Here is a 72,089-nt window from a genome sequence, read left to right as displayed (position 1 = left end):
ATTTGCATAGCAAATTATGATCCCTTTGTGTCGGATCGGATTGGAGTGGCCTCGGCCACTTGGTCTCCTTGATGCAAGAAATGGTTGATACTATACTCGTTGCATCCACTTTGAAGATATATTCTGATAGCCTTGTATCGTCTCCGACTCCGAGGGGTCTGTCGAAACCGTTTCTACAAACCAAACCTCGGTTGCTTCGAACCTAGTCACTCCTTCTATCGTTCCTAGTTGAAAGCGATTGGGTCTGTTGCCCCTTCTATCTGAGTTATATGGCTAGTATCTATCTCGGGGTGGGCCTCGACTCCTGATCTACTATTATTTTAGACTTTTCATTTGCTCTATTGGGATAAACCGACCCCGAGGGATCCCCTAGTTGGTCGTCCTCGACTCTGATCTTTGACTGGTACCTGTTGTGGACATCGGCCCAGGTAACTGCTTGGTACTCTACCATGTTTTGCTTCATTTGTTGAGATACAACTGAACTTCGAGGGTTGAGTCCATGAGTAAATGCCTGAACGAATATGTCACAACCCAACCTAGGGCCGTGACAGATAACCGACACTAAGTGCCGATCATCACTAAACTTGCTGATAATCTACTAATCATAAATTAAACGGATAAATTGAACAAGAAGAAGCATAGCTGATAAGAACTTTACAATCTGAAAAGCTGACAAGGTTAACACAAGCTGACATATAAAAACATACTAACTGCACAGATGCATATCTACAGAACTCTAGGAGTGCTGAACTGAAAAAGTATTGGACATAACAGGCCTCGTCATACCCATACTAACTGACTGTACACATACCAAAAGATAAGTAACTCCGGGAGTAAGCGGAGTGACTCCAACAATTGGTGGATGGCCTACTAATGTGGCTCAAACGCTGATCTATCTATACCTGCGCGACATGAAATACAGCGCTCCGAAAGGGACATGAGTACGATATGTACAAAGTGTGTAGGGTGGAAAGCATATGTAAATCATACTAAAGTATGACTATAAGATGGAAATCTGAAGATAAGCTGAAAGTTAAACAACAGTCTAAACTAGCAACTGATCTGGAACATAACTGAAGTTTAAGCTGAAACTGTGCTGAAGCTGAACAACTATCTGAACCGGTACATGTCCGGTGTTATGGGCTATATCCCCCTAATCAGGTAACTGTAAAACTGAACTAGCCTCGTGTATAGTCATGCAATGCCAACTGTAGTTATATACGCGTATATAATATGTCTGAATGGTGTTATGGGCTATATCCACCCAGCAGGTAAATAAATTGATAGCACCAAGGACAAGGATAGAGTTTTGGAAGCTCCAATAAGGCCATTTACAATATCTCAAGTTAAGAGTTGCAGACTAAGGTTGCTTGGCTTCAATGGCAAATAAAGAAGCTTTTAATTGTAGAGGAAGAGCTCAATCCCAAAGGAGATGAATTGTACAAGTTTTATAATTATTTAGTGGCCCAAATTCAAGTCCAAGAGGAGGAAGATTGGGTCCCGAACTCGGCCCTTGAAATCCAGCAAAAGGGTACCCAGAAGAGCTCAAAATGAGCTTAAAAGAGGTCCAAAAGGGGGTGTTTGAAAAGGAGCCCAATTAGAGTCCAAACCAATGGCCCAAACTATTAGTTTTAATGTCCAAATCTTCCCCAATGAGATTTGGCCGCCCACCCTACCTAATTTTAATGACTTTTCTTATTCCTTAGCAACCACCCTACCTAATTTTAATGACTTTTTATACCTTAGAAGCCACCCTACCTAATTTTAAGGACTTTTATTCCTATAAATAAGGAGTTCTTCTCATTCATTGAGGTCTTCATTATTTATTAAGAATATTATACTTTGAGAGTTTTTTTGAACCTTTGTTACTTATGCTTTGAGATTTATCTTTTAACCTTTACTAGTTTATAGTTCAAGGTAGATAGATAACTTCGTTATTGTGATATCATTGATTACTTTGTGGTATTCTTAGAAGGCAATTAATATGAGTTATTAATTATTATCTCACGTTACTCGTAAAGCAGTCAAGATTCGAATCTATTATTTTGATTTGTTTTTAAGTAAAGGCGTTTGATTTCATCAATAAATCAAAATGTTGTTGCTTGGATCTTGTCAAAGCTATAGAACTTGCGTTCTTGGAAGGTCTTGGAATTCTCTCCTTCAATTTTTCCAGGTCCTTTATTTTCTGCACTTTAATTCTAGTTGTTAAATTCCTTATTGTTATTGCTTCCGTATTGACTTCTCAAATACTTACTCTAGTTTAGATTCCCGACCTTGTTGTTATCAAGTGGTATTAGAGCGGTTCTATCAAGATTTCGTTCTTGATAATTTTAGGGATTTGTTGAATACTAAGAGCAAAAGAAATGAGTTAAAAAAAAAGCAAAAAAAAAACAGTTTTAAAAAAAAGGAATTGATTGTTCTCCGGGAACTTTCTTTTGTATCTAATTTGTTTCCAAAAACTATCGAAGGAAACAAGAAGACATTTCAAAGATAAGAAAAAAAAATTAATTTTTCATACTCTTTCTAATCTAAATATATAATCATTTCCTTTTTGGTTCGTGTCTTGTTTCAATCGAGCCTAATAGTTCTAGGATTTGGTTCTTCTTTCATTTGTTCCCCAAAAATCTATATTTTACTACTAAGAACTTTATACGAGTTGGGTTTAACTATTAATCTACAAAGTATTTTGTTCAAAGGTTATTTCGAGAGGAAAAAAGGCAAAGTGTGTGTGAGAACAATTGAGAGAAAAGTCAATTTGTTTGATACAGTTTAATTATTTAAAATGTCACGTACATGTAGTGATGATGAATGAAGGGTTCTTCAAGAAGCCGAAATCAAAGCAAGAAATGATTTTACCTTGCAAGCTATACATCAACAATTCGAAAGGTGGAATTTTCAACTCCAAGAGATGAGGGACACCATTGCTGGGCAAAATGATACAATAGCAGAACTTATATGGGAAAATAATGTTAGGCCCCAAGCTAGGAGAAATGTACCTCTTGCTCCCATTGTAAATCAAGAAAACCCTATAGATGATTTTAATGATATTGATTTTGATAGGGTGGGAAGAGATAGAAGGGGACAAAAAGGTAGAGTAGAAGATGATAATATAAGTAGTATAAAGATGAAGATGCCATCTTTCAAGGGAACAAGGGATCCAGACTTGTACCTTGATTGGGAGAGAAAGGTTGAAGCCATCTTTGACTGTCACAACTACTCTGAGGGTAAGAAGGTTAAACTTGCTGTTGTTGAGTCTTCTGACTATGCTGCTATTTGGTGGAAAAAGCTTACTAGGGACATATTGGAAGAAGGACAAGCACCAATTGCTACTTGGGCTGAGATGAAGAGGGTGATGAGGAAGAGATTCGTACCATCACACTTTCAAAGGGAGCTACAACAACGTCTTCAAACACTGAAGCAAGGGTCCATGTCTATGGATGAGTACTTTAAGGCTATGGATATGGCTATAATGCAAGCTAATTGTATGGAGGAAGAAGAGACTACAATGGCTAGGCTTTTTTAAATGGTTTAAATAAGGAAATAGTTTATGTAGTAGAATTACAACAATATGTAACAATAGATGAGTTAGTGGATTTGTCTGTAAAGGTAGAAAAGCAAAATTAAAAAAAGCAAACTAGCTCGTGGAAAGGTCGGTCAAACACCATCTCCAAGAAGCCATGGCCGAATCAAGAGATGAAGAGTTCTAGACCTCAAGAATACAAGGATAAAGGTAAATTTGAGAACAAAGAGGGAGGTAAAACCTTTAACCCTAAACCTTTTACACCTTCTAGTTCTATTCAATGTCATAAATATAACGGAGGGGGACATATGATGCATGAATGTCTAAGTAGAAGAAACATCATTCTTAGAGAAGATGGAGGATATGACAGTGAAAAAAGTGAGGGAGATGTGAGTGATGAAGATGATATAGAACTACCTAATGATGGCATGATTGGGGTAGTTAGGAGGATTATGACTATCAATTTGGGAAGCAATAGTAAAGAATAAAGGGAGAATATATTCCATACTAGGTGTGGGATAAAGGGAAAAACTTGTTCTATGCTCATTGATAGTGGTAGTTGTGCTAATGTGGTGAGTTCGTACTTTGTGGAAAAACTGGAACTTACATGCATGAAACACCCCACTGTCTATAGACTCCAATGGTTAAATGATAATGGTGAACTAACGGTAAACAAACAATGTATGATTTCATTCAATATTGGTAGATATGAGGATGATATTCTTTTACATAATCCCTATGCAAGCTTGCCATATCTTACTGGGTCGTCCTTGGCAGTATGATAAGAATGTTTTTCATGATGGAAGGAAGAATAGATATTCTCTTGAGCTAAATGGCAGGCAATTTACTCTTGCACATTTATCTCCTTCTCAACTGTTTGAAGATCAAAAGAGATTAAGGGAAATAATGGAAAAACCAAGGGAGGGATAAAAAGCGAGCTTGAGGAAAATGAAAAGAAAGGAGGCCAAGAGTTAGAAAAAAAGAGAGATGGCCGAGAGAAAGAGAGAGAGGGCAGCAATTTGAGAGAAGAGATAAAAATGGGTTTGAATAAAAAAAATAGAAAGTCTTGGTAAGAGGAAAGAGGTTAAGGAAAGGAAAAAGAGAGTTTCTATATAAAATCCAAAGAGTGTTTAAATGCAAGAATAAAGGGATTGCCCATAATACTACGTACTTATAAAGAAGCTTTGATTAATTCTGAGTTACTAACTTCTTCTTTGCCAAGTAGTATTTCTTCTCTTTTGTAAGATTTTGAAGATGTCTTTCCGGAAGATATTCCTAATGGATAGCCACCTTTGTGTGGAATTGAGCATCAAATTGATTTTGTGCGTGGATCACAAATTCCAAATAGGCCTGCTTATAGGAGTAATCCAGAAGAGACAAAAGAGATTCAAAGGCAAGTTGAGAAGTTGCTTGAGAAAGGCTTTGTGAGAAGGAGCATGAGCCCCTACTCTGTTCCCGTCCTATTGGTACCCAAAAAGGATGTAACAATGGAGGATCTGCGTGGATTGTAAAGCAATCAACAAGATAATGGTAAAGTATCACCATCCTATTCCTCGTCTTGATGTCATGTTGGATCAGTTACATGGATCCAAAATCTTTTCTAAAATTGATCTAAAAAGTGGTTACCATCAGATTCGAATGAATCCTGGAAATGAAAGGAAAACTACTTTTAAGACCAAATACGGACTTTATGAGTGGTTAGTTATTCCTTTTGTCTTGACTAATGCACCTAGCACTTTCATGATATTAATGAAGCATGTCTTTAAAGATTTTCATGGAAAATTTGTTCTAGTGTACTTCGATGATATCTTGATCTTTTTTAACACATTAGAAGATCATGTAGAACACCTAAAATAAGTTTTTGAAGTTCTTAGAAAGCAACTTTTATTTGCTAATCTTAAAATGTGTACTTTTTGTGTGGATCGTGTGATTTTCTTGGGTTTTGTGGTTAGTTATAAAGGAGTTGAGGTTGATGAAGAGAAAACCAAAGCAATAAAAGAATGGCCTAAACCTAAGAGTATAACTGAAGTTAGGAGTTTTCATGGACTTGCTAGTTTTTATAGGAGGTGTGTGAGAGACTTTAGCACCATTGCTTCTCCTTTAACTGAAGTTATTAAAAAGGATAAGATTTTTACATGGCGAAAAGAACAAGATGATACTTTTAACTTGTTGAAAGAAAAGTTATGTTCTGCTCCATTGTTACAATTGCCTAAACTTTCTAAATCTTTTGAAATTAAATGTGATGCTTCTGGCAAAGGAATAGGTGTTATTTTGATGCAAGATTATAAATCTATTGCCTACTTTTAGTGAGAAGTTGAGTTGAGCCACATTGAACAATTCCACTTATGACAAAGAGCTATATACTTTGGTAAGGGCTTTAGCTACATGGCAACATTACTTGTGGCCAAGAGAGTTTGTCATTAAAACTGACCATGAATCCTTGAAATACTTGAAGAGTCGAGGTAAGCTTAGTAGGAAGCATGCTAAGTGGGTTGAATTCATTGAAACATTTTCTTATGTAATTTCTTACAAACAAGGAAAAGAGAGTGTTGTTGTTGATGCACTTTCAAGAAGGTATATCTTAGTTTCTACTCTGACTTCTAAATTTATGGGTTTTGATCAAATCAAGGGACTTTATGCTAATGATGTTGATTTTGGCAAGATTTTTGCAGATTGTAAGTTGGGTCCTTTTGAGAGGTTTAATCTCCAAGATGGGTTTCTCTTTAAGGAAAATAAGTTGTGTATTCCTAATTGCTCTTTACATAAAGTATTTGTAAGAGAAGCATATTGTGGAGGGCTTATGGGTCACTTTGGAGTCCCAAAGACACTAGGCATACTTGCTGAAAATTTGTTTTAGCCTGGAATGAGAAAAGATGTTGAAAGAATGTGTGCACGGCGTTTGGAATATAAACAAACTAAATCTAAAGTGTTTCCACATGGTCTTTACATGCTATTACCCGTTCCTACTTCACCTTGGATTGATATTTCTATGGATTTTGTGTCACGTTTGCGTAGAATAAGGTATGGTAAGGATAGTATATTTGTTGTGGTAGATAGGTTCTTCAAAATGGCTCATTTTATTTCTTGTTTAAAGACTAATGATGCTTCACATGTTGCTGATCATTTTGTAAAAGAAGTTGTTAAATTGTATGATATACCTAGAACTATTGTTAGTGATAGGGATGCTAAGTTTTGAGCCACTTTTGGCGTGTATTTTGGAGAAAGTTAGGCACTAAATTATTATTTTTTACTTCTTGTCACCCACAAACTGATGGACAAACTAAAGTAGTTAATAGAACATTAGGAAACATGTTGAGGGCTGTTTTGAAAGGTAAATTAACTTCTTGGGAAGATCACTTACCTATGATTGAATTTGCTTACAATAGAACAATCCATTATTCTACATGTATGTCTCCTTTTAAGGTTGTTTATGGCTTTAATCCCTTTACTCCTCTTGATTTATTAGAATTAACTACTAATGATATTGCTAATATTTATGGTAGGACAAAGGCTGAGATGATAAAAATATTCATGAGCAAACAAGGCTTGCAATTGAAAAGAAAAATGAGCAAACTTCCTTGAGAAAGAATAAGGATCGAAAACAAGTTGTTTTTAAACCCGGAGATTTAGTTTGGGTTCACTTTAGAAAGGAGAGATTTACTTCCAAAAGGAAGTCAAAGTTGCATCCTAGAGGAGATGGCCCATTTCAAGTCCTTGAAAGGATTGGAGACAATGCTTACAAGCTGGACCTTCCTGGTGAGTTTCAAGTAAGTGCAACATTCAATGTTGCTGACTTGTCTTTGTTTGATGTAGGATCGAATTCGTGGACGAATTCTTTTCAAGAAGAGGGGAATGATAGAATCAAGGACAATGATAGAGTTTTGGAAGCTCCAAGAAGGCCATTTACAAGATCTTAAGTTAAAGAGCTGCAGACTAAGGTTGCTGGACTTCAATGGCAAATAAAGAAGCTTTTAATTATAGAGGACGAGCTCAAGCCCAAAGGAGATGAATTGTACAGGTTTTACAATTATTTGGTGGCCCAAATTGAAGTCCAAGAGGAGGAAGATTGGGTCCCGAACTCGGCCCTTGAAATCCAGCAAAAGGGAGCCTAGAAGAGCTCAAAATGAGCTTAAAAGAGGTCCAAAAGAGTTTGTTTGTAAAGGAGACCAATTGGAGTCCAAACCAATGGCCCAAACTAGTAGTTTTAAGGTCCAAATCTTTCCCAAAGGGATTTGGCCGCCCACCCTACCTAATTTTAATGACTTTTCTTATTCCTTAGAAACCACCCTACTTAATTTTAATGACTTTTTATGCCTTAACCGCCACCCTACCTAATTTTAAGGACGTTTACTCCTATAAATAAGGAGTTCTTTTTATTCATTGAGGACTTCATTATTGATTAAGAATATTATACTTTGAGTGTTCTTTTGAACCTTTGTTACTTATGCTTTAAGATTTATCTTTCAACCTTTACTAATTCATAGTTCAAGGTAGTAAGATAACTTTTTTATTGTGATATCATTGATTACTTTGTGGTATTCTTAGAAGACGATTAATACGAGTTATTAATTGTTGTCTCAAGTTACACGTAAAGCGGTCAAGATTCGAATCTATTGTTTTGATTTATTTTAAAGTAAAGGCTTTTGATTTTGTCAATAAATCAAAACGTTGTTGCTTGGATCTTGTTAAGGCTATAGAACTTGCATTCTTGGAAGGTCTTGGAATTCTTTCCTTGAATTTTCCCATATCCTTTATTTTCTGTACTTTAATTCTAGTTGTTCAATTCCCTATTGTTATTGCTTCCGCATTTACTTCTCAAATTCTTACTCTTGTTTGGATTTCCGACCTTGTTATTATCATAAATAATCACCAAGCTCAAATGGTGTTATGGGTTATCTCCCCCCAGCATATAATTAATAGGCCTCGCTAGTGTTATGGGTTATCTCCCCCCAGCATATAATCAATAGGCCTCACTGGTGTTATGGGCCATATCCCTCCAGCATAATCAATGTAAGCATGTATGAGGCATAACACATGTGGCAACATCATATGGACTCAAGAGATCATAAAGGAAACAATAAACGAAATCACAAACGTAATCTGACGCTCGTCATCCATAAGTTGGACGGAGGATGTTATCCCCATTTTAGGGAGAAACTGAGTGTGTACATGAGACACTAAGGTTAATTAACTCATTAGGATCCCTCTATAATCAATTTAGAACCAAGGAATTCAAGATTTTCCTTCGTTAATTCTTCTTTTTGTTTTTTATTCATTTTGTATTCAGAATGTTTCTGCCACCGTCGGACGCCGGCGACATGAGGTCCATAATCTTTCTGAAAGGGTATATACTTTTCCAAATCCCCGCAAACCCTTCGTTCCGTTCAACATCAGAATCTCATCGGCACCTTCTACTAACTCCATCACCATCTACGTTAGCCGTCATCCTATACAATCTCGATTTCCATGAGCTGACCAATGCATCTCTCAACTCCAACATCTCTACCATTAATTTCCCACTTACCATTTTCGCCCCTATAAATTCCTCCCTCCTCACTTGCCCTTCTTCTTCCCTTCCCCTGCTTCTTCAAACCATTCTGTTCTTGGTCTCTACTCTTTCCACTCCTCCATAACCTAGCTTTTGGTACATAGATTGAAATTTTAGCCCTTTCAGCCAGCTAGTCGTAATCCATCACCGCCGGCAAGATTTCCATTAACTTCAAGGGATGCAATCCAGGTTCTATTGTTCCTCTCTTGTCTTGATATTTTAATAGTTTGATATTTTAGCATAATTGTATCTCCTTGCCTACCTATTTTGTTCTTGAATCTTTAGTTAGTATTTACCCTAACATTGTCTAATTAATTGCATTAGTGACAGCTTTGCCTACTTGTTTATATTGTTATCTACCTGTTTACATCTTTATTTCAAATCTTTATTTCATATCCCCTAGTAGTTCTGCTCTAGTTTTGCACATTTTCTTTTTGACCTTTAGTTGTAGATTATAGTCCCTTTTAGCTCTTTTATTGTATGTCTTCACCTATTTTTTTATTCTTTAGTTGTAGATTATAGTTTCCTTTTGTTCCTTTATTTTATTTCTTCACCTATTTTTCTGACCTTTAGTTGTAGATTATAGTTCTCGTTAGTCCCTTTATTTTATTTCTTCACCTGTTTTGCGACCTTTAGTGGTAGATTATATTTTGGTAATTCATTTTATTTTTGTCGCTTGTTTTCGGGATAGTGCTTGCGTAGTGACTCCTAGATTATAGTGGCTTTGGTGAAAGATGGTAGGGCAAGGTCTTATCTTTGGGGGTGTCAGCGCGGGGGAGGGGGTAGGGGTAAGGGGGTAAGAGGGCTAATGGAGCTACTAGGCTGAGAGTGGGGTCTTGGAACATAGAAACTTTGATTGGAAAATCTGTAGAATTAGCGAAGATTTCGAGAAAAGGAAGATTAATATAGCTTGTGTACAGGAGACTAGGTGGGTAGGACATAAGGCGCGAGATGTAGACAGGTTCAAACTATGGTATTTTGGGATACTGGGAGGCAGAAATGGGGTAGGTATCTTGGTTGATAAGGACCTCCATGAACTAGTGGTGCAGGTTAGGAGGGTGAATGGCAGGCTGATGACTATTAAGCTAGTTGTTGGAGGTTTTACTTTGAACATAATCAGTGCGTACGCACCCAAAGCAGGCTTGGATGAGGAAATCAAGAGGCATTTATGGGAGGATTTGGATGAGATGGTGTGTGGTATCCTACATACCGAGAAGCTTTTCATAGGAGGAGATTTCAATGGTCACATTGGAGCGACGTCTGGGGGTATGATGATGTGCATGGTTGCTTTGGTTTTGGAGATAGAAACGGAGGAGGAATGTCTCTGCTGGACTTTGCTAGAGCATTTGATTTGGTGATAGAAAACTCGAGTTTCCTGAAGAAGAGGGAGCACTTGGTCACCTTACGGAGTTCGGTGGCCGAGACTCAGATTGATTATTTACTCTGCAGGAAGTCCGATAGAGGTCTTTGCACGGATTGCAAAGTCATTCCGAGTGAGAACCTCTCGACCTTTCATAGGCTCTTGGTCATGGACCTTGAGATCACGAGGAAGAGGAGGAAGAGGGCGATGTATAGCCCATATAGGATCAAGTGGTGAGCCTTGATGGAAGCTAAAGCGCAGGAGTTGGGGGTCAAGCTATTGACTATGGGGGCTTGGAGGAGTAGTGGGGACGCAAGCGCTATGTGGACCACGACTACGCAGTGCATTAGGGAAGCCGAGAGAGAGGTATTAGGGGTCTCAAAGGGTTACTCTGGTAGTCACAAGGGAGACTGCTTGTGAAATGGATAGGTGCAAGGAAAAGTGGAAACTAAGAAAGTAGTGTATCTGAATAGGGAGAATTATAAGTTGGCTAAGAAAGAGGCAAAGCTAGCAGTTACGGCGGCCAAGACTGCAGTTTTTAGCCATTTGTATGAGGAACTCGAGGGTTAAGGTGGGGATAAGAGGTTGTTCAGGTTAGCCAAGGCGCGAGAAAGGAAGGCGCGTGACTTGGACCAAGTGAAGTGCATAAAGGACGAAGAAGGTAGAGTTTTGTTCTATGAGGGGCTTATTCGTCGGAGATGACAGACCTACTTCCATAGTCTCTTGAATGAGGAGGGGAACAGGAGCATTGTACTGGGTGATTTGGAACTCTCCGGGACTCGTTGTGACTTTGGGTATTGTAGGCGGATTATAGTTGATGAAGTTGAGGGGGCTATGCGTAAGATGAGCAGGGGCAAAGCGACCGGGCCGGATGAAATCCCGATGGAGTTTTGGAAGAGTACGGGCAAGGCAGGCTTGGAGTGGCTCACTAGGTTATTTAATGTCATTTTTAGAACGAAGAAGATGCCCGAAGAGTGGAGGTGGAGCACGATGGTTCCTTTATACAAGAACAAGGGTGATATCCAAAATTGCAATAACTATCGGGGTATCAAGCTGCTTAGCCATACTATGAAAGTCTGGGAGAGAGTGGTAGAGCTAAGGGTGAGGAGGAGTGTATCTATTTCCGAAAATCGGTTTGGGTTTATGCTGGGGCGTTCGACTACATAAGCCATCCACCTTATTAGGAGATTGATGGAGCAGTATAGGGAGAGAAAAAAGGACTTGCATATGGTGTTCATCGACTTATAAAAGGCGTATGATAAAGTTCTGAGGGAGGTTTTGTGGAGATGTTTGGAGGCTAGAGGTGTACCTGTTTCCTATGTTAGGTTGATTAAGGACATGTATTATGGAGCAAAGACCCGAGTGAAGATGGTGGGTGGGGACTCGGACCATTTTTCGGTTATGATGGGGTTGCATCAGGGGTCGGCACTCAGCCCTTTTTTATTTGCTCTGGCGATGGACGTACTGACGCGCCATATCCAAGGGGAGGTGTCGTGGTGCACGCTATTTGCAGATGATATTGTATTGATTGACGAGACTCAAGACGGTGTGAACGCGCAATTAGAGGTATGGAGGTAGACCCTGGAATCTAAATGTTTCAAGTTGAGCAGGACCAAGACAGAATACTTAGAGTATAAGTTCAGTGGCGAGACTCAAGGAGGGGAAGGGGAGGTGAGGCTGGACTCGCAGGTCATCCCTAGGAGAGAGAATTTTAAGTACTTTGGGTCAATTATTCAGGGGGATGAGGAGATTGATGAAGATGTCACACATCGTATTGGGGCGAGATGGATGAAATAGAGACTCGCTTCTGGTGTTTTGTGTGACAAGAAGGTGCCACCGAAACTTAAGGGTAAGTTCTACAGAGTGGTAGTCAGACCAACGATGTTGTATGGGGCTGAGTGTTGGCCAGTCAAGATCGCTCATGTCTAGAAGATGAAGGTAGAAGAGATGAAGATGTTGAGATAGATGTGCGGACACACCAGGTTAGATAGGATAAGAAATGAGGTTATTCGCGACAGGGTGGGTGTGGCCCCCTATTGAGGACAAGATGTCGGAAGCACGGCTGAGGTGGTTTGGTCATGTGAGGAGGAGGAGGAGGAGCATTGATGCCCCGATGAGGAGGTGTGAGAGGTTGACATTAGAGGGCCTACGGAGAGGTAGAAGTAGGCCAAAGAATAGGTGGGGAGAGGTTATTAGGTAAGACATGACGCAACTTCAGCTGACTGAGGACATGACCCTTGATAGGAAGGTATGGAGGTCGAGGATTAGGGTAGTAGAGTAGGTAGTCTAGAGTGTTCATAACAGTAGTATTGATAAGTAGTCTCGCTTTCTGTTGGTAGTAGGTTTTTATGACTAAGCGTTATTTTCTTTCATTGTTGATCACCTTACTATCTTGTTATTTTTATTCTGTTTTATATGGCTTTTTGGTACTGTCCCTTCTTGTCTATATTTTCATTGATGTGGTACTTATGCTTTCCTGAGCCGAGGGTCTATTGGAAATAGCCTCTCTATCCTTACAAGGTAGGGGTAAGGTCTGCGTACATGCTACCCTCCCCAGACCCCATGGTGTGGGATAATACTGGTATGTTGTTGTAGTTGTTGAACTCAAGATTTGTCCAACTCTTCGAATTTCCAAAAATTTCAGCAGATTTTCCGCTAAAACTAGGTGATCCACAAAAACAACAGCAAGAACCACAATATACATGGAAATGGATACCCGGAAAAGATGATGATATCAAACTAAAAGAGATATAGTTATCCACAATAGTGTCAAACGATCGACAAAATGGAATTGTGAATGTAATGTCGAGTCATAGGGGCTAACTTGTCATATGAAAGTCTAAATATGATTTAAGAATAATTTAAGCATCAACACATGAAAATTAAACTTATAAAATCTTAAATGAAACTATTAGGATCATATGGGGGTTAGGTATATATAAAAACATCAAAGGAAATGGAACAAATGGAAGTCCGGATGGCATAGGCCAAATTGGCGATTAGCCATTTTGTTTTTGTCGTGTTTTGAAGTTCCAAACTAGACTATTTTCTTCCATAATTAACATATGGAATTCAATAATATACAAGGATATAATACATGCTGATATTTATCTTGAAAAACCCTTAAAAGATCAAGAAGAAAGGCTAGAACATAGCTAAACCAAATCATGCCGAAAACGAAACGAAAACCCTACATACCTCTTGTGTTCTTGCTTCCAAACCTTGTTCCCTTTGATCCACACCCTTAATTAAGCTTGTATAACTAAAATACAGAGGTGACAAGTTTCCTTAGACACGAAGCTCTTTCCAAAACATGAGTTATAAGGAGAAAGGAGGACTGCAAAGACTTACCTATGTCGTAAGGATCGCGTTGATGTGCTCGCATCTTGAGTTTGAGTTGCGGATGGTGGAATTACTTCAAACCCCTAAGGATGTATTTAGGATGTCTAGAGAGACCTTTTAGGTCTGATTTGTGTCGAAATGAGCCTTAGAGACAAAGGCTACAACTTTATATATCAAGATAATCCTCAACCGACCTTGTGGGTCCCAAAGGGAGCTGCTTGCGCAGTCTCGCAAAAATATAAATATCTCTCCACTATGACATCGTATCGACAAACAGTTTAATGCGCTTGAAACTATACTCGTATATCTTTAATTTGGTGGGTGTATCACCTTGTAATTCCTATTATTTTGAGAGAGAAGCTCAGTAACATTATACCTAAAGTTTAAGTTAAATTATGAACGTAACTTGCGACAACATTTGTTGACTTTTGTTTCCTAACTCGTTTGACTTCAAAACTTAACACACGACTATAATAAGACTAAATAACCTCATAATATCACCTACATATCATGTAAATCACCCTAGTATCACCCCAAAATTACGAGTGATAATATTCCCAACTTGTCGTTTCGACGAAACATATTTTCTTCGATTTGTTTAGCTTCTAAACCTTACAACCCTCTTGGTACTTGCAGTTCATGATATTAAATATGTGTAACCTCCAAGGTAACATGATTAACTTACTTTGATTACTTTCAAAGATGATCTAATTTTCGAGCATACATCAACTGACTTACGACGTACTTTTACGTATGAAAACATGGGGTGTAACATCATTCCCCCCTTTGGAACATTTGTCCTCGAATGTTGACTGATGTGCTTATCAATCTTATAACCTACAACTCTTACGAATACTTTTATATTGTCCTTTCTATCTAGACAATTGTTATGCGAATAAATCCAAAGTCCAGGGCATTCCCCCCTTTAGGCCTCTTTCTCACACCACGACCTTGGTTAGGAATTCTTCCAATATCGTAACTATTGCTACCTTCTATCATGAAACCGGTAGGACTCTGTCCATTTACGCACACCTATGCAACTCTTCTCTCCCTTTTTCCTCCAGCTTTTATCCATTCTCTCCAAGCCTCACTTTGTGAACATATACATAACTATTACCGAGGTCTACTACCCAACCCCAGGTTATTCTCTCCCTGCTTATCCTTTATGTATAAATCTAAGTCCTTTAATGCTTCCTCATTCTGTTCATCTTAAGAATGATAGCCTAATCTCATCTCATGCTTTTGAACTTTTATCCATTCACTGTTGATTCACCTTAATGTTGATCTATAATCTACCACCTATAACTTGAAACCTCTTATGTAATACATTGTCACTTGGCTCACATATCATCGGGGAACATCTGAAGTTATTTTTCGGATCCACCTAGGGATGATACTATAACTATATTTTATAGCATCTCAATGTGATTCATCTTATGGGGGTATTCTAATCCCCTTCAATTCATGAAATCCCTTCTCTTTGAATCATTACTCAATCGAAGGCCTAAACGTCATCCTCTTATCATTTACCATAATTACACTTTTATTCTACTACCAGGGCAGCATTCCATCTCTTCAAAATGCTCCTAGTCTTAAACTCCTTCGAGTTCATTCAGGCTATACTGAGCTTTCTATAACTTACGAAAACCATCAGCTCTCTTGTTTTGATGGGCTTAATCCTGATGCCTTACCTATTATTGTCACCTTCTCACTCACATTTTTATTAGCCTTACTCTTATCTACCTAAAACCTTGTCGCTCTGTCATACTTTAGCTTGCGACCTACATGTATCTATTCATACTACTCGCAGCCTTCATTTAATCTTGCTAGCACCATAGATTTCCTTGTGCTAGTCTATAACCTCAAGCGAGACATCACGCCGCCTCTAACTCTTATTTACTCTCGTAACTAGACCTCTCGGTACCTAAAAACTATAGGCTGGAAGATATGCTTCTGACAACACCACCATAATTTTTGGATACTGAATCACGTCGCTTCTAGCCCTCTATTTGAAGTCTAATCTATTCACAAGCGTCTATACTTGAGTATATTGTACCTTCTTCACATTTACCTTACTTACCTTTAAATCTCGCATCGTATCTTCTGTCGCTCTTGCTTGAGCTTCTATCTCTGTCAGTCCTCTGCTTATGTTTCCTTTCCTCGTGTGCTACGAAAAAATGCCTGAATACGTGCAATGTTCTCACCTGACTTCATAGATACAGTCATACACTCATTTACTAAGTGAGGACCAAGTCGCGCTACATACCTATGTACCTTGTCCTCCAAGTCTGATACAACTACAGGAGCAAACCTCGCCAAAGAATTAAAACAGAGGTTGTATTTTGCAACACTGATGCCCCATTGTCTCAATGTTAAGAACTGATCCAATCGTGCCCTACACGTCTCTGTAGGTAAGTAATGGCGGAGGAATGCCTCTGAGAACTCCCTCCATGTAGCTAGAGTAGTATTTGCTCCCCTAGATCTCCCAAGTGGAATACCAACCAGCTGCGATATCTTGTAATTTATATGCTGCCAATTCAACTATCTCTCTATCTGTGGCATGCATAACTCTAAGGGCTATGGCTATTCTGTCTAGAAAATCCATGGGATCCTCTGATGTGCTAGCTCCCGTGAAAGCTGGAGACTTCAATTTGAGAAAATCACGACTAGAACCCGTATCGTCACCCTGAGGACCTGTATGCTACCGTCTGACCTGAGTAACTGCAATGGTAGTCGATAATCTGACGGCCTCCCTCATGTCATCGTGCTGAGGAGCCAGGGGTGCGATAGCTGGAGCACCCCTAACCTCTCCCTGAATAGACGGAGTCTGTGAAGCTCCGGATGGAACCTCATATCTGGACTCCTCTTGCTTATATAACTCAGGGGGTACTCTGCTACTACCCTGGCCAGTAGGGCTACTTATCGGGCAGATCGGGCGGTTATTTACTCTTAACGGTTCAGCTTATCGGTTATCGGCTTTTAAATATATTAATTCGCTAGCCATCCGATAAGATATCGGGCGAATTGGTATCGGTTTAGCTATTAGGTTATTGGTGCGGTTATCGGGCCACCCGATAATTAAAAACCTATTTGGACTGACTACTTTTATTATGGGAACGAACTAAAATTAAATAAAAAGGCTACTGGAAACACCAAGTATAATGTTACAGTTCAGCTAGCTAGTTTGTTGGTCTTGTTCACAGAATGACATAATCACAGTTCATAAAGTTGTGTAGAAACTTGTGAATATTTTAGTTAACGAAGTATAATGTTACACAGACAAATCGAATGAACAAGTAAACTAATCAACTGCAATCTAAATGATATAACTGTTAACAAAGGGTGTAGAACCTTGTGAATGTTCTAAGAAGATAATTACAGTAAAATCACATTAGTTTTGTGTCTTAAGTGAGAATACAGCAAAGTTTTAATTAGCATGAAACTAGAGAGTAACATGTGATTGAACCCCAAGAAGGAAATAAAGCATTTGAGTGGCTTTAACTAAGCACTGTCTAAAGTAGTCATAAAGTAAATCATAGAGACAACATAAGTATAAAGCAATTTGCGGTTACAGCATCCGTTCACATGCATAATGCATTAAGGCTCAGATTTCATTTTTCCAGTGATCCCTTCAATACCAAAGGAAGAAACTTGAAATCACTTGCAAGAAACTTAACTAATTCCCTGTCAAACAACTTCACAGAGCTCTAAACTGAAAGGCCACCCTTGTACCTGTAAGGCACTATCTTGCTTTTTCAATTTTTTTTGCAGTATATTGGGTCAAAGAAAAGGAATCAGATACTATTCTGCCTAAATACTAGTAGTATATTGTATGCAATTTGAGAAGAATTGCCATAGGGAAGGAAGATGACTGATCACTTTGTGAGGACATAAACAGCATAGACAATACCAGGTAGCCATCCAAAGAGAGTCATCAAAACACAAATCCAGTGCTACAGATTGGGGCATGGGAAATGATCAAAATTGCTATAATGAAACAGAACCGATGCACATCCATAATTTGAATTCTTACCAGATATATTAACACTACACGTCAATTACGGAAGGGTCTTTTCCATCGCTAGCTAAATCTGAATAAAAAAATTAAAATAATGAGTCGTGCGATAAATATAAGCATATCCACAACAGTTATTTACAACAAATATAGTAACAATATTATTACCTTGTTCAAGCTGCTCGATTTTATCAAGATCTTCCTCAACACTAACAAGTTGTTTTAATTTTTTATTTCGAAGCCAATCTTGAAGACACACTAGAGCTTGCACCAATTTAGGAGTTAATGAACTCCTAAATGAATCAAGAAGACGTCCTCCCGTACTAAACGCACATTCGGATGCCACACTTGAAACCGGAATAGCTAATACATCACGAGCCATCTCCGCAAGAACAGGAAATCTAGCTGAGTTCAATTTCCACCAGAGAAGAACATCAAATTCTTTAGTGCCATCCTCAGTTTCTTCACCAAAATATTTATCTAACTCTGTTCTAGTATCCACACCTCCACTCCCACTTTTACATTTTTTTTATATCTTGCATGAGTGATTTTAAAAGTCATGTATTTTGGGTGCTTACTTGACTGCCAGAAAGCCCGGAAGTAGAAGTGTCCAATGAATAACAATCTAAAGATGAAGCAAGCACGACACCTTTTGAGCTGGACTTTACATACACACTAAATAATGAAGTCACATACTTCTTCACTTCTTCTTGTATAGTTGCCCCCGGATTTTCACCAAACATCTTTACAAGTGCATAGCCAACTGATTCGAGCTTGTAAGTGGATCCAAAATACATGAGATGAAAATTATCTTATTCATTTTCCCTGGATCACCCCAATACTTATCAAACTTTTCTTTCATCTTCTTTGTCATTTCACTTAAAACTGTATCTTCATTTGCTATTAATTGCTTCAAATAAACAGCAACCGCACAAATTTCAAGAAAATAAATATTCGATGTAAGATAACGTGATCCAGATATTTTCAAAGTAAGAAAATAGAAGACTTCAAGAAACTTTGTAATTCTTTTTACATTCTCCCAAACACTACTCAAAAGTTCACCTATAGGAATTCCAACTTCAATATAAGAATGCTCAAGATAATGTCTCAGGCCAATTTCACTAGAAGCATAATTTGAAAATGCACTTTCAAATTCAACAACCCTGCGCAACATCAAGTAGGTGGAATTTCACCTAGTTGGAACATCCAAGCATAAAGATTTTTTTACAATTTAGTTGTTCATCATCAAAACATTCTTGAAACCTCTTCAGCCTCGCATGAGATTGCCTAACATATCTCACTGCATACCTAACACGTTCAATAGACACTGAAGATTCTTTTAAACCATTCTAGACCACAAGATTCATGATGTGAGCCATACATCTCACGTGAAGTTGATTACCGTTCATCAAATTAGTTCCCATTTTTGTTAATTGCTTAGACAATTCTTTTATTGTCACATCATTTGAGCTTGCATTATCAATTGTAACAGTAACGATCTTATTTATCCCCCACTCACGTAAGCACCTACCATTACTATTTGCCATATCATCGCCTTTATGACTAACAATAGGATAAAAAATAATTATTCTCTTATGCATATTCCATTCGCTATCAATCAAATGGGCAGTGATACACATGTAATTGATTCTTTGTATAGAAGTCCAGGTATCAGTGGTAATACATACTCTTTATTTTGTTTCTATAAAAGACCTCTTCAACTTTTGCTTTTCTTCATTAAAAAGATCAAAACAATCCCTAGTTACAGTACTATGGGAAGGGATCCGAAAATAAGGTTGCACCACTTTCATAAAGTCTCTAAAACCTTCTTTCTCAATAAAGCTGAAAGGAAGCTCATCAACTATTACCATACGACATAACGCCTACCTACACTCTTCTTGATCAAATTTCCAAGTAACAATAACTACGTCACCCTGACTACCCCCCGCTACGTCACCCTGACTACCCCCCGGAACAGATTGAAAGCCTAAATTTGATTGTTTTTTATCAATAATAGCAGGGCGTTTAGGACACTTAAACATATGAGAAAGAAGTGTTGACGTACCGTCTTAGGTCTTAAAACAATACTCAATAAAGCAATAGTCACATTTTGCTTTTGTACTCCCTTCGGAAGTAATAATTTCTCTTAAATGATCCCACACAACAGACCTTTTTTCCTTTTTTGGTTATATTTGACTCCGTTATTTCAGCTTGACTTATTGCATTTGAATTAGAAGCCTCACTTTCACCCATCACCTTATCACTTTGTATATTTTCAGCCATGGTACAGATTAAGGAACTATCTGCAGAAAGACACAAGATTAAATTAAGACAGAAACAATAGTTAGTTTGAGGAAATTCAGTTAAAGATCGTGCTTATATCAACTAAATAAATGAAAGTTAACGGTATTGAACAAAACGATTGGCAAGGAGCTAAAAGAGATAAACCCCTCAACTAAAAGACTCAAACCAAGCTTTGTTCAGATAGGAAAAACACAAATATTCAGGAATACAGAAGAAAAAAAAAGCACTAATAAGTAATGGAAAAGCCAAAAATCAAATATGCAATTCTAATGTAATAAAACTAATACGCCTTAATGGAAAACTACATCTGCTGCTCTGGCTATGGAAAGAGACGAGAGGGAGACGGCGAGAGGGAGAGGCGATATGGCGAGTCGGCGAGAGGGAGAGGCGAGACGACGAGAGGGAGAGGCGATATGGCGAGAGGGCTGGCCGTTGGGTTTCTAAGGGAAATTAAGATTTTTAGATGTTAGTGTTTCTAAAGTCTAAATGTCTAATAGAGTAATACAGTGGCAGTACTGGAAGTGGAAGTGTGGAAGGGATTTTTATTATTTAATATACATAGTAACATATGGATATATATATATATATATATATATATATATATATATATATATATATTCTTAACGGGTTAACGGATTATCCGTTAAGAAAATTGAATAATCCGCCCCCAAACCGATAAGTCATTAATAAAAAAATTTCAATATGTTCCCCATCCATTAAACTGTTAATCCAATACCAATAAGCTATTAAGCCACTTTTGTGGTTCGGTTTTCGGTTTCAGTTCGGTTTTGAACACCCCTACTGGCCAACAACGGGTTTGCCCTTCTGGACAACTGTGAGTCTCTTCATCGGCATCACTATATATAAAACGTTTCGTCAGAAGGCTGAATTCTTATAACATAGCTCTATCACACGATCTAGAGAAGAAGGACAACCATCCTATAATGCTCTGTAGCCTCCTGTTTATCAGTGTGGCGCGCAACACACTCATAAACAAGACTCTACTAGATACGGCTTTTAGACACCCTAGGACTGAACTGCTCTAATACCATGTTTGTCACGACCCGGCCTAGGGTCACAACGGATAACCGACACTAAGCGCCGATCATTACTAAACTTGCTGATAATCTACTAATCATGAATATAAACGGATAAACTGAACAGGCAGAAGCATAGCTAATAAGAATTGTACAATCTGGAAAGCTGACAAGGGTAACACAAGCTGACAAACAAAAACATACTAACTGCACAGGTGCATATCTACAGGCCTCTAGAAGTGCTGAACTGAAAAAGTACTGGACGGAACAGGGCCCCGTCATACCCAAACTAGCTGACTATACACATACCAAAATATAAGTAACTCCGGGAGTAAGCGGAGTGACTCCAACAGCTAGTGGATGGCCTACTGATGTGGCTCAAATGCTGACCTATTTGTACTTGTGCGGCATGAAACGCAGTGCCTCGGAAGGGACGTGAGTACAATATGTACAAAGTATATAGGGTGGAAAGCATATGTAAAGCATACTAAAGTATGACTGTAAGATGGAAATCTAAATATAAGCTGAAAGCTAAACAAGAGTCTGAACTAGCAACTGAGCTGGAACTGAACCAAAGTTTAAGCTGAAACTGTGCTGAAACTGAACAACTATCTGAACCGGTACCTGTCTGGTGTTATGGGCTATATCCCCCTAATCAGGTAACTGTAAAACTGAACTAGCCTCATGTATAGTCATGCAATGCAAACTTAAGCTATATACGCGTATATAACATGCATGACTGGTGTTATGGGCTATATCCACCCAGCAGGTAAATAAATAATCAACAGGCTCAGCTGGTGTTATGGGTTATCTCCCCCCAGCATATAATTAATAGGCCTCGATGGCGTTATCGGCTATCTCCCCCCAGTATATAATCAATAGGCCTCACTGGTGTTATGGGCTATATCCCCCAGCATAATCAATGTAAGCATGTATGAGGCATAACACGTGTGGCAACATCATATGGACTCAAGAGATCATGAAGGAAACCATAAACGGAATCACAAACATAATCTGACGCTCGTCGTTCATAAGTTGGACGGAGGATGCTATCCCCATATTAGGGAGAAACTGAGTGTGTACATGAGAGACTAAGGTTAATTAACTCATTAGGATCCCTCTATAATCAATTTAGAACCAAGGAACTCAAGATTTTTCCAACTCTTCGAATTTCCAAAAATTTCGACAGAGTTTTCCCTAAAATTAGATGATCCCCAAAAACAATAGCAAGCACCACAATATACACAGGAATGGATACCCGGCTAAGATGATGACATCAAACTAAAAGAGATCCAGTTATCCACAATAGTGTCAAACGATCGACAAAATGGAATTGTGAATGTAATGTCGACTCATAGTGGCTAACTTGTGACATGAAAGTCTAAATAAGATTTAGGAATAATCTAAGCATCAACACATGAAAATTAAGCTTATATAATCTTAAATGAAACTATTAGGATCATATGGGGATTAGGTATACATAAAAACATCAAAGGAACGGAACAACCGGAAGTCCGGATGGCATAGGCCAAATTGGCGATTTGCCCTTTTGTTTTTGTCGTGTTTTGAAGTTCCAACCTAGTGTATTTTCTTTCATAATTAACATATGGAATTGAATAATATACAAGGATACAATAAATTCTGATATTTCCCTTGAAAAACCCTTAAAATATCAAGAAGAAAGGTTAGAACATAGCTAAACCAAATCATGCCGAAAACGAAACGAAAACCCTACATACCTCTAGTGTTCTTGCTTCCAAACCTTGTTCCCTTTGACCCACACCCTTACTTATGCTTGTATAACTAAAATACAGAGGTGACAATCTTCCTTAGCCACGAATATCTTTCCAAAACATGCGTTATAAGGAGAAAGGAGGACGGCTAAGTCTAACCTATGTCGTAAGGATCATGTTGATGTGTTCGCATCTTGATTTTGAGTTGCGGATGGTGGAATTGCTTCAAAACCCTAAGGATGTATTTAGGATGTCTAGAGAGACTTTTTAGGTCTGATTTGGGTCAAAATGAGTCTTAGAGAAGAAGGTTACAAATTTATATATCAAGATAATCCTCAACCGACCTTGTGGGTCCCAAAGGGAGCTGCTTGCGCAGTCTCGCAAAAACGCGAATATCTCTCCACTCTGACATCGTATTGACAAACGGTTTAATGCATTGGAAAATAGAATCGTAGATCCTCAATTTGTTTGGTGGATGAACCCGTAATTCCGATTAAATTGAGAGAAAATCTCAATAACATTAGACCTAAAATTTAAATAAAATTATGAACGTAACTTGCGACAACTTTTGTCGACTTTGGTTTCCTAACATGTTTGACTTCAAAACTTAACACACGACTATAACACGACTAAAATTCCTCATAATATCACCTTCATAGCATGTTAATCGCCCTAGTATCACCCCAAAAGTACGAGTTATAACATTCCCAACTTGTCATTTCGACGAAACATATTTTCTTCGATTTGTTTAGCTTATAAACCTTCCAACCTTCTTGGTACTTGCAGTTAATGATCTTAAATATTTGTAACCTCCAAGTTAACATGATTAACTTACTTTATGTACTTTCAAAGATTATCTAATTTTCGAGCATACATCAACTGACTTACGACGTACTTTTACGTACGAAAACATGGGATGTAACAGGCCCAATCGTTTGCAACCGGGGGCAGGTCCATCCGTTCCATCTGGAATCTCGACACGAATTCCCTAAGCATCTCGTTGTCCCTTTGACTTTGAATAGGTCCGATTTACTCGTTTCGACTTTGATAGCGCTAACATGGGCTTTAACGAAGGCATCTGCAAGCATAGCAAATGAATCAATAGAATTTAGAGGTAAGTTATGGTACCATGTCATTGCTCCCTTGGATAAGGTCTCCCCGAATTTCTTCTACAACACCGACTCGATCTAGTCATCCTAGAGGTCGTTGTCTTTTATTGCACACTTATAGGAGGTCACATGCTCATTGGGATTTATGGTCTCGTTGTATCTGGGAATGTCGGGCATTTGGAACCTTTTCAGAATTGGCTTTGGTGCAGTGCTTAGGAGGAAAGGTTTCTGAATGAACTTTTTGGAATCTGGTCCCTTCAATATTGGAGGCGCTCCCGGGATCTGATCGACCCTCGAATTATTAGTTTCCACCTTCTTGTCGTTCGCCTCTATCTTCTTCTCGCCGGATTCCACTCATTTTATCAGTGCTTCGAGAATTTTCATCACCTCCGAAGTTTTTTCGGGTCCGGATCCGTTGGGTTCTGTGACAATCTGTTCTTCTCTCTGAGCATCTTCTCCAACCTGTTTGGGTTCGGCCGTGTTGTGCGCGTGATTTTGACTCTGCAGTTGTGCAATAGCAACTTGTTGAGCTTGCAATATCTCAAAAATCAAATGTAAGCTAACTCCATCACCTCCCCCTTTCGGGTGCCTTGTTAACCGATGGTCGTGGTGCCCCGTGAATGTTGTTATCAGGATCAGTCGGTAGGTTGATGTTGATAGCAACCTGTGAATTGGCATCGACTGGGTCAGCGATCGAAAAGCCATTAGGGCCAACATGGGGTACGTTGTTGCTTGGAACCACGTTATTATTTTCACCGTGGTGGTCTGACTCGGCGTCAACACCCAAATGAGCAGATTGGGAATTTGACATATTGAATCATCCTGAAATCAAACTTCAAAGAACAAGCGTAAAATATAGTGTGTTATAAAGATCCATATTAAATCACCACTATTACCCTTAGCCTCACGGTGGGTGCCAAACTGTTTACCCTAAAAATGAGTAATAATTAAATCTGTACGCGGTTTAAAGGATACGTGGTTTAATTTAACATGAATGGTCAAAGACCAACAAGTAGTTGAATTAAAGGGAAACAAAACGATCAAACCAAATGTGACAAAGTAATTAAGCATGCGTTGGATTTGAATGTTAAAGGCCGGTTCCAATCGAGCCCTTGGAATGGAGCTCGATGGTAACTGAATGGATGAACAGCTTGAAGAACACTTGAACAATTGGTAAAAGACAAAAGTAAACTTTATTGCTTTGATATGTGTGCCAACAGTGACCCAAAAAATAAAAAGGTTCCCCTCTTTATATAGTAGAGCAGTTTTAGCTCTAATACAAGTCTAAATAAGGTAAAAATCCCTTCCTTCCTTTTTTCCCAAGAAAACACGATCCGCCGTTAATATCGGGCGTGATTCGTGTCGTAATATCCGGCTGGTATTGGATATTCCGGCTCCTCGTTTGTCCTTTTTAATTGTCTTCCCTTTAACCCTGATTCTTCGTTTCGCTCGAGCTTGATTCTTCCCGTGTTTGGCCATGCTCGATTCCCGACGTATCATTCATCCACCCCCGGGCTCCGATCTGCGGTCACCCTCGGCCTTACCCGAGCCAGCATCGAATCACGTTGTTCGTCGCTTCTTCATCGGGAAATCAGGGGTAACTTTATCCCCGATTTTACCCATACACAATTATCAAACTTAAATTTAAAGGGAGAGGGAGGGAAAACTAAGCATCGGCAATGGTGCATATTTCATTTGTTCTTAGCTTGGAGAATTAAAAGCATAACTCTTGCTTCAATTTTTTATCCATGTATTTTTCCATCTATATTTAGCAATTCATTATGTCATTCACACCTATAAATGAAACAAAAATAGTCCTAAGTGAGTATGTACTTTTGTCTTGAATTTTTTGAGTAAATACAAAATTAATATATCAAAATTAGAATACAGCATCCGAGGATAGAGGACTTTTGTTGCGACAGGTTTCTTCATTGAGTTAAATAAATAGGATGAATGATCATCATTTTAAGGAACTTAAAATTTGTTTTATCTAAATTTTATTTGATGACTCAAATATATTTTTAATAATATTATAACTTTTTAGTATTTATACTTATAGTACGGGGTACATGCACAACGCACGTGTCCAGAAACTAGTTACTGATACATCCAAATAGAAGAAACGTGTTTCTAATTTTGCAAATTAGAGCAGAATTAATAGGTCTTTGCAATCAGGAGAGAAGAAATCAAATATCAACGTAATTAACCATTAAGACTAAAAGTTTCAGCACTACAGGCTACTATGTGCTTAATAATAAGCAATGGCATTAAAACTTAGTTTGCGCACCTTTTTGCATAAGTTCACTAGGAAAAATAAATGGAAAAAGATCGAGTAAAAAGCAGAAAGAAGATTTGAGCATTACATCTTTACACGGAAAATCTAGCATTTTGTTCGAGTTTACTGGCACACATGAAAAGGGCAGCCCGGTTAACTACGCTCCCGCTATGCGCGTAGCCGGACCACAAGGGCCTATTGTACGCAGTCTTACCCTGCATTTCTGCAAGAGGCTGTTTCCACGGCTTGAACCCGTGACCTCCTGGTCACATGGCAGCAACCTACCATGGCAGGAACCTTACCAGCAACCTAACGAGCTACACATGGATTTCAGAAAAAAAGATGAATAATTGTAACTTTCAATAAAATTATACTAAGGAAAACTGTAGTAAGGTTACATGAATGGTGCTAGTTAGTTCTAACTTTCTAACAAATGAGGCCTGAAATAACCTTGCCACTGCATCGAAGACAAACTGAATAAAGAATAGCCTAATATTACAGAGATGCAGCAGCTCGAGGCAAACCTCATCCTAAATCTCTTTACAGCTTATTACAGATTTTTGATTTCACGTCCCCATTCCCATCCGGAGGATGAACTTTAGGACATGGGTTATTATTAAAAGCAGTAGTTCCAGGTTCAACCTTTTGCGGTGGAGGTGGAGGTGGAGGAGGAGTTGGAACAGTATTGGCAACACCATTCCTGAAAGGTTCATGTTGATTCCTTGAATCAGTCATGGCTATGCCGTTGCCGTTCACTTCATTTTGGCTACCTGAATCAGCACCTCGCACCATTGAAGAACATTTTGTTTCTGTATTCAGAATAGACGTATTTAGTAACTAATCAACATATCCCAGATGAAACATAGCAGTATCAACATATGGACTGTGTTCCTCTCGTGAAGCGGGGAGGGGATAACAAAACTGCAAATGAACCAAGCATACTTTGCAGTTTCAAAGGTCCCACCCCCCTCGAACATAATAAGAAAGAAAGGATATTCCTGATAGACAGGCAATGAAATTTCAAAGTATATTGCAAAATAGTTTAAGAAAATGCTTTATTCAATTTAAGGGCAAGAAGAGATTAAGGGAACACGAAAGTGAATTCTTTACAAGTGCGGAGGACCACTCTTTGAAGGTCTTGTCTACAGATAAATGCCCTTTTCCTGTTTGTGAGTATGTCTACCAACTCGACTTACTTCAGCTAAACTTTTACCAAACGAACAAGGATTAATTCCCTTCGTAACTTGAGATTATCATCCTATGACAGTGTGGCATCCGCTCAGTAAACCTATGGTTTCCAGCACTCATAGGACCAGGGGCAGAATCCAAGATTTCGAGAGGATGGAGGCACTATTACGAAGATGTGGATCCAGGATATAAATCAGTGTGCTTCAAATCAGCAAGTGTGCTTCAAATCACAAATGGCTATTCTCAGGTTTTCTACAGGTTGGTGACATTTTTACATATATCTCCGTGCAAAAATATTCAGATCAGTTAAACACATTGGCTATATGCTACATCCTTCACTTTTACTGGTTTTAATATACACATTTGCTATAATTATATAAAACTTTACGGCAACAAAAGGAAAATAGGGATTTCTATGTGTCAGACTTGGAAATTTAGAAAGAATAAACCAAAAAAATAAGTAAAAGAGAAACGTACCCAATTGAAACGCAAGAACAGATACCAGACGTGCCCATCCTCGTGGGTGGGCCCAATTCTAGAAAAAGGAAAGGAAAAGCAATAAGATAGACATAGGATTTGAACCCCCGACCTCACTTAAAGAGGTGCACACAACAATTATTGCACCATATGACACTTTGAGCTTGGCTCAACATATATATTTAAGTATTTTATAAGAAAATATACTCCCTCTGCTTTAATTTATGTGAACATATTTGACTGGGCACGGACAACAACAACAACAACAACCCAGTGAAATTCCACTAGTGGGGTCTGGGGAGGGTAGTGTGTAAGCAGACCTTACCCCTACCCCGAAGAGGTAGAGATGCTGTTTCTGAAAGACTCTCGGCTCAAGAGGACAAAAAGACAAAAGGGGACAATATCAGTATCACCACAGAAATCATAGGAAAAATAGGAACAGCATGAAATCCAGAAGAAAGATGCAAAGCAAAAGCGATAGCTAGTAAATAGGTCCGGCACTGAAATGGAAAATAGTAAAACACGACATTGCCACTAGCTAGCTTAGACAAAAACCCTACCAGACTAGTCTCACAACGGTACGAAGTAAGGGAAGACTTAACTACCTCCTAACCTACAACCCTAATACTCGACCTCCACATCTTCCTATCAAGTGTCATGTCCTCGGAAATCTGAAGTCTCGCCATGTCCTGCCTGATCACCTCTCCCCAATACTTCTTCGGCCGCCCTCTACCTCTTCTTGTGCCCTCCACAACCAGCCGCTCACACCTCCTTACCGGGGCATCTGGGCTCCTCCTCTGTACATGCCCGAACCATCTGAGCCTCGCTTCCCGCATCTTGTCATCAATGGGAGCCACGCGCACCTTCTCCCGAATATCATCATTCCTAATCTTATCCATCCTAGTGTGCCCGCACATCCACCTCATCATCCTCATTTCTTGCTACTTTCATTTTCTAGATATGTGAGTTCTTAACAGGCCAACATTCAGCCCCGTACATCATGGCTGGTCTAACCACCGCTTTATAGAACTTACCTTTGAGTATCGGTGGCACTCTCTTGTCACACAGGACTCCAGATGCTAACCTCCACTTCATCCATCCTACCCCAATACGGTGTGTGACATCCTCGTCGATCTCCCCCCCCCCCTGGATAACCGACCCAAGGTACTTGAAGCTGCCTCTACTTGGGATGACCTATGAGTCAAGCCTCACATCCATACCCACTTCCCCCGGCTCAGCGCTGAACTTACACTTCACACCCATTTGACTGGGTACGGAGTTTAAGAAAAAAGAGAACACTTTTGAACTTGTAGGCTAAAATGAGGCACACATATTTTGTGTGGCTATAAATCATTGTATAAAGGCAAATTATTTTCAAATATGCAAAGTAGTCATTCTTTTTGGCACGGACTAAAAAGGAAATAGGTTCATAAATTAAAAGGGAGGGAGTAGCATTATTATACATGATCTAGGGAGGGGAGCATGGGTGCACGTAAACCCAGGCCCACAACCTAGATATGCCACTTCATGGACTTGTGCTAGTTTTAGTTTTATGTGGTTACTTGTCTCATCTAAACTCCAAACTTTTCAGCTCTTGGCAACTGATTATGCACACTATAATTTCAGCTTTGAAACTACCTAACCAGCTGATTTACCAGAATGTTTAATGGAAAAATACAATTACCCCTTGAACTATAGACCAAATCTCTATTACACACTTTTTGCGGACGAAAATAACCTTACTCACTCAACCTTTTCAGAGTTTGCCTAATACACACTACTTTTTCCTTGACCAATTTATCAAAATATGTGTAATGTCACACTCCAATGAAATAGTGACATGTGTCATTGACGTATTTAAAAAAAAAAACTTAAAATTATAATGAAACCTATCTTCTTCATCAAATCCACCACCATGGCTGTCATCTCCTCGGCCACCATTCAGATTTCTTTGCATCTGTTAGTTCTATTTTCACCTCATTTTCTCCATTATCTTTCTTATCTTCTTCTTCTTAGTTCTTTTCTTTTTCGGCAGGTGAATCCTAGAAACGATTAGTAAGATCCGCAACATCTCATTAAAAGCAAAGCATTCTTAGGCGGAATGCAAACGCTTACACTGGCTTTGTCCTCTTCCTCTACTTCTAATTCCTTCATTTCAACAGTACTCTCAAACAATTTCCAAAATAATTTGGACAAACCTAGAAGATCCTTCTTTAAAACTATATATTATCTCTCTCCACCTTTAAAATTGCATAGGCGATCAAGCTTTATTATTAGACTCTTCTTAATTTCAAGGGAGGGGTTTCGGGAAAACAAACGGATGATGGGGACTGTGAAAGACAAACATGGGAGGAGTTTTGTTTGTTGAAGAAAGAAAAACACAACATAAAAGAAAAGAAAAGAAAATAGAAAAATCAATTTAAATTGGATCAATTTTATTAGATATGGATCGTTCAAATAAAGCATCAAGTATATTTTTTTGTTTCTTCACACGCCTCAATTTGTTGGTAAACCACGCACTGGCCACGTAGACAAAGTTGTGTGTATTAGACACTCTAGAAGTGTGTAAGGTGAACTTCATTCGCAAAAAATGTATAACAGGGATTTGGTCCATAGTTCATGGGTAAGTTATGTATTTTGCCAAGTTTATTTAATGGAATTTTCTAATTGAGGCCTACCTCACTTTCGCAGTCCTTGGCAGGGAGACAGGAATCCATAAATATTTCAGCACACAACTATAACTTCTTATTAAGATTTTTCCAAAATTCATACTTTTCATCAAACTACATGTGCATACTTAAAGAAAATAATCCATATGGGTAATAGTAACTAGTTGGTAACAAAGGCCACACTTTAAGTCTGGTATTTGCTAAGTGTTTAAGCCTGGTTGGAGATTTGTATATCAGTATTGTAAGTCTGAGATTTACCCTATTTCAGTGAACTTCTAGTTTGTCTTAATATTGGAACGAGTTGGGACCACATAGAGCGGAATAGTTATAAGAGGATTTATACAGCGGGACGGTCCCTGCATAGCTTCAACTTGAGGCGAAGTTGGTTGATTAATTGATTGATGTAACGACCCGACCGGTCGTTTTGAGTATTTTAGCCATGTTTCGCTTGTTTGATGCTTTAAATGTGTAATTGTTATTATATGATTAGCGGGGATGGTTAGTTCGGGTTCGGGTTCGGGTTCGGGGAGGTTTTGGAGTGAATTGGGAACCTTAGTCCCAGGTTGGAAGCTTGAATTGTAAGAGTTGACAGGAGTTTGACTTTTGTGTAGACGACTTCGAAATGGTGTTTTGATGGTTCCAATAGGTTTGTATGGTGATTTTAGACTTAGGCGTATGTCCATATTTGGATTTGGAGGTACATAGGTTGATTTGGTGCTTTTTGACAAAAGTAGGAAAGTTGAAGATTTGGAAGGTTCATAGGTTTGACCGAGAGTTGACTTTGATGATATCGGGTTTGGATTGTAGTTCCAAGAGTTGAAATAGGTCCGTTGTGTCATTTGGGACTTGTATGCAAAATTTGAGATCATTCCGAGTTGATTTGATATGGTTCGGCATAAGTTTTGGAAGTTGAAAGTTCATTAGTTTCTTAGGCTTGAATCGGGGTGCGATTCGTGGTTTTGAGGTTGTTTTATGTGATTTGAGGCCTCGAGCAGGTCTGTATTATGTTTTGGGATTGGTTGGTGTGATTGGACGAGTCCCGGGAGCCTCGGGTGTGTTTCGAGGTGGTTTCAGACCAGTTTCCCTTGTTTTGCAGCAGTTGCCTTATGGTGTTTATCGTGATCGCGGAAAGAGGGTCGCGATCGCGGAGTGTATTTGGTGGCAGGTGAATTTTGCTCTTCGTGTTCACGATGGAGGGGTCGCGTTCGCGGAGCTTGTGGAGCAGTGGCCTTCGCGTTCGCGTACGGAGAGTCGCGTTCGCTTAGAAGGGAAGGATGGTCGTGCGCGTCAGAATTTTAGCCTTCGCGATCGTGTGGGATTGTCCCCGTTCGCGTAGGCTTGGTAGCTAGTGAATAGCGAGCCTGGGGCCGCGTTCGCGTAGGGTCTTTTGTGGAACTGGAATTTTTGGTCTTCGCGATTGCGATGAGGGTCCCGCAGTCGCGATGCATATGCCTAGGTAGACCTTTAAAATATCATTTTCGGGATTTGAGTTATTTTATCACATTTTGAGTTATAGAGCTCGGATTTGGGTGATTTTGGAGGGGATTTTCACGATTTGGATCGGGGTAAGTATTTTTTGACTCGGATGTGTTCATTATTCATAATCCCAACCTTGATTTTAGTGGTTGATTGATAAATCTAAGTGAAGAAATTGGAGATTTTAGTAAAAACTTTTCTAAATGAAATTTGAGGATTTGAACCGCGATTCGGAGTCGGAACAGGATGAAACTAGTATAGTTGGACTCGTATTCGAATGGGTGTTCGGAATTTGTGACTTGTGTCGGATTCCGTGAAGCAGGCCCGGGTTGACTTTTTGATTTTGTCCAAAATTGAAGCTTTATTGTTTGGGGTTGTTTCCTACGGCATTATTTGATGATATTAAGTTGTTTTTTACTAGATTCGAGCCATTCAGAGGTCGATTCGTGTGGGAAGAGCATCTTGGAGTATTGATTCTCGCGCTTTGAGGTAAGTAACATATTTAAACTTGGTTTAAGGTTAATTATCCCTGTGAACTATGATACTTGAGATGTTTTGGGGGTGACGCACGTGCTAGGTGACGGGCGTGTGTGCGTACACCGGGGTGTTCATAATCCGGGTAGACTTTAGGCTACTATAAGACTTGGTCGCTTTCATGCCTCTATATCCGTGTTTTCTCTATTTGTATGATCATTTGAGTTATGACTCATGTTAGAAATCATGTCTATGCTATAAACTTATTTGTTTGAGACATAATAGGGTTGATCTTGTTATTTTGAGCTGTTTGCCTTAATTGTAGTCATATTCTCGGTCATAATTCTTCATCCACATGTATCTCAGTCTCTGTACATTATTTGTTTGTCATATCGCGTATTGTTGTTGCCTTCTATATGTGATACTGTTTGGGCTAAGTTCTATGAGATGTGAGCCATTGAGTCTTGAGCGGTTGATGACTGATGTGGGCCATAGAACCGTGTGGTGGGTTATGCTGGATCGGATTACACGCTGCAACGGATTGATATTGATTATTGATTAGCGCTTGGGCCAGGATCCGCCCCTCCGGAGTCTGATATTACAATGAGCGCAGGCACAGTGATATATATGTGCTTTGGTGTGGGGCATTTGTGTCAAACACCCGTACAGTGCTAAGTGATTGAGTGTGTGATAGTGAGGGGCATTTGTGCCAGGCACCTTGAGTGTGCTGAGAGTGAGTCTACTTAATGATTTCACTGTGATGTTATTGACTTGACATGTAGGCATAGAGATATATTTTCCTCATGCTAGTTGGTAAATGAAATGTCTTATCTATTGTTGAAAGTTTGGAAAAATCACAATTTCCTCGATAATCTCATATTTTAGAAATTTTGGTGAAAGAATGGGATTTGAATGTTATACTTGGAAAGCATGTCTAATTTTCTGTAATTGTGAACGAGCTGAACATGATATCTTCTGAGTTATTTACTTTTACTGTTTCATTATATTATAAGTTGTTATTGATTATTGGTGTTGAACACTGACTTTCTTTTGAGTCTGTCACTGCTTTTAGCCCGAGGTTAGATTTGTTACTTATTGAGTACATGGGGTCGGTTGTACTCATACTACACTCTGCACTCTATGTGTAGATCCAGGTAGTTCGGGGCGTGGCGATTGTTAGAGGTTTGCATCGGATTCAGCTTGTGGAGACTATGAGGTAGCTGCTATGCCGTTTGCAGACCTTGAAGTTCTCGTTTGTTTATTTATGTTATCACTATTCTATCATTCAGACAGTTGATCGAGGATTTGGCTATGTATTTTGAGATTTTGTAGTGCTCATGTACTCGTTGACGCCAGATCATTGGGATGATTGTAGTTGTGTTATTGTTATTTTTCTCAGATATGTTATGATATTACTGTTGTTGAGATTATTAAGCTTCTGCTAATTTAGTTATTGTTATTGCAGAAGGATTGGCTTGCCTAGCAAGACATATTAGGCGCCATCACGGCTCCGGTGGGAGTTTGGGTCGTGACAATTGAGAAGCTTTCTTGTTGTATTATTCTAAGGGCATATATTCATTGATAGGAATTTTAGGGCTTATTATTGGTTTCATTGATTCAGATGCATTTGGCAAGTGCTATCAATAAATGGAGTAGAATCAGATTTTCAGACAGAAGATTAGAAACATACCTTTTAATTCTCCTAAAGTGATCAGCTTTTTAAGGCAATCACGCGTTCGCGTCAATACGATCTTCTCCAGTTCTGGGTAGACTTCTTTCATGCCCTGCCCATGAGGAAGTTGGGAAGATGTATTATTGCTAAGGCTTGTTGGGTCATTAGGGGGAGCAGCAGCCGCAGTAAAAATCGTATTCTGTTCATCGCACATGAGTGCTAATGTTCCCGGAGACATTGGCCTTTCTTTTGGTACATTAGCACTATCCAAACTAGACTCATCCATATTCTCGGCCCGGACTGCATTTGAACAATCATCAGGTATAACCTTCTCAATACCTGATGAAGGGTAAGAAGCTTCACTGTGGCACTTCGCTTGTTTTAGTGAAGCATCTCTTTCATCTGAAAGCATTCCAACACATAATCAATTAAAACATTATGTATAGTGGAAATGTCAGCTAAAACCAAGCAATCACATGGAAAAACCATCAGATAATAGATGCTAAATCTCTCCATGGTGAAAAAAAGAAAAAGAAATCCTGCATAATTGTCCAAAAGATAATTTATCATGATATGGTCCTCTATCTGGTAAAAGAGATAAAACAATTTTTTTTCTTTTTAATAAATCTTTTTTTCCATATCAGACTAATTTGTAAACGAATTTAGATCTTAAATTAGCTATCATCTAAACCAGAAGCGCTGTACCAGCTTATGCATAAGTACCTACCCGAGTTAGTCATCCTCCACTCAGGATCTTGCATTAAACTGTTGAAATAGATGGCCTGACTTTCTTGCTCTGGTAAGGAGCATTCTGGTTTACTTTTAATGGTATACTCAAGCACATAGATGAAATTTCCATTTATTCCTAATTTGGCAAACTTCTAAAGTAATTCTGATCTTATCTATACTCCCTAAATAGGAAAAGGCAGATAAAATTTTCATATACGATATATGCATCTCAACAAAAAAATGCAGTTTTATTAACTTTTATTTATTGTTATTTTGTAATAAAGAAATTGTAGATAATCTTATCTCTCACTGTAGATGAGCATTGCTCAAGAATGCACCTACAGTTCTTGTACAAATGCTCTTAACTTCCAAGCTCATGAATGGTCTGTTACTCCAAAATTAGGAGCATGGACTTTAACAGCAACATCACCCGGGGACATCTCCTCCCATTCTGTTTGTGGCACATTTGGCTAACCAGAAATAGCAACATGTTCAATAACAAAAAAGAGGCTATCTATTAAGAACACCATTGCTGAGGCAGTGGAATTTCTCCTTGTTGCCAAGACAACCTTTCAACCGCTACTAAGCAGACCATCAATGTTAAATGGGAACCCCCACACAAGGGTTCCTATAAGCTCAACACTGATGGCTCTAGCTTAACAAATCCAGGCGGTATAGGAGGGGTTTTTAGAAATAGTAATGGTGACTAGAGCTATCAAATTTGGCCCAAGCCCAACTGACCCGCCCAACCTGCCCAAGGTTGGGCTAGTCATTGATCCGCCCATTTATTGAACTCAGCTCATCTTGACCCAGTCCATTTAAAGTTAGCTTGATTTTTAGCCCAAATTGATCCATGAGTAACTTTGCCAAAATATCTTTAAAATAATTCTTTTTTGTTTGATATGTTATATATGACCATATCAAAAGAAAAAAAGTCTTATTTAGTAATTATACAATTCATAAGAAAACAACACATATTAATTAAAACTTAGTAAGAATTGGGCGGGTTGGGCTATGACCCAAATTTAAGTTCATCTTGACTTAGCCTATCTCAACCCAAGTAACTTTTGGACGGAGCCAATGACCCGCCCATTTATTGACTCAGTTTATTTTGACCTGCCCAAAATCGGCTCAACCTGCCCATTTGATACCCTTAGTGGTGACTAGGTAATGGGCTTCATGAAAGACCTAGCACGCACCACTAACTCTCGATCAGAATTACTAGCACGATTGCAGGGGTTGCAGTTGGCTGTGGATAACAATTTCACTCCCCTTGAAGTGGCTATTGACTCAGCGGAGGTAATACACGCGATTAACAGAGGAAACCTTCATTATAACTCCGTAATTTCTGCATGCAGGTTATTGCTAGCAAGGTTGGGGAATCCGACCGTAAGCCACCGAGAATCAACTAGAGTGGCAAACATCCTAGCTAAGGGGCCAGGAAGCAGGTTTTGGACAGCACCACCATTTTGGTAGTTCTTCTAGTGTTTGCAAATGAAGCACTATTGGCTCCAGGAACTACTTTTTTTAGAAACATTTCGGAATGTAATAGCTTAAATCTTGCAGTAGACTATTCTCTCTTTGTATGCAACAACGCTCCCCAAACTCATATTTTATTATATATATATATATATATATATATATATATAGGGTCTTGCTAACATACTACATGAAGGTAGTATGTTAGCAAGATACCCATTTTCTCTTTACCTAAAATATCTCTAGTAGCCTATTGGAACACATTAATATAGGAGGCTTTTTGGTCTTTTCACGAATAACACTGAACCCAACACATCTCATACCCATTTTCCCGTCCCTCTCGTTGAGATTTGTCCTCTCTCTTCTCCTACTCTTTTTCCCATTTTCTCTATTCCCAGATTCATCTTCAATATCAAGTAAAGGATACCATGGCCATAATCTCTAATATATAATTAAAAATGTCTTTCAATTTTGATACCCCGATCTATTAGATTAAACTTATTTCTTGTCTTGCATTTTGTTTTAGATATTCCAAGGCAGTCTTGGGAAGAAGAGATACACTACAACATTAATGGAGTTACACATATAATCAACTCTTTTGCTTTGAGGAGTATATCATGTGTGTTTTGGAACTTGTCCACTAGCGAGATTATCAAGCTCCTTTTTCTTACTGAAAAAATTATGTTTTTTTTCTTACTGAAAGTGGGTTTAGTTTTTATTTTTAGTTTCAGCAGAGCTTCTTGTGGAGGAGTTAAAGATTATATATTGTGTGCATAGTTTTATTTACCAAGAAATTTATGCTCTTGAGTTGAAATAATATTGGTTTAATGGTTGGAAGAATATCAGTTTAAAGACACAATTTACAATCCATCAAGAAGGAATTGAAGCTAAGAAAATGGGTTGAAATCTGCAAAGGGAGAGCTTGCAGACAAAGAAAACTAAAGTTGGATCCTTTTACTTGGAGAAACACGAGTGTAAAAGGGAAGAACAAAATTGGATAACCGAAAAGACAAAAGAACCCCTTTAACTCAGTTGTTGCTAGTATGTTATTAAGGATATTTTAGGTAAAGAGGAAATGGGTATCTTGCTAACATACTACCTTCATGTAGTATGTTAGCAAGACCCATATATATATATATATATATATATATATATATATATATATATAAGTGTAACAAAGCTAGTATTCAATAATAAGACTCTTACATTAGTTCTGTTTGACAGACTTAAATAATATCAATGAATTTGTTATGTTTGGCAGACTTGAACAATATCGACGAATTTGTTTCTTTTTTCTAGTTTCACACCTTACAAATTTTTAATAGTATTGATGGATTGATTTGGTATTAAACTCTTGGCAGAATACATCAACAGCCCCACAAACTTACCAAAAATTTTCATTTAGACACCTTATCCAAGGGCCTGACCCATTGAAAATCTGATCTAACTAGGGAGGAATTAGATAAAGGACTCATCCGTATGCCATTTATATCTACAAAAGAGCAGTTGGCCGGTGTTTTAACAAAAGGACTGCCAAACAATGTATTTCAAGACCTGATAAGCAAGCTAGGAATGGAAGATATTCATTCACCAGCTTGAGCGGGAATGTTGAATGATAGAGGATTTCCTGAAGATGTTCTCCATATCAAGATCTGATCCTCTAAGATTTAGGGATAATTGTTGTAATCTAGAATATCAGATTTCTTATAATTTTTGTGTATTTTACATGATTCTATATAATCCCAGATTTTATCGGATTTAGGTAATTGTGCTTCTCAAACCTTTTTGTATATAAAGCCATGTACATGACATTGAAAGATATGAATGAGATTATTCAAGTGTCTTACTCTTTCCACAATTAATACTAGTAGTGACTGGCATCAACTTCTCAAATTCCTCCATGACTGCATGTACATGTTCCAAATAAGTAGATATATTTAATTTATTCTTATTTAAGTTAGTCAAAGGAGAAATCACATCACAAAAATGAAATGTCATTAGTTATAATGAAAAAAAATTGGATATTGGACCTAACTCAACCCGAAAAGCTAGCTCATGAAATGAGAATCGCCGAAGACCATATAAGAAGCCTAATACTTAATCCCACAACCGATGTGGGAAACTCAACCCCCCCCCCCCACCCCCCGCGCCTAGGACTAGACATCTGGAGTGTGGACAATATAACATGTGGACCTAATATCAGGTAAACTAAGAATTGGGATGGATCTGGCTCTGATACCATGATAAGATATGAACTTTTGGCCAACTCAACCTCAAAAGTTAACTCATGTGGTGAGGATTGCCCAAAACCTAGCCTAATATTTAATCCTACAGCCAATGTGGGAAACTCAACATATAAAAGTGGGCTTTTCCATATTTGGAATGGAGAAAACAAAGCCTACAACTTTGAATCAATAGATCGCTACAAGTGACTACATAATTGAGCATCAACATTCTCTCATAATGCTCGAGTCTTCTCATCAATCTCGGTGACCCTTTTAGTGAAGTGATCTTAGACACCTCAGACTCTTGCACCGTAACTCAACAAAGGAAGCCCAAGTTAAATAGTTTAAAGTCCCAATTAACGGTTCTGAAGTAATCATAAGACTTGAATTTCCGAATCCTATGTTGTTGGAACCAAAGGATCCAAACACATCAAACTTGAAAGACATGGTTGAATTGAGAGTTCTAATCAAACAAATTAGTAACTAGGAGGAAATCGATAACAATTCTTCCAGAGAAGTCATTGGGAAGTGGCTGGAATACAGTAGGTAGCCTGAAGATGGTCAAAAAATCACTAGAAAATTCTGAAGGTCAAGAAGAGGCCTCTGGCAAAGATGGATCTCAAAAACCAGTGGTCAGAATTGGCTATAAACTAGATGGGTCAGGTCGGGATGGAATCTCAACAACCAGTGGTCGGAATTGGCTAGAAACTAGATGGTTCAGGTCGGGATGGAATCTCAACAACCAGTGGTCGGAATTGCATAGAAACTAGATGGGTCAGGTCGGGATGACCAAGTGACCCCAAGGAACAATGACTATGATGGAGATGGTTGGAAAGTGCTTTACGTGCTTGGCGCATGGTCTTAACATGGCGCCAGAGATCTTACTCTTGCTAGTGTGTGGCAACATATGAGCAGTCAGCTAGTTTATAGGCTTTGGCCACCAGAAGGTCCCTAACCCCGTGACAGTGTTGGTTTTCGCACAACACTCACGAAATAGATAGTTGACGCAAACAGCCGTGAAAGTCACCGGAAAAAATGTGCATTGACTAGCTTTTCCTTTTCCAGACATGTCGCTGGTGACTCCATAGTGAGAAATTTCTCACCAGGCTATCATACCACGTGGGAAATAAAGACACAGGAGAAAAGATTATGGAGATGTATGAAAACAACTGTCTTATGTTGAGCCCTTTATCCACACTTTACGTAGTAGATAATCATGTTTTCCCAATGTTGCGACACTAACATTAAGCATAACTATACACACTTTAACTATGTACATTAACTATCTAACAAGTATATAAGGTAGATCTCCCTAATCTCTAGATCACTTTCAGCAACATGTCTACGGTACCCCCGAACTTAAGTCTCCCTCCTTTAGTCTGCTCTTGTGCCCATTCTTCCTGTCTTTTCCATTCTCTTTTTTTTTAATTTTTGTCCTTCCATTCATTTTTTTAAAATTTTTGTCCTCTTCCTACTTGGTTCTGTTCAGAAGAAAATAGATGGGAAAGAAAATGAACCAGGACAGGGAAAAAATAGAGAGAAGAAGTCTTTGACATGATGGAAACTACTCTAGTACCCTGTCCGAAGGCCATATTAAGGTGATCCCTACGCATCCTAAATCCCCACACAAGAAAAGAAGAAAAGTAGCGGAAAAAAAAACAGAAATAAAACCAGCAGCTTCTTTTAATCCTCAGTAATGGATAAAAAGCATTAAACACGTAAATGAATCTCAAATAGCTGTCCATGCCACACATATGACCCATTTAGCTAAGGTTTCCATAGTTCTAAAGTTTGATATTTTCAGTTTGGGTGAATGTTTTTACTTGATCTCAATTTAGTTCAGAGGCAGAAAAGTATTATCTAAGCTAAACATTATCACCCCATTTAAGCTATTACCTAGTATTAGATTCAGAGAAAAATTAAAGGTACTGCTTCTGCTACTTAGGTCATAGATCCCAGGTATTAAGAAGGAAAAAGGCATAATTAAAGTAATAAACAAATATAGACAGAAGAAACTTCAGTGATGATTCAAGAAAAGACTTAAAAACAATTGTAAGTACAACCCATGGCAAAATCATCAAAACGATCTTAAACTAAACAAGCTAGAAAGTCAATACAATGAAAGATATACTTAAAGTATTGGTGATACAAGTAGATGTGAATGAAGCCATGTTCTTAATAAACATCAAAGTATACCTGCAAGCATCCTGCCCGCTTCCCATGCATAGTCAACTAAAACAGAGCAAAGCTCCTTGATATCATGTGGGTGGATTAGGTCTGCTAACAGGGACCTACAACAATGAGGCAACAATTAGTCTGCTGAAGGAGCAGTGGGTGTTAATTTCTCAAGGGTAGTTAGCAGTACCGGTAGGTAAACTTTGAAGGACCTAATGCTGCAGCATTACCAACGCGAGGACCAGGAATAGAAGACAGCGGAGATGGTGGAACTGAAGCTTTGATTTGGCTTTCCTGTATGGTATGATTTGAGTTCACTAATCAACTATTATCACAAAATATTAAGCCAGAGCTACAGCAAGTTGTTTCTCCTGCTTATTAGATAGCATAGAAACACTGATAAATAATCACAAAATCAAGTAAAACAATTTCTTGTTGTTCATTACAAATTCCATGTCTTATAATGAAACCTATGACCTTTAATTCTACTATATTATTATCAGAACAGACCCCATGCCAGAATATGCAGATGACATGCACAATTGAGAAACACGTCAAGTTGAATTGGATAACAGTTATTGTTTACCTGTTGAAGTTGACCGAGCCTATGAACAGGGTCTTTAATCATTGACCCAAAGAACAGCTCCTGAGCCTTTCTTTTCTTGTTCACTGGAGGAGATCCATAACCAGAGGATCCAATGGCACCAGTTATAGCAGCATTTGCTGCTTGCTGGAGATATGCCATGTTGTTGGCATGATCTCCATGGAAAAGAGCCTGCCTCTCTTGGCTTCCTTCAAAATTTTTGCAGTCCATGCATTTACAATTTTCAGAGCAAAGAATGTTGGCTTGGAAGCACTCACAGTACTTCTTAAGGCAGCCTGATTTCTTGCAGTGGCAGCCTTTATTATGCTTTGGCAGTACTAAGCCATCCCCAGCTTCCTCCTGCATAGATTGAAGATCAGCTCTAAGCTGTCATAGAGGACAGAGACATGCAAGTTTTTTCAGTACAGCAACAAATTACAGTTGCTGTTTGTAATCCATTACAAGCAAACGCATCAAGATCCGTCTCTTCAGAAACTTCTTGCATGCAATAATTCTAGATAATCCACAAAATTATAGAAAAGAAAAGAAAAATCACTTAGGTCATCTTGGAAATCAACATTATCACAAAAATGAAAAGCTAAAAAATTAGGACTAATAACACAAAGCAAGAAGCATAAAGTGAAACGAGAAGAACAATACTGCCGTAATGCCTGAAACTAGGAGAAAACTCTAGTCATCAAAAATAAATATTATTACTTTGATGACTCAAATTCATTTGCTTCTGTTAGACAAATACCCATTGCACGTGCAATTAACCAAGTTCACTTTGATTCTTAGATTGACGAGTTTGGAGACTGATATTTGACTTAATTTCACAAAGTTTAGAGAATAACAGGAGGCCTTATCTAACTACGATTGAAATACAAGGAAAAACAATTTTCTTTGTTCATTCCGCTTTTTATCCTTGACCAAGGTGCCAACAAAAAAGTACTCCCTCCGTTTCAATTTAAATGATGTAGTTTGACTTCCCAAAAAGTTAAAGAAAAAAAAAAGAAGAATTTTGAAATATGTGGTCCTAAAAGCTTAAGGGACAATGTTTTGTGGGGCCATGATATTTGTGTGGCTATAAAAGCTTCTCATTAAGAGTAAAGTGTTTAAAATGAAAAGTTTAAACTTAAATTGTTTCTAAATATAAAAATATGTCATTTTTTTTAGAACGGACTAATAAGGAAAGTATGTCATTTAAATTGAAACAGAAGGAGTAACATTTTTCACATGGTGGGCGTTGAGGGATACAATACTGAAAGGATAATGGAGATGAAATGGATCTTTGGGCGCATTGCAAGATCACAAATCAGCTTCGAAGTCTTGCATTATCGTTATTTAATATTTCTTGGGTCCTACTAAAGTCTGTGGGAAAAGCAGTTATGAGCTCGAATGTTAAGAAGATTGGCAAAGAGAGAAGGGAATTTGGAGAACCACACCATCATGCACTTTTTGGATTATCTGGAACAAAAGAAACAGGATAATTTTCCAAATCATGAAAAGGATGTAAAGAGTTTAAGAAAATAGTTTTATTTCAGTGAGGAAGCACGGGAGAAAATATGTTATTGATATTGGATGTTCAATACAATACAAGAGGTCCTTATTTATAGCTATACTATACAAGGATATACTACTCCTATTCCAATGTGGGACAAGACTACACTATATACATAGTTGTAAACTAACACTCCCCCTCAAGCCGGTGCATACAAATCATATGTACCGAGCTTGTTACATATATAACCAATACGAGGACTAGTGAGAGACTTGGTAAAAATATCTGCAAGTTGATCATTCGACCTCACAAACTTTGTAGCAATCTCTCCTGAAAGTATCTTTTCTCTGACGAAGTGACAATCAATCTCAATGTGTTTAGTTCTCTCATGGAACACCGGATTTGATGCAATATGAAGGGCAGCTTGATTATCGCACACAAGTTCCATCCGACGGATTTCACCAAATTTCAACTCCTTGAGCAATTGTTTGGTCCAGACTAGCTCACATGTTGCCATAGCCATTGCTCGATATTTTGCTTCTGCACTAGATCGAGCGACTACATTCTGTTTCTTGCTCTTCCAGGACACCAAATTGCCTCCTACTAAAACACAATATCCAGACGTAGAACGTCTATCAGAAGGTGATCCTGCCCAATCAGCATCTGAGTATCCAACGATCTGCTCATGACCTCGATCCTCAAACAGTAACCCTTTGCCTGGAGCCGATTTTATATACCGAATAATGCGGACAACTGCATCCCAATGACTATCACAGGGAGAATTCATAAACTGACTTACAACACTCACAGGATAAGAAATGTCGGGTCTAGTCACTGTGAGATAATTTAATTTTCCAACCAGCCGCTTATAGCTTGCAGGATCGCTAAACGGCTCCCCCTGTCCTGGCATAAGTTTAGAATTCGGATCCATCGGAGTGTCAACAGGTCTGCAACCTATCATCCATGTCTTCTCAAGAATGTCTAAAGCATATTTTCTTTGAGAAATAACAATACCTGAGCTAAACTGGGCAACCTCAATACGTAGAAAGTACTTCAATCTGCCTAGATCCTTAGTTTGGAAGTGCTGGAAAAGATGCTGCTTCAGATTGGTAATACCATCCTGATCATTGCCAGTAATAACAATATCATCAACATAGACTACCAGATAAATACAGAGACTTGAAGCAGAGTGCCGACAAAGCACAGAGTGATCAGCTTCACTACGAGTCATGCCAAACTCCTGGATAACCGTGCTGAACTTACCAAACCAGGCTCGAGGAGACTGCTTTAGACCATAAAGTAACCGACGCAAGCGACATACAAGGCCACGAGACTCCCTCTGAGCAACAAAACCAGGTGGTTGCTCCATATAAACCTCATCCTCAAGATCACCTTGAAGAAAGGCATTCTTAATGTCCAGCTGATAGAGGGGCCAATGACGAACCGCAGCCATGGATAGAAAAAGGCGAACTGAAGCCACTTTAGCCACGGGAGAGAAGGTATCACTGTAATTGAGCCCAAATATCTGAGTATATCCTTTGGCAACAAGACGGGCCTTAAGTCGATCAATCTGGCCATCGGGACCAACTTTGACTGCATAAACCCAACGACATCCAACAGTAGATTTACCTGAGGGAAGAGGAACAAGCTCCCAAGTACCACTTGTATGTAAAGCAGACATCTCGTCACTCATAGCATGTCGCCATCCTGGATGAGACAACGCTTCACCTGTAGACTTAGGGATCGAAACCGAGGACAAAAAAGATATAAAAGCATAATGGGGAGATGACAGACGATGATAACTCAAACCGACATAATGAGGATTAGGGTTAAGTGTGGTTCGTATACCTTTCCGAAGTGCAATCGGTGTACTAGGAGCAGGGTCCGCCTCAAGAGCAGGTGCAGGACGAGAACCAGTTGGGCCTGATGTAGGGCGCGAACGACGATGATAAGTCAAGAGTGTGGCTGGGGAACTAGGAGGAACAACACTAGACTCCTCAACGGTTGGTATAGATGAAACCTTTGTGGTCGAAGGTGGATGAGGAGCTATAGTAAACTCCTCAAAGGTCGGTATAGGTAAGACCTCAGATATATCATGGTGGTCAGCAGAAGTAAAGAAAGGTTTAGACTCAAAAAATGTGACGTCAGCTGACATAAGGTACCTACGAAACAACAATATCCCTTCTTAACACGAGAATAACCAAGGAAGACACTTGAGAGCACGAGGAGCTAACTTATCTTTCCCAGGGGCTAAGTTATGAACAAAACACATGCTCCCAAAAACACGGGGTGGAAGAGAGTATAAGGGTGACTGGGGAAACAATACTGAATGCGGAATCTGATCTTTGATGGGAGATGAAGGCATCTGATTAATCAAATAACAAGTTGTGAGAACTGCATCGCCCCAAAAATGCAACGGAACACGAGATTCAGTTAGAAGTGTGCGAGCAGTCTCAATAAGGTACCTATTCTTTCTCTCAGCAACCCCATTTTGCTGAGGGGTATAAGGACAAGATGTCTGATGAATAATTCCTTGAGAAGTCGTAAACTGCTGAAATTGAGAAGATAAATATTCTAAGGCATTATCACTGGGAAAAATGCGAATAGAAACACCAAATTGGTTTTTGATTTCAGCACAGAAACTCTGGAATATAGAAAATAACTCAGAACGATCTTTCATTAAGAAAAGCCAAGTACATCTTGAATAATCATCAATGAAACTAACAAAATAACGAAATCCCAAGGTTGAACTGACTCTACTAGGACCCCATATATCAAAACGAACTAAGGAGAAGGCAGACTCTGCATGACTCTCAACACTACGCGAAAAGGAGGCTCGGGTATGTTTCCCAAGCTAACACGACTCACAATCTAATGTGGACAAACTAGATAAATTAGGTACCATCTTTTGAAGTTTGGATAAACTCGGATGTCCTAAACTTCCGTGGATTAGATCTGGAGGATCTGTAACTAGACATGTTGTGGAAGGACTGAGTGAGTTAAGGTAGTAAAGGCCTTCTGATTCACGTCTTGTACCAATTGGTTGTCCCGTACTGCAGTCCTGCATAATAAAATAATCGTCAATAAAATATATACCACAATGGAGGGCACGAGTCAAACGACTAACAGATGCAAGACTAAAAGGACAACCAGGGACATAAAGAACGGAATCTAGGGTGATAGAAGACAAGGGATTAGCTTGTCCAACTCCTTTTGCCTTAGTTTGACATCATTGGCTAAAGTAACAGTGGGAAGAGACTGTGAATATACAATATTTGACAAAAGTGATATATTACCAGAGATGTGATCAGAAGCGCCTGAGTCCATGACCCATGGGCCAAGAGTGCTAGACTGGGAAACACAAGCAAAAGAATTACCAGTAACAGAAGTATCAGTCTGAGCAACTGAGGCTACTTGTGGAGATGTCTGCTTACTTGCTCGATACTGAAGGAGCTCATTATATTCTTCTTTAGATAAAGAAAATCCTTGGTTACCTGGAGTCTCGGTCTGAGCAATGTAAGCATTTTTGGGTGGACGACCATGTAAGGAATAACACATTTCACGAGTGTGTCCAAGTTTGTGACAATAAGAACACTTGGGTCTAGATCTTCCAAAACGACCTCCTCCTCGTCTATGCTCCATAGTTTGAGATGCCCGAACATCCATTGTCTGGGATGCAAGAACAGAGGAATCAAGTATCTGTGATGAGATCACTGGTGGACTTGGTGCTGCAGCAAGGCGGAGTAATCGAGAGAATAATTCATCAACTGTCGGGACAGACGGACTAGCCAAAATCTGGTCGCGTACTGAATCAAGATCATTAGGAAGTCCAGCGAGGGTAAGAACGAGAAACATCTTCTGTCGCTGCTCTTGTTGTTTTTCAACACTAGCAGAAACTGGCATCAACTTCTCAAATTCCTTCATGACTGCATGTACTTAACCCAAGTAAATAGCCATATCTAATTCGTGCTTCTTTAAGTTTGTCATCCGCGATATCACATCATAGAAGCTGAGATATGTCATTAGTGTATAAGGTGCGTGCCTTTGCCCAAACCAAATATCATGTCTGGAATGGACGAAACAAGGGCATCAACTTGGAATCAATAGATCGCCACAAGATGCTACATAACTGAGCATCGATTTTTGTCCAAAGTGCTATTTCCTTTTCATCTCCTTCGCTAGACTGTTTGATTAGATGATCTTGAACACCTTGGCCTCTACACCACAACTCGACAGATGAAGCCCAAGCTAAGTAGTTTGAACCTCCCATTAAAGGTTCCGAGGTAATAATAACATTAGATCTTCCAGAACTCATGTTTCTAGACCCAAAATCATCAAATCCCAAAGACATTGTTACAAATTATTACCAAATAAGAGAAAGAATCAACTGTAATCCATTGAAACAGAGTAAGGAAACACATAAACAGAATAATGAAATATTGTAGCAGCCGAAATCTTACTGTAGCTGTCGGAATAGTACTGTAGTAGCCGGAAAAAACTCAAAGTGGTCGGAATGAAATGAAAACAGTAGAGGTAGGATCGGAATTACCAGGCGACCCAACTGTTCTGAAGGAAATTTTTCAAAAAATGGCCGGAAGTGGTCGTATGCGTCGGCGCGTGAGCTTCTGGTGGCGCGTGGAGGCGCGTGAGGAGGCTGCTGCCGGAGATTTTCACTGGGGTTTGGTCGCCGGACAGTGACTACTCTTGTGGTAGTGTTGGATTTTGCACAACACTGACAGAGATAAAGCAGACGCAAACAGCCTTGAAAAAGTCGCCAGAAAAAGACTTCCGGTGACTGATTTCTCTTCCCGGAGTCGCTGGAATTTATGCGTTGCGATAAATCTCTCACAATTGCTCTGATACCATGTGAGAAAGCACGGGAGAAAATATGTTATTGATATTGGATGTTCAATACAATACAAGAGGTCCTTATTTATAGTTATATTATACAAGGACATACTACTCCTATTCCAATGTGGGACAAGACTAAACTATATACATAGCTGTAAACTAACAATTTCATTTACTCTTTTGGTGTAAAGAAAACATTTCTGCATGTATAGATGACCAGGATAGCTTGATAGATATTTCTGGTTAAACCAGTTACATAACTTTCATATAGTATTGCACCATTTCAGTTTGTTACTAAGACCAGAACTTTATTTACCCAACCCACCACACCCCAAAAAAATAAAATTGAAACAGTTCCACAGACAAGAAACTATACATCAACCAGAACCATATACCAAAGATACTTTCAGACCTCATACAGAATTAAAATAAGGATAATTTCATCAGTGCTTCAGATTTTAATGATGCATCATCCATGAATTTGCTTAAATTTAAAAGAATACCCTATTTTCTCGAACTCCATGTGGACTGCTGGCAATTTTAGGCCTGAATGCATGCGGATTACGCTCTAAAGTAGCTTCAACTGCCTCTCGCCTAGCAGGCTCATTTTCGACATTATTATGACAATTGGCACAGTTGCACCCATCACAGTATATGCCAGAGGCAAAGCATTCACAATACCTGACCCAAAATTTAACAAATAATATATAGAAGCAATCAAAGATAATCACAATGCATATGTAATGGTAGCTAGGATTTCAATTCATGCAAACATTTTCAGCAAAAGATCTTGACAACGGTTGAGCAGCTGAAGGGAAAAAGAAGGAAAAACTGTGCTGCCAAAAGCAAAGAACGAAAACAGATAATTACCTAACAAAAGTAGTAGTCATCCTGAAGACACTTAACCATCCCTAAAGAAGAAAAAACCTGCATATCCCCTAATATCATCGTGTAAAACTGGGATCTCAAAAAGGAAAAGGCTAAGAAGCAATGGCAAACAGGAATATATTGAGACCTCTGTGAGAAAGCACGGGAGAAAAATATATTTTACTGATGTACTCTATTAAGTGTTTACAATAGCCCTATTTATAACTATATACAATACATATTTTGCTCCTATTCTATGTAGGACTAGGGTTATTTACATAACTATCTAACACTCCCCCTCAAACCGGTTTATATAAATCATATGTACCGAGATATGTAACTAATACGAGGACCATGGAGGGACTTGGTGAAAATATCTACAAGCTGATCATTCGACTTCACAAACTTTGTAGCAATATCTCCTCAGAGTATCTTTTCTCTGACGAAGTGACAGTCAATCTCAATGTGTTTAGTTCTCTCATGGAACACCGGATTTGATGCAATATGAAGGGCACCTTGATTATCACACACAAGTTCCATTTTGCTTATTTCACCAAATTTCAACTCCTTGAGCAAATGTAGCTCACACGTTGCCACAGACATTGCTCGATATTTTGCTTCTGCATTAGACCAAGCAACCACATTATGTTTCTTGCTCTTCCAATACACTAAATTACCCCCTACTAAAACACAATATCAAGAAGTAGAACGTCTATTAGAAGGTGATCCTACCCAGTCAGCATCTGAGTATCCAACAATTTGCTCATGGCCTCGATCTTCAAACAATAACTATATGTCTGGAGCTGATTTTATATATCGAAGAATGCGGACAACTGCATCCCAATGAGTATCATAGGAAGAATCCATAAACTGACTCACCACACTCACAGGAAAGGAAATGCCAGGTCTAGTCACTGTGAGGTAATTTAATTTACCAACCAACCGCCTATATCTTGCAGGATCGCTAAGCGACTCCCCTTGTCCTGGCAGAAGTTTAGAATTCGGATCCATATGAGTGTCGACAGGTCTACAACCTGCCATTCCTGTCTCCTCAAGAATGTCTAAGGCATACTTCCGCTGTGAGATCACAATACTTGAGCTAGACTGAACGACCTCAATACCCAGAAAATACTTTAATCTGCCCAGTTCCTTAGTCTGAAAGTGCTGAAAGAGATGTTGATTCAACTTAGTAATACCATCCTGATCATTGCCGGTAATAGCAATATCATCAACATAAACCACCAGATAAATACAGAGATTTGAAGCGGAATACCGATAAAACACAGAGTGATCAGCTTCACTACGAGTCATGCCAAACTCCTGAATAACTGTGTTGAACTTACCAAACCAGGCTCGAGTAGACTGCTTTAGACCATAGAGGGACCGGCGCAACCGACATGCAAGGCCACTAGACTTCCCCTGAGCAACAAAACCAGGTGGTTAGTCCATATAAACCTCATCCTCAAGGTCACCATGAAGAAAAACATTCTTAATGTCCAACTGATAGAGGGGCCAATGGCGAACAGCAGCCATGGATAGAAAAAGGCGGACTGATGCTATTTTAGCCACGGGAGAGAAAGTATCACTGTAATCGAGCCCAAATATTGAGTATACCCTTTCGCAACAAGACGAGCCTTAAGTCGATCAACCTGGCCATCTAGACCAACTTTGATTGCATACACCCAACGACCACCAACAGTAGATTTACCCGAAGTAAGAGAAACAAGCTCCCAAGTACCACTCGTATGTAAAACAGACATCTCGTCAACCATAGTCTGTTGCCATCCTGGATGAGACAGTACTTCACCTGTAGACTTAGGGATGAAAACGGAGGACAAAGATGATACAAATGCATAATGGGGTGATGATAGACGATGGTAACTTAAACCGACCTAATGAGGATTAGGATTAAGTGTGGATTGTATACCTTTCCGTAGTGCAATCGGTGACTAAGAGGAGACAGGTCTGCAGTATTAGCAGCGTCAGGTGCAAGAAGTGAATCAGCTGGGCCTGATGCTGGGCGCGGACGACGATGATAAGTCAGCAGTGGTGGAGCTGTAGAAGGTTGAACTAAACTAGGTGGTGGAACTGGAGCTATAGGTAGTGGAGCTGGAGCTGGAACTGGAACTGTAGGTGGTGGAGATGGAGTTGTAGAGGAAGATGAATGGGAGATAATGACTGAATCTCCAAAAGATGGAACTGGTAGCACTTCAGAAATATCCAAGTGATTACCTGGACCTGTGAAGTATGATTGGGTTTCAAAGAAAGTAACATCAGCAGACATGAGGTACCATTGGAGGTCAGGTGAATAGCATCAATATCCCTTTTGCGTTCTCGAGTAACCTACAAATACGCACTTAAGAGCACGAGGAGCTAACTTATCTTTTCCTGGAGTAAGGTTATGAACAAAACGTGCTCCCAAAGACACGGGGTGGAAGAGAGAAAAAAGGTGAGTTGGGAAACAAAACAGAGAATGGAACTTGATTCTGGATAGCTGAGGATGGCATACGATTAATAAGATGGCAAGATGTAAACACTGCATCCCCCAAAAAACGCAACGGAACATGAGATTGTATGAGTAGGGTACGAGCAGTTTCAATAAGATGTCTATTCTTTCTTTCAGCTACCCCATTTTGTTGGGATATGTACAGACAAGATGTTTGATGAATAATCCCATGAGAGTTCATAAACTGCCGAAATGGGGAAGACAAATACTCTAGGGCATTATCACTACGAATATGCGGATAGAAACCCCAAATTGATTTTGAATTTTGCGTGGAATGTTTGGAAAATAGAAAACAACTCAGATCGATTTTTCATCAAAAATATCCTAGTGCACCTGGAATAATCATCAACGAAACTGACAAAGTAGCGAAATCCCAAGGTAGAACTGACCCGGCTAGGACCCCAAACATCTGAATGGACTAAAGTGAAAGGTGACTCTGCTCGATTATCAGGACGCCGAGGCAAATGAGAGCGAGTATGCTTACCGAGCTGACATGACTCACACTTTAAAGTGGACAAGTGAGATAAATCAGGTACCATTTTCTGAAGTTTTGACAAACTAGGATGACCTAACCGTTTATGTAATAAATCTAGTAAATCAGCAACAGGACAAGTTGTTGAAGGAAGACAAGATGTGAGTCCGTGTGGTTTTGCAAATAAGGTAATAAAGTCCATTTGATTCACGCTCGGTACCAATGATCCGCCCCGTACTGCGTTCCTGTATAAAAACAAGGTCATCAAGAAATAAAACAGAGCATTTAAGTGATTTGGCTAAGCGACTAACGGCTATGAGATTAAAAGGACTACCAGGGACATAAAGAACTAAATCTAAAGATAAGCAAGGAAGTGGACTTGCTTGACAGATTCCAGTTGCCACAGTTTGAGACTCGTTGGCCATTGTGACTGTTGGAAGAGATTGAGAACATGAAGTAGTTGTGAAAAGAGATTTGTTACCAGAAATATGATCAGATGCACTTGAATCAATGACCCAAAACTCGGATGTTGAAGATTGGGAGACACAAATCACACTACTACCTGTTTGAAGAACGGAAGCTATCTCTGAATATGTCTTTCTACTAAAGGAACTCAATATAATCCGGTAGAGAAACCATCCAACTATTCATATTATTGGATCCCATTTTGCTACAACCAATTTCTCAAATTCTTAACTAAAAGTTGTATGGTTTGGATTGAAGAGAGGTCAAGCACCACTATAGCTCCCAGAAATTGTGGCTTGCTAGAAAAAGGAACTAGCCGCCGAAACAGTCACCGGAAACTTCAAATAGATCACCGGGAAAAAAAAGGTCGTCGAAATTAGGTGTAAACAGGCTGGGTAGGGTCGGAATTGCCTTGTGAACAATCTGTCATGAAGAATCTCGGCCAAAAACGGCCGGAGAAGCACGTACGCGCCGGCGCGTGGGACAGGCACGCCGGGCGGAGTCACAGATCTGACCAGCGCGTGGAGGCGCGTGAGCTGTCTGTTGCCGGAGAATCTGAGTGGGGTTTGGTCGCTGGAGTTTTCTGAGTCTAATGGTGGTGTTGGTTTGTGCACAACACTCACCAAACGTGAGATGACGCAAATCAGTCACTTAGGTCACCGGAAAATTGCACGGTGACTAAGTTCTTTCTTCCCGAATGTCGTTGGAATGACGCACAACGATCTTTCCTCACTGATGCTCTAATACCATGTGAGAAAGCGGAGAAAAATATATTTTATTGATGTACTCTATAAAGTGTTTACAATAACCATATTTATAACTATATACAATACATATTCTACACTTATTCTATGTGGGACTAGGGTTATTTACATAACTATCTAACAACCTCTATTTATCAGAATCAGCAACAGGTAGCTTCTGTTTTATGCCTGCTGAATGATTTGATTGCGACAACGGACAGGTGGAGAAGGATTATACAAAACCACTGAAAAGATACAACTTGTGATGTTTATGTCCTTCAATGGTGAAAGAAAATAATGTTTGGATACCGTCAATGTAGTCATAGGAGCTCATATCGCTAATCCAAGGGTAGGCTTGTAAGAGTTAATACACAGCAGAACTCCTCATGAAACTTCAAATAAGATGAACTAGATCAATTTTCAATCCAAGTCCTTCCAACATGGAGGACCAGAATAAGTGAACATGAATAATCCATTCAAAATAACAATTTAAATATGGAATATCACTTCAAAGAACACTATCAATTACACGGAATTGATTATCAAATTCCATGTGATGGATTTGTATTCATTTGTTACAAGAGAATGCTAATCCATGTCAATTTAAAAGCGTGAGTAACTACGCAATTATTGATCCCAAAGCAAGCAATTCCTTATCTATAAACCCCGCCACCATGCACATGCACACATAGATAAATACAAAGACTATAAAATCAGTCCTTACTATGATGGAGAAGAAAATAATGTGCAGAGACTGCTGCAAATGCAAATCTACTGCGCTTGAGCATTTCACCAAATTAGCTATACAAGACATCTAATCAAATTGGTCGAGAGTTGATTGGTAGGATTGATTATATCTCACAATCAATCACCCTCCAGCACCATATCTCACGATCATTCATCCTTCAGCAAAATTACCAAAGAAATCTTCAATCAAAATTTTCTAGAATTTCTTAAAATGTAGTAAATTATTAAGTTCTTGGTTGAAAATAATCAGACCAGATAGAGAATGCAAGTAGCACACATAGAGGACAAATTAGAGAAGGTTACATAAAAGTCATAGATTCCAATGGACTGGTTTACAGGTATGACCTTATGATGGTTAAAGGTGCTAAAAAGGGACAAGATAGACCTAAAATCAAATGGAAGGAAGTTTTCTCAGAGACATACAACCTTTCGGAATCATGCAGGCTTAGCTAAGGACAAAATATAATGGAAGCAAGGTATTCAGACTAGCAATATCATCAAGTTGGCATTAAGGTTTAGTTCTTATTGTACACTTACATTATGTTGGTCATTTTTCGGCCATTTCTTTTCCCGGAAAAAATCAATTTCCGGCCATTTCTTTTCCAACTGTTTTCTTCTCCAGAAGTTTGGTCATTTTCTTTCTTTATTCTTGTTCTTCTTCACGTTGGAGCTTTCACTGAAAAACTTTTGACAGATCCAAATATGATTTTCTTCTTGTTTAGATTCACGAAACTTCGCCGGAAAAAATGAAGTTTACCCGAAAATTTTTTGAGATGTAAATCTGATTTTTCTTCAGATTCAAGTTACAAAGTTTGATATCATCCCAGGTTTGCAAATGCAAAGAAACGAACATGGACTATCCAGTAAATGGAACCCTTTCTATTTTGAAATTACTATTGCTTCTTCATGCTTCTCTGTATAAATTTGAAACAGGCGGCTTTTCTTCATTTTATAGGGTGAGAATAGCAAATAAAGAAGAAAAAAGAGGAGCAAAACATTGTGAAAGAAAAGAGAGGAAGGCAGTGACCTGGTGTGCGAAGAAAAGAGATGACTGAGTGCGAAAGAATAGGAGAAGAAAAAAAGAGAAAAAAAAAATTAAAAGGAAAAATTATTCTCTCACGCTCTGAAAAATTATGCAATACACGCACTATGCCTCATCACCAAGTTGTGTCTAAATGACACATTTGAGATGTGGTTGGAGTGTTCAGATGGAACAGCCTTAACATCACAGAAAAGAAAAAGATATGTCTACAAACAGCCTCATTTCTCCTCTTTATTTTCCGATTCTCAATCCCCTTCTTGTTAGGAATTGTGCAAGAAAATTCTGGGTTACAATTAATTCTAGTGGAACCAGTGTTTTTGAGAGCGAGAAGCGCAAAAAAGCGACAGGGGCTCGCCTCGCTTCAAAAACGAAGCGCAAAGCGAAGCGCACGCTTCATTGAAGTGAAGCGCAATTCTTAAAAAACATAATGTAAACCTTGCAAAGACACAATATAAATAATCAAAGAGTTCAATTTATATATAAGAAAAAAACATAATCAAATAAACTGAAAATAATATATATATATATATATATATATATATATATATATATATAATAATTAACTTTATAAATTAAAATACACATACAAATTAATAAATAAAGGCTAAAATACTAAATAAAAAGAATAAAAGGAAAAATAAATCGTGCCTGCCCTAGCTGTGAGCAGACGCCTGGACGGGAACAAGAAGAAGAAAGAAGAAAGAAAAAAAGGAGAAGGAGAAGAAGAAGAAAGAAGAAAAAAAGAAGAAAAATTACCCGGAGTATTGGAGGAGGTTTCTGGCGACTTGAACCCTAGCAGTACTCAACAACAATTGATTTTGGGAAGAAGAGAGAAATGGTCATTACTTTGGTCTTAGGGATATGTTTTGTATAATAAAAAAACAGACCCAAACTTTTTCTTTTAAAAAAACTGACCTCTTTGAACAGAAGCGAGCGATTCTGCGCTTCTCGCTTCAAGGTCGCTTCGCGCTTTTTCGACTGAAGCGAGCGCTTCGTGTGGTCGAGTCGCCTCAGGCATGGAAAAGCGAGCAGCCATCGCTTTGCGTCGCTTCTCGCTTAAAGCGATCGCTTCGTCGCTTTTTAAAACACTGATCCATCTTATAAAAACATAGTTGTATTTGTCAATATGATAAATCCACTTCAAAGGACAGAAATTCATCAACATGCAGGGAAAATAGTATAATACTTTTTGCACAAAATTTTAAACTAAAGTGAACCCCTGTTCTCCTTCTATATACTTCCACTCATGCCTCAATTTAGTGGAACCGTTTTTTCAACTCATAGTGCCTCCTTTGGCCTTTAGCCTCCAAATAAATATCCCTTTAAAAGGAAAAGCAATATTTTAATGTCAAAGGTTTCAATAGAAAAATATAAATTGCACTCAGGTCCAAGATAAACCTAGTAAGCCAAGCAACACTAAATCATTAGACCAATTGGAAGAATCTCTCTCAATGATCATGTTTTCTAAGGAAAGAACTTCTACCTAGATTCCTATTGCTTCTGTTGTTGGATTACCTGCAGGCTGCACAACAGGTTTTTTCTTCTATAAATGATGAGTACATTTCTTTCTTTGCCTTCTCTAAAATATTGAACAAAAGGTATTTAATTAATATATAGCTTTTCCTTCTTCCATTCATTGCTTTCCTACTTGGAGCTTTTCCTTCTTTTTATTGCTCTACTTGGAGCTTTTCCTTCTTTCATTAGTTTCCTACTTGGAGCTTGCCTCTTCAGAGGTGGTTAGCAAAACGTAACAATACACAAGAAAAAGTCTACCTTGTTTCTGATAGAGAAGTCATAGTTGCAATGGAAACAGCAAAAATACTCCCACCACAGGCTAAAGACAATTGATGCTGAAAAGTTAGAGGGGTTTTATGCTGTCACTATCTCAAGTTAACTGCATGCGATATGAGAAAGGGACAAAAAGAAGATATCCCAAAGCCTATCAGGTCCAGTTTAAATCATTACTAAGTAATGGCCTTCCTAATCTGGGAGCTAGTTCAATGTACCTTCATTTATTAGCCATAAATATTGGTAGGAGATTCTACATATATTGTGCATGAAAGGAGGAAGTACTTACAACTTCAAACATCGAGAGTGTTTGCAGTTACACTGCTTTGGCTTTTTAGGTGTACCATCTTTTGCTTCATTGGCACTTTGCCTTGACCTGGCTTTTGGTGATTCGGGTTTCCTGGAAAGAGAAAGTATATTAGGATATACAGATCTCACAAGTGTTTCTAGAGAACACTACCCCCCTCCCCCCCCCCCCCCTGCTAGACATGGGAGGTGAAAGAAGTGGATAGCCTCGAATATGAATAACAAATAACACCATCCATAGTATCCTAATAGATTAGCATAAGTTGTCAAAGATCATATGTGAGAAAGAAGAGAAAGAAGAGAGAACACAGCTTTTATTTAATTAATTAATGTCTCAATACGCCCCCTCACGTGTTGACCTAATTCTTTTTCTTTTTTCATGAGCCAAGCAATTGAAAATTCTTAATGGTTGGGTGGTGAGAATTGAAATCGGGACCTTGCCTGCTATGATACCATGTGAGAATACAGAAAGAAGGGAGAACACAACTCTTATTTAATAGTTCCTTCGAGGACATCCCACAGTTCCCCTGGCTTGCAAGAAATGAGCTTTTCTGTTTCTGAAGTCATAGAATGCCTAGCCAGTCAACAAAACTATAGAAGCAGCCAAACTCTAATAAAATCCTAGTCAAATATATAATACAAGAAACAAAGCTCAGAAACATGTCTAGGTATTAGCGCCAAATAATCTGCCATAGTTCCATCAAAGTTGGAGATGGAAAGCCATCTGTTTGGTGAAGGGAATGTCAAAATCTGTTAATACGAGCTCAAAAAGGCTGCTCGGGTGGACTTCAAACAATTGCATTAGAATTTGTGAAAACATTCAATTCAAGCACCTACCTTCAATAACGAATTTAGCTCAATAGAACGATATTTATTATTTCCCCCAAAAATAAAACTGGAAATTTCTCGCGAATTGCAGGCTAAACTTACACGGGTCGTATTGAAGGATGAGGAGGCAGCACCCGAGTTTGTTGCATCGGCATCAACAGTATATGGTGTTGCTGCGATTGCGGCAGTGCCTGTGTCTGTGTCTGTAATTGTGGCCTTGTCATCTGTGTTGACTTCATCGACACTGATAACTGACCAGACTTCATTACCTGCTGTTGAGTCTGCTTAGCTTGTTCCGGCAAAGCCACCGCCGCAGCTCCCCCGAATCCCGTGAAATCCAGCTGCCTCGCTAGCTTCTTCGCCGGATAATCCGTTACCACGTGAGCACTAGCCTCCGTAGCTGCCGGCTCCGATTGAGCTTTCTTTGGAGGGAAATCCCCTCCCTCACTTTCCTCCATTCAAAAACAAATAGTACAAAAAGATCCTCGAAAATTCACTGATTCTCCTACGAAATTCTCACGTAAATTCCTCGAAATTCACGGGATTGAAAATCTTAAAAATTCAAAATCCGAGAGTAAGAAGCTATGTCATTCACAGAGTGACATTCAGTCATTCACAGAAAAGAGAAGAATCGCCCCAATATCGGCTGGAATTTTCAAACTTAATCCACAAAATCCCGATTCACAGATACATACGCATGCGTGTAAATCCTCTGTACGTATAGACGGACGGAGAAAAGAGGGGATCTTTTCAAAGAAGAAGAGAGCCTTTTGTCTCTCGCTTCCTCCCTCTCTAGCTTTTGAAATTCAATTCGTAGTTACGGTAAGATCGTCACATCAACCTCATCCTACGGTTAATATCGCGAGAATTAATCTCACGGCCCAAATTCATAAAAGCATCGAAGGTTTTCTTTTCCACCGTTAGATGACTGGCTGCTTAATACACTAGGATGCTTGGAATATAAAACTCGTCAAATCATTTACCGCCACGTGGCTTATGATACCTAAGCTTCTTTTTGTTTTGGGTTAAAAGTAAAATAGTGGAGTAAAAATAAGTTAAGAAGTGCAGGGATTTTGGCGCTAAATAAGTTATAAAGTGCAGGGTTGGGTGAAAATGTTAGGGATCTTAAGAAGGGCGACGATTGCTCCGCAAGGTTTAGAAATAGACGGACATGATTACTATTTGAAGTCTAAATAAGAATGATAAATAGTTAAACGTATTAATTAATGATGAATTTAAAGAAAAATAGTTAAACATCACGGTATTAATCAATGATGAATTTTTAATGAAATTTCTGATTTCTATACTATTATAGTTGAACTACTTTCCTACGCAAATAATATTATTTATTTGTTATTATTATAATATTAAAAACGATACTGAATAATTAGAACAAAAAACTAGCAAAACTTATAAGAGATAGAGGTGATTAGCAATAGTCGATAACAATGATTCTTCAAATACAAAGATCCGAAGTGAAATGTCAGATAAATTTTTACCCTTTAAGAATAGAATTTTTATTGCATAATTGAAACTCGGAATAAACTAATACTAAGAATTTGCAGAAAAATACATTATTTCCTTTAGAATTAAGAAAAAAATGATTACGTTTTAAAATTAACTATAGCAAAAGATCCAATTCAATTCTTTTTTAAACTAATCATAGCACAATAAATTGTTTTTAAGTAGACAAACTCTTAGGATATAAAAATAAGTAAAATCATTTATAGTATAGTAACTTTAAATTGGCCAAGAGAAAACTTAAAACAATAAGGATGGAACGGTTGAAAGACAAAATATATTCTAACGAATGACAACTCATTATATTTTATATAAATTAAGTTATTTCTTTTGAAAAATATTAACTCAATATTAGTCTTTTCAGGATTTATGTTATTACTTACTATTTTTTTCCCTAAATCGTAGGCCAACCACGTTATTCTTAAATTTCTAGAAGACTAATAGAGTCATTTTTTCAATTTATATTACTTCATAAATTTTAAAAAATCATGATAAAAGCATTTTTATGGTACTTATTAATTTTCAGTAGATCGCATAAATAATAATAATATTCATAAAATATTCCTACCAAAACCCTCATACAAATACAGTAGGATAATAACTAATAATTGAGGAGTTCTATTTTACAGTTTCTTCTTTTATTGAGTTAGTGATATATAATCAATATTCGTCATCCTCAAAATTTATGCCTTTTATTTTGTGATTCAAAGAAAGACTTTAATACAATAAGTATGTGATTATTTTTCAAATAAAAAAAAAAGTTTACTCATTAAGATAAGGTACACGCGCAAAACATCTGGTTACAAAAAGTCGATTTTGAATAACATCAAACAGTGTTCTCGCCATTTTTAAAAATACAGACTCATAATCCTTTACACCACCATTTCACACAAACCCAGAACCTTTATACCACCATTTCAGTCGCAGACCCATAACCTTTATACCATCAGTTTAGTCACAAACCCAGAACCTTTACACCACACGCAATACCTTCTCTCTTTCAAGAATTATTTGGAATCAAGATGAAGACAAAATAAATTTTAAGGAATATTTTTTTCTTTAAGGCCCAAGTTTATTCCTTTCAAAGGAGGCACCAGTCAGCTGCCCAAGTTTCGAAACTCAATTGTGTAGTTGATTTCGAGAAAGAAATTCAAATTTTTAAAGTTTCGCCCAAAATGAAGAATGAAAATATGCACAAATTTAGGGGAACAAATTGAACAGGATAACATGCGCTTTTCTCATCACTGACATAGTAAATTCATCTTGCGTCTTTTTATCCCACTAGATCTCCGAAAAATACACAAAATACAAAAAGAATCGCGTAAAACAGATATCTGAGTGCAACATGGTTTAGGGAATGCCAGTTATGTAGCACGGAATGGTCGTGTAGGCTACCATGTCCCACACTACATGTTGACTTGCCCACTGGCCACCGTAGGCCGACTAATAGCAATAACCTTGAAGTGTCTTGCTAAGGGCCATAGACATTGACCATCCCCAGTAACATATTCCACCGTCATAGGTCGCACCCGAAGACATAGGACAACGACATAGGCCGCGCTCAACGATATGGGCTAGCGACATAGACCACGACCGATGACATATTTTAGCAACATAAACAACCGCGTGACGCATACCAATGCTCCTGTCCTCGAGTTGACCACATACGTAAATCATGTCGTGCAAACATCAAAAGAGCATATGATACCGAAAACGAGGCGATACTTTTAGGTTTACATTTGCCCTGCCAAGACCTGGAGGAATATGCAGACATGCATAGTGTACCATGTACCAATGCACCATGCGCCCAACCAAGACCTTCGGCATATATCTATTCTACTCCTATAATCTCTACCCAATGCTTATGTCATGGAAGTTTTCTTCTCGGCCCTCAAACAACACTAATAACCTCAAAATAACACTGAGCAACACGAAAGTAGCCAAAATTCATACAAACTAATCAATATATGCTCAAAGGTTCATAATTCATCTATTATAGTAATTTTCCAACCCAAATCGGAAAGTTCCTAAAAGTCACCCCCGGTCCCACGTGCCCGAATTTTTAAAATTTTCGTAGATAAATATTACACATGACCTTATGAACTCAAATATATTCTTAGAGAGTTCTAAGAATTCGAGAAAGGATAAAATTAGGAAAATTTACATGGTGTAACTAACTTATACACTATATTTATTATAAATAAATACACTTTAAAATAACTATAATACATAACTTCACTTTAAGTTTTATAGCAAATACCCAAACCTTTTCCATTCAACAGGGTTGGCTTGCAAAATCATGATCCCTTCCCTTTTCCGGTAACACAGACTCTCTTTCAATGGCTGGTGTGCTGGAAACCATTACAGTGCCACGCGCCTCAGTATTGTCGTCATCGTCATTGATCCAGTAGACGGTTCTTCCTTCACAAGCCCTCATTCCTTCGTTAGATTCTCTCAATAATTCAGAGGCCTTAAGATCCAACCAATTTGCTCATCTGTCTCCACTAATTCATTCTCCAAAGTCGTTCCACGATGAGCACGAATCATTTGCGAAGCTCAAAATACACTCGTTGAAGGTATAAGAGAAACTATTCTGAGAGATTCCAAGGAAGGAATTAGAGGCCAAGGAGAAAAGAGAAACGAAAGATGTCACGACCCAAATCGCAGGGACGCGACGGGTACCTGGTGCCTTACACAACCGAGTACCAATGTAACATATCTTTCTTATTATACTGTCATTGGTAAGTGGGATAGAAGGGCCGTTATGAGATAACGAGAATAAAACATAAGGGAATATTAGACATAGGACGACCCAACATGATATAGAAACTTATACATGTGACATACGGGCCTATAAGGCCGACATGATCATTTGTATACTCAAAACATAGGCCGACAAGGTCATACAAGTATACATATACATGACATCCATCTACAAGCCTCTAAGAGTACATAAATGTCATAAAGGTCGGGACATGGCCCCGCCATCTCAATCAATACATGCCCAAATCATACTGACCAAATAGGCAACTCCGGAGCAAGTGGAGTGCACCAACACCTTCTACTGAGCTGATAGCCTACTAGGAGGACTCTCAGCCTGTCTATCGGGACCTACGGGCATAAAACACAGTGTCCCCAGGCAAAAGGGACATCAGTACAAATAAAGTACCGAGTATGTAAGGCATGAAAGCAGTATAGAAAATACATGAAAGAAATATGGAGTAAAGAACTCAACTTGTAAGTCTGAATAGCTCTGTGTATCATGAAACATTTATAATGTCATGCATATGTGTATAAATGTCATACCATGCATAGGTATATGCGTATATAATATCATCAAGCCTCTGAGGGCATCTCATCATATCATCTCGGCCTCTGTGGGAGAAATCATCAACGTGTACCAACTGATTAGGTGGTGGTGCGTATATAATGCCATAATCTTTCCTCATACCCCATATACATATAATATATGCGTATATAATGCCATCTGGTCATGGGTCAATGTACATGTATAAATGAATGCAATGCATGAGAAGTAAGTCAATAAGATGTCTCGGAATATCATAAAATTATTATGCCTTCGATTAATATCATGAAATAAACTTTATCAACTTACATATTTTCTGAGACCCATGAACAGACGATAGAATAATAGGACACATGAGGAATCAAGAACATAGGAACCCCTAGTACTTTTAAGAATAGAATCATTTATGAAAGTTGTATGCTTGCTCGTTTCGTTGTATCATATGGATCATGCCAAAATAAAAGAAGGTATAGCCTTAACATACCTCAAGTCGTCAATTCAACTCAACAACAAGCTTACGACAACTAGCGCGCCAACCCTATAACAAAGAAATACATATACAACTTAGATGGCGCTAGTATATCACGTATCTCAAACGATAACTCGATTCTAAAATAAAACGGGCAGCATTTTCCCTGATTTATTGCTCCCTCAAGCCTACTATAGGCGAGATACAAAAACAATACAATCAGAAACTCAAAAACAACCCAAATACAATTCGGGACCTTCAATACAACAAAAACCCCAAATATACCATAACACACCCAATCAACAAGGTATCAATTAGCCTGAAATTGCGACGATGAGTGACTAGCCTACTACCCTACCACATGTGGTATTTCTCCACGCCCTTCATCCTTCCAAACTCCATAAATCAGCAGCGCAATAGGCCAACACGAGTGGACTACAAAACAGTCCACTAAAAGTAAAATAAATCAAACTCACAGCTTCCGATCACCGTCCCGTGAGTTCTAACTATTAAGAAACGAATTTATCAACCTTTCTTGATATATAAAAGCTTAAATACAGAAAGTAGACATTTTATTAACTATGCAATACCATCCAAAACTCAAACTACAAAGAAAAAGAGAGGCGATATAGCGTTACTTACGTCATAGGGATCGTTCTAATGTTATCACTTCTTGATTTCGTATCTTAGATATTAATCTTCTTTGATACCCTAGAAGAGAGCTTAAGGATATGTTTATGGGTGTTCTCTGGTCGTGTGCTATGGAAAATGAAGATAAAGACGACCTAAGACCATAATATATAACTTTTGAAAAGTCAAAGAGGTGCTAGCTTGGCACCCTAGCATTGGCCCTTCTTCTGATGCTTATATCTTTTTATATGGATGTCATATAAATGAACGGTTAAGAGAGTTAGAAACTAAATTCCAAAACCTTCAATTTGGAATATAATATGTTCCAAAAAGACATCATATAACATACGAAATATATTGCTCAAAAAGCTTCAGTGACACACCTACTTGTCACCTATGCAGTCTGTGCAGTCTCATAAAACTGAAAATATCTCTCTAATCCAATGTCGTATTAATAAACGGTTTAATGCGTTAAAAAATAGGCTCGTAGATATTCAATTTGATATGTATATCATCCCGTAATTTCAAGTATATTGGGAGAAAAGCTCCACTACATTTGACCTAATTTTCAGCACTTTTATGAATGTAACTTGTGATGACCTTTGCCAACTTTTCTTCCACAACTCGCTTGACTTAAAAAACGTAACACACGACTATCATAAACCTAAAATAACCTCCTTATCATGTTAATCACCCTATTCTTATTCCAAGATTACATGTTATAATATTCTCAACTTGTCGACTTTCGACGAAACTTATTTTCTTCAATTTGCTTAGCTTCTAAGTCTTTCAACCCTCTTGGTACTTGTTATCTATGATCTTAAAGATTTGTAACCTCCAAGGTAACATGATTAACTTACCATATGTACTTTCAAGAATGATCTCATTTCTGAGTTTACATCAATTGTCTTACAACGTACTCTTACGTACGAAAATATGAGGTGTAACATCCGAGCTCTGTTTTGTGAGAGGGAGAGGGAAATGCACGGTAGGAATTGTCTAGTAATTTTATTTGGTGATTGCGTATTTATACAAAGGAAAATAGCATAGATCTAGGTCTTCTTCTTATTCAACGACTGTATGCTGTATCTATCTTCAATGACGGACGATTGTATGTTGTATGTATAGATATGAGTCGTCTTCTTCTTGTTTTCTATGTATCTACACTGTATTTCGTTGTATGAGAGAGAAAACACACTCTGTTGAGTGAGCGCATATAGCCTATCGTGACTGTATGCGTTGATACAACAAAGTTTGAGTCTTCTTCTTCTTCTTCTTCTTCTTCTTTGTATATATTACATTGTATTTCGTTATATGAGAGATAAAATATTGTCTGCTGAACGAGCGTATACAACTCATTTTGACTGTATGACTGTATCGAGCGCGGCTGTATGCGTTGATACAGCAAAATTAAGCAAACACATACAACCTATCGTGACTCTATCCAGCGCGACTGTATGCATTGATACAACTAAAGCTATGATCCGTAATTAGGCAAACTATAGTTACGTATGATAATTATACTCTAAACTATAGGGCTTTATGAAAATTTAATATTATGACAACATATGTATATAATATGTACATCAATATATCATTATTATTTATATATATACACACACATGATACCCAAGTCCATCAGTAACACCACCGCCTCATCCACCAATTCCACCAGTAACACCACCACCCAATTTTAGATTCCTACCTAAATTTTCTTTATCCGCTGAAAAACACTACTATACTGATAGCCCCATTATTCACCACCATTTCTACCAAAAATTCCCCCCAAAATAGAGAAGGAAAAATATCAAAAATATTATTAAAACCTACCATTGGAATAATAAACTATTTTTCTCCATTAGAAAAATCTCAGAAGCTCATAGCTTTGAGATGTCATCAAAGCCGGATCGGAAAGGTTGCATAGACCAAATAAGGAAAATTCATAAATAAGCACTATAAAGGACGAAAAGGCAAGAAAAAAGAAAGTACCCTGGCAAAAAACCTAAAATGAAGAGGAGTTGAAACTTGGGCGAGAATTGCATATGACAAAAGTATTTTTAAATATCAAAAATTAGGGTTAAAAAAAATGAGGAGGGATGAAGAAAACTTGTGATTATAGAAGGTCATGAATCTCAAATTAGAGCATGAATTTAAAAAAGGCACAAAAGCAAAAGATCTAAAAGAATTGAAAAACTAAAATAACAAATAAATGAAATATGAGAAAATTTGATGAGAGATACAAGAATTTCCAATAATGCAAGTCTAGAGTTTTTGATAAGATCCCAGCAACAACGAATTGATTATGAGAGGAACCAAACACCTTTTACTTTAGAAGTGAATCAAAACTTATAGTTAAATCTCGACCGATTCGTGAGCAATACTGGACAATGATTAGTAATGGATACTAATCACTTTCTAAGAATACTAAAAAGAAATTAGAGATATCAAATTGGAAGAGTTATCTCAGTACTTTAAGTTATGAACTAGATACAAGTTGAAAGATAAATTTTAAAGTAAACCTACAAAGGTTCAACGAAACTCACAATAATAATATTATTAATCAACATGTAAAGTAGAAACAATGAAAGGAAGAACCTCATTATATAGGAAGAGAGGAGGATGACCAACTCCTAAGAAACTATAGGGAGGCAACACTTCAGAAAATAACTTCTAAGAATAATTTTAGAACTTGACAGGTAAGAAAAAGACTAGAAAATAAAATATCAAAATAATTGGAAAAGAAAAAAAATCCTACTTTGCTAGCAAAGCAATAAATAGTACACATATTAAACCATGAAACAATCCTACAAAAGCAGGATTATAAAAATGGTAAGATTTGGGCACCATATTAGCCCTAACTTGGGCGCCAATCCACATCTCTAGGGGTGCCTTTGGGCACCTCATTTTGCACAAGCTAGAGTTTCTCCTTTGGGTCTTAATTGTAAGGACAATCTCTTCGATGTAAATCTGAGCCAACTTCTTTAAAGTGTAAGAAGTCATCAATGGAATGAAATATGCAGACTTGGTTAATCTATCAATAATTACCCAAATGGCATCAAATTTTTTCAATATCCGTGGCAAGCCTACCACAAAGTCAATAGTAATGCGCTCCCACTTCCACTATGGTATAACTAACCTTCGAGTCAAACCATCTGGTTTCTAATGTTTATATTTCACTTGCTAGCAATTCAAACACCGTAAAATATGCCCAACAATGTCATTCTTCCTCTTCCGCCACCAGTAATGCTGCTTCACATCTTTGTGACACCTGGATCAATAGAATACCTCGAACTATAGGACTTCTCAAGAATCAACTCCCTCAAGCTATCAATATTAGGAACACAAATCTGACCTTGAGGTCACAATACACCAACATCACTAATAATCATATTCCTAGCACCACCTTGTTGCACCCTATCCTTAAGCACCAACAAATATAGTTCATCATATTGACGAGCCTTAATATACTCAGACAAGGAATATTGCGCAACAACACAAGCAAAAACCCTACTAGCCTAAAAAATATCCAATCTCATAAATCTGTTAGCTAAGGCCTAAACATCCATATCCAAAGGCCTCTCCTCAGCCGGAATAAATTCCTAACCGCCTTCCTACTCAAAGCATTTGTTACCACATCCGCCTTGCCCGGATGATACAAGACAATTATATTATGATTCTTAAGCAACACAAGCCACCTTTTCTACCTTAAATTCAAATCCTTTTGCTTGAACAAGTGCTGAAGACTGCGATCATCGGTGTAACCTCACATGACATGCCATACAACTAATACCTGTAAATCTTGAATGCATGCACAATAGCTACCAACTCTAAATTTGTCACGACCCAAAAACCCACCGCAGGGTCGTGATGGCACATAGTCTCTAAGACTAGGTAAGCTGATTACTAACAATGATTAGGCAAATTTTTAACAATGATAATTTGAAATATAATCTAATATAAATACCGAAACAAAAGCGTAATAAGCCTACGCGACAATAATCATAACAACCTCCCAAGATTTGGTAATACAGAGTCACGAACTCTAGCTAAGTACATGGAAAGATCTCAAAGATCGAAATAAAATGCTGTTCAAATAACAAGCTGACACTACAATGAAAGGAAAGAACTCCAAGGGACTACGATGACCAAGCAGCTCTACCTTGAATCCTCGCGACCAATATGCTAACTCTGCCCGAGTTCGATATATCCAATACCTGACTCTGCACAAAAATATACAAAAGTGTAGTATGAGTATATCACGGTCGGTACGCAGTAAGTATCAAGACTAACCTCGGTGGAGTAGTGGTACAAGTCAAAATACTCACTAGACAAAATAACATGTGCAATATAGAAGTATAAAGCTAATAATGAAAGCAGAAATCAGTAAATGACAATAAGAATCAACAAGTGATATAAGCAGTAAAAGAATAAGAACACCGTGAAGTATCGTTAAAACCAAATAAGGAACACAAAGGACAACCAATTAATCAAGTCGTTCTAACACAACTTTCACAACGAAATCACTATGGGATACCTCATCTCATAATCACAAGTCATGGGTCTCAACCCACCATCCTATGCTCACGGCATTGTGTGCCCACATTTCAAATCACAACCGCACGGATAACTCACGTGCCAATAGCTCAATCCGACCGGCATGATCACGGGCTCACATTCACAATCCGCCCGGCGTGGTCACAAGCTCACAATTTTAATTCGCCTGGTATGGTCACAGGCTCACAATCATAATCTGCCCGACATGGTCACATGCTCAATATCAATATGAAAACCGATAATACAAGAACACATGGGCATGATTAATAAATTTCAAGTTTCACACTCCTGAGCTAGTATAAGTGGCATGCTACGGTGTATGCTTGTGCGAGTGTACTACTGTATCCCAAGTTAACAAGTAATATCAAAGACATCTAGTAGCTCATCGAAGCAACACAACAAATCACGTAAGGTGTATGACATACACAAGGAAAAGCACACCATCACAAAAAAATCACAACAACAATGTCCTCAAGCCATCACACATCATCCCAGACATTGCCACCCTTATCTCTTTGATAGCCACATGTATCACTCCGCTATGACAATTTCATTAGCCACATGTATCACTCTGTATAATAGCCACCCTTATCGCTCCGCCCAAACAATAACACAATAGCCATCCATATCACTCTGTACATTCAACAACAATGAGATGCCACCCTTATGCCCCACATAACAACAACGGTGAAATGTCACCCTTATACTCCACATAACAACAACCAAACCACACAACAATTCACATATGCTAACATCACAACAACACGACATATCAACTCGTATCACAAGTGCCCATAGGCCACAACCTTTCCAAAGATCCAACAATATCAATATTTTCACAACAAATAGCCCACGACTCAACACAATGTGTATAGAATCTCAATAACATTAAAATGAATGGGAAAGTAACTCAACAAGGAACACCACTGCCTTTAAACACGACTTCAATTAAAATATATTAATGACTTAGGATAACCTCAATACCAATTAATTGTTTAAGGATAAACTCAATAGTGAAAGTATTTTTATGAAATGGCAAACTTCGGATTCTAGTGTATGAATAGGCTACCAATGGAAGATATGGCACGAACTAGCACTACGTCTAAATGCATGAGAATAACCCGAAAATAAAAGGATATCACGTAACAACAATTTCAATTAAAAATAACTCCACAATAAAAGAAATCACATAATGATAAAAGTGATAACAACTTCAAATAAAGCATATAAGAGCAAACTCGACAAGTAAAGAATGTGACATGTAATGACAACTTCAAATAAAGCATGTGATAGTAGACATGACGAATAAAAGATATAACATGTGCTAACAATTTCAAATAAGTACATGAAAGAAGCCTAAGAGTCTAAGCCGGTCAGTTTTTCACATATAAGCCTGAGTACGTACTCGTCACCTCGCGTACACAGCTTTCACATGACACAAATAGCACAAACGACTCAAATCCTAAGGGGTAGTTCCCCCTCACAAAGTTAGGCAAGATACTTATCTCAAAGAAGCTAAACTTATACTCTAAAATGACCTTCTCATGTGAAACAACCTCCGGACGGCTCAAATCTAGCCAAAATAACTTAATATCATAAATAAAATCCATATGAAACAATTCCGGATAATAAAGTTTCAATCTTTAATGAAAACTATAAAGTCAACCTAAAAAACTCAACCTCGAGCTTGAACCTTAGAACTTGAAAAAATTTATAAAATCCGAACACCCATTCTGATACGAGTCAAACCGTACCAAAATTATCCAATTCCGACATCAAATCGGCCTTCAAATCCTCATTTTACATTTTTGAAAGTTTATACAAAAATTCTCATTTTCTCCCATTCAAATTACTAATCTAATGTTAAAAAAAGAAGATGGAATCACGAAATATAATCAAATCTGGATAAAGAACACTTACCCCAATCCAAAGTGTGAAAATCCCCTTCAAAATCGCTCAAATCCGAGCTCCATAGCTCAAAAGATGATACAATGACCAAGTCCTTCGAAATAGAGTACTTTAAACATTGCTCCAAAGGTACCCTTTGCGATCACGGTCACCAACCTCGTGATGGTGATTCAAAAAACTTTTAGCACAAATTTTACCCTTCGTGATCACGGCCATTTCCTCGCGATCGCGATGAACAAATTCCCATTACCCTTCCCAAATGCTTCTCAGATAGTCTATAGCGTAACATCCATAACTTTTTGTCTAAAACTCCAAATGATAAATGGTTTAATTTCCTGAAAACTAGACTCAAAGAGCTACAACTTTCATTTTTGGATAATCTCCAAATTCCTTATAGATTGCAAGATATAAGCTTCCAAAGTCGGGTTAGTGACAATAGAATTTCCTCTACGCGATCTCGAAAAGGCTTCCGCGATCGCGATTCACAGTGCCCAAACAACAAAGTTGCTCTTTGCGAACGTGACCCAAAGTCCACGATCGCAATGCATACCCTTGTGGCAAAAAACCAGCAATTAAAAATGTCATAGAAATGGTCCAAAACCACCCCGAAACTCACCCGAGCCCCTTGGGACCTTGTCCGAACATACCAACAAGTTTGTAACATAACATGGACCTACTCAAGGCCTCAAATCACATCAAACAACATCAAAACTATGAATCACACCTCAAATTGAACTTAATGAACTTATGAACTTTCAACCTCTACAACTCATGCCGAATCATATTAAATCAACTCGGAATAACCTCAAATTTTGCATGCAAGTCCCAAATGATATAACAGAGCTATTCCAACTCTCCAAATCGCAATTCGAGCTCGATATTCACTTAGTCAACTTCCAGTCAAACCTCTCAACCTTCCAAACCTTCAACTTTCCAATTATTTCCAAAATGCATAAAATCAACCTATAGACCTCCAAATCCAAATCCGGGCATACGCCTAAGTCCAAAATTACCATACAAGGCTATTGGAATCATCAAAACACCATTCCGGAGTCGTCTACTCAAAAGTCAAACTCTGGTCAACTCTTACCGCTTAAGCTTCTAAGACAGAATCATCCTTCCAAATCAATCCCGAATCATCCGAAAATCAAACTCGACCCCACACACAAATCATAACACGAAGCTACTCGAGATCTTAAGCCACCGAACGGGATGCTAATTCTCAAAAGGATCGGTCAGGTCATTATATAAATCATGAACTAGATAATTCTTCTCATGTGTTTTCCACTGACGAGATGCGTAAGCAATCACCCTGCCATCCTATATCAACACCACACCTAGGCCAATGCGTAAAGTATCACAAAACACAATATAGGGCCCTGAACCTGTGGGAAACACCAACAATGGGGGCTGTAGTCAAATCAATCTTGAGCTTCTAATAGCTCCCCTCACCCACATCAGACCATATAAAAGGAATGCCTTTATGAGTCCACTTAGTCAATAGAGATACACTAGATGAGAACCCCTCCACAAAGCGACGATAGTTGCTTGCCAAATCCAAGAAACTCCAAATATCTTTAGCTAAAGTAGGTCTAGGCCAATCCTGTACTGCCTCAATCTTCTTAGGATCAACCTTGATACCATCACTGGATACACCATGACTTAAGAATGCAATTGAGTCCAACTATAGCTCACATTTCAAAAACTTGGCATAAAGCTTCTGATTCTTCAAAGTCTGAAGTACTACTCTCAAGTGCTGCTCATGCTCCTCTATACTACGAGAGTAAGACAAGATGTCGTCAATGAACATAATCATGAGAGGATTCAAATAAGTCTTGAACACTCGATTCATCAAATCCATAAAAGTCGTTAGAGCACTAGTCAACCCAAATAACATTACCAAGAACTCATAATGAACATAACGAGTCCTAAAAGTCGTCTTAGGGACAGCCGAAGCCCTAATCTTTACCTGACGATAGCCAGATCTCAAATCAATCTTGGAGAACATGTTGGCATCCTGAAACTAATCAAATAAATCATCAATACGAGGCAATGAATATTTGTTCTTGATAGTAACCATATTCAACTGCCAATAACCAATGCACATCCTCATAGAATCATCCTTCTTCTTCATAAGTAACATTTGTACACCCCAAGGAAAACACTTGGCCTAATGAACCCATTATTAAGCAAA

At 38.4% G+C, this 72,089-nt stretch overlaps 1 protein-coding gene across 3 annotated transcripts; it reads right to left on the bottom strand.

Moving 5' to 3' along the window:
* Positions 1–26,589: 26,589 nt before the first annotated feature.
* On the bottom strand, positions 26,590–58,325 carry LOC107805661 (protein tesmin/TSO1-like CXC 5). 3 transcript variants are annotated; one of them, XM_075221644.1, is made up of 9 exons: positions 57,609–58,325; positions 56,662–56,772; positions 48,246–48,423; positions 41,394–41,750; positions 40,998–41,101; positions 40,829–40,923; positions 34,218–34,601; positions 27,909–27,966; positions 26,590–27,052 (listed from the first exon to the last, which is right to left on the bottom strand). In XM_075221644.1, the coding sequence occupies exons 1-9, from the start codon at positions 57,962–57,964 to the stop codon at positions 27,019–27,021; spliced, it is 1,677 nt and encodes a 558-aa protein (XP_075077745.1). In that variant the 5' UTR covers positions 57,965–58,325; the 3' UTR covers positions 26,590–27,018. The 3 variants fall into 3 exon arrangements, with proteins under 3 accessions (XP_075077745.1, XP_075077744.1, XP_075077746.1); XM_075221643.1 differs by lacking the exon at positions 27,909–27,966; XM_075221645.1 differs by lacking the exons at positions 27,909–27,966; positions 56,662–56,772; positions 57,609–58,325 and adding an exon at positions 47,441–47,747 and having other exon boundaries at positions 48,246–48,364.
* Positions 58,326–72,089: the final 13,764 nt, after the last annotated feature.

Source organism: Nicotiana tabacum, chromosome 9 (genome assembly GCF_000715075.1).
Source record: "Nicotiana tabacum cultivar K326 chromosome 9, ASM71507v2, whole genome shotgun sequence".
Lineage (NCBI taxonomy): Eukaryota > Viridiplantae > Streptophyta > Magnoliopsida > Solanales > Solanaceae > Nicotiana > Nicotiana tabacum.
The sequence above is the reverse complement of the archived record's forward strand: the minus strand, read 5'-3'. Positions and strand labels throughout refer to the sequence as shown.

Excerpts from the sequence above, each read along its gene's own strand:
- LOC107805661 (XM_075221643.1), bottom strand. The coding sequence starts at position 57,964 with ATGGAGGAAAGTGAGGGAGGGGATTTCCCTCCAAAGAAAGCTCAATCG. Across the intron at positions 56,773-57,608 it reads CATCCTTCAATACGACCCGT|GAAACCCGAATCACCAAAAG; the intron begins GTAAGTTTAGCC and ends TTCTCTTTCCAG. Across the intron at positions 41,751-48,245 it reads ATGGAGTTCGAGAAAATAGG|GAGGAAGCTGGGGATGGCTT; the intron begins GTATTCTTTTAA and ends CAATCTATGCAG.